Source organism: Podarcis pityusensis (assembly GCF_964106645.2).
Source record: "Podarcis pityusensis genome assembly, chromosome: 13".
NCBI lineage: Eukaryota > Metazoa > Chordata > Lepidosauria > Squamata > Lacertidae > Podarcis > Podarcis pityusensis.
This window is the reverse complement of record NC_138038.1, coordinates 55,492,703-55,560,729: the sequence shown is the minus strand read 5'-3', so window position 1 is coordinate 55,560,729 and position 68,027 is coordinate 55,492,703. Positions and strand designations below refer to the sequence as shown.

Sequence of the window (68,027 nt, the reverse complement as noted above, 5' to 3'; positions counted from 1 at the left end):
ACGAAGAGTCGGACACGACTAACAACCAAAACAGTGTTGGAAGGGACTCTGAGGGTCATCTAATCTAACCCCATGCATTGCAGGAAGCTCAACTAAAGCATCCATGACCAGGGCTGATATTTTTCAGCTGGAGCTCACCAGAGCTCTGCTCTGGCTCCTCTCAGGTGGGTGCCATTGCCATTCTAGGAAAACAAGGGAGAAGTTCATGGTGTGTTCTGGCACCTCTTTTTCTAGAAAAATAGCATTGTCTGTGACAAATCGTCATTCAGCCTCTCCAATCAAGAACAGTCCAGCACTTTCTGCTGAAGTCTGTTCTACAATGATATCACTCTTTCTGTTAGAAAGTTATGCCTGCTATTTAGCTGGAATCTCCTTTCCTGTAACTTGAAGTCAATGGCCTCAGTCCTAACCTCTGTGGCAGGAGAAAACCATTTTGCTCCATCTTCCATGGCACAGCCCTTTAGTTATTAGAAGACGCCTCTCAAGGCTTTCTGTTTCTGGCGGTGGGAAATGGCGGACTCCCACAAGATCGGACCCCAGCCGTTCCAATAATTCAGGGCTGATATGGGGGTAATTAGCCCTGGCAGCCTCCGCAGGGTAGGGGAGGATTGTCTCAAAGACCCGTGGATTGTCCGAGATTGCCGGCGTGCACTAAGGTGCAGCTGGCAGGACACTGGGTCAACGAGCACAGAACGAATGGCACTCCTTCGATGTCATTCTCATAGCCGGGAGCATCTGTTTGGGAATATTAATAGATTTTGACGATAAACAGACACAGCTGGATTGAAGGAGCGTGAGGAAAAACCTGCAGAAGTGTACAGTTCCTGGGGGTTAAGTTCGGACTTCAAAGAGATTCTCATCATGGTGTTTGGATCACGTTTGCTATGTTTTTTCCCCTCTCTCTACTCAACAATTATAATTGGTCTTTTATGCCAAGCCTCATTAAGAATTTAAACTTTAAAAAAATGAGTACAGATGGACTTTTATTTATAATTAGGCATTTAACCGCTCAGCTTCATTTCGGATTTGAGAGATCTGACAGAGATGCAAGAAGAGACACAATGGTTTCCACTAGTTTCTACTAGTGACGCAGCATGAAATTTTATATCTCTTCCTTTCTTTGAGATAAGAGGAGCTGTGTGCTGACTGACTTTGTGATGAATCAAGATAACTACTTTGAACAATACACAGTGCAGCTGTTTGCAGAAGCTTTTTATATTCATTATGAGCGAAAGAAAAGGCTAAGGGATGTCTAGCATCCCAGGGCTCAGGGGGGGAGAGTGCGGTTTCCAAAGGCCGATCGATCGCCAAATGACTGATACTGTGGAACACAGTTTAATATTGCAAACAGTTTTGCCTAATAACTTAATTTGGAAGGTACTGGTTTAACAAAGTTCAAAAGGAAGGTTGGACAATTAAGGAGTTGCTGCCCCATCAAAGATAACAGACTTGGACAACATCCCGGAATTGGAACGGAATCAGACGAAGCTGAGCTGAGAAAAAGGCAGTTGGAAAAATTTTATATTAACAAAGTTTTATTCGGATGATGAAAGTACAGTGGTACCTCGGGTTAAGTACTTAATTCATTCCGGAGGTCCGTACTTAACCTGAAACTGTTCTTAACCTGAAGCACCACTTTAGCTAATGGGGCCTCCTGCTGCCGCCGGAGCACGATTTCTGTTCTCATCCTGAAGCAAACTTCTTAACCCGAGGTACTATTTCTGGGTTAGCAGAGTCTGTAACCTGAAGCGTATGTAACCCGAGGTATCACTGTATATGGTGTTTGACATGAATGAGAATCCTGGGCCCAGGAACAAAAAAATACCAAGCGTTAATATCGAGATGTGGAAAATATGGAGACAACAAGGAGAAGCAGGACTAAGATGCAGAGATCTGCTCCAGAGATCCAGACCATGGGGAGCCCCAAGAAATTAATAAATACAATTTGGACTATAATTTGATCTTTTTATTTTAGTTTTTTAGTTTTTAATTGAAGTATTATGATCAGATGTTTATTTGGATGTTTTCTATTGGAAAATAAATAAAAATGATTTAAAAAAAGAATAAGATGGCTCTCATATCTCCTCTTAGTCTCCTTTTCCATGATAAACACCCCATCTGGCTGGGTTTCCCAGCCACTCTGGGCGGCTTCCAACAAAATATTAATATACAATAATACAATAATTAAAATACAATAATTCAAGACCCTTGATCCCCTTGGTCGCCCTCCTCTGCACAGCCTTCAGATTCTCAATATCCTCCTTAAATTGTGGTGCCCATCAATGAACACAGAACTTGAGATGTGGTCTGATGAAGGCAGAATAGAGGGGTATTGTGACTTCCCTTGACCTGGACACTACACTTCTGTTGATTAAGCCTAGAATAGCATTAGCTTGCTTTTTTGCTGCTGCTGCTGCTGCTGCTGCTGTATCACACTGTTGACTAATATTAAGCTTTTGGTCTACTAAAGACCCCTAGATCCTTTTCACATGTGCTACTAATAAGTAAGGTGCCCCCCATCTCATACTGATGCATTTGGTTCTTCCTGTCTAAGTGCAGAACCTCACATTTGTCCCTACTGCAATTCATTTGGTTAGTTTGGGTCCAGTTCTCGGATCTGTTATCTTGAATTCTGACCCTGAGGGTGTGCACCCCTCTAGAGAGTGCCCTTCTTCCTCCATCTCTGACTTTGGCTTAGAGAAAAGGAGGGAGGACCACCACCTGAGCCCTGTAGAAGATGGAATTATCCTTCAGGGTGAAGATGGGGTCTCATCACAGCATGACAGGATCCCTCTGAATGATACCTAACTCCTTGCAGGTTAATGGTCACCCATGAAAGAGCCTTCCAGCTCAGAAGCTTCAGGGGGACCTTCTGCAGAGGCTCCAAGGGGGGACCTGTGGGCACCTTCAGTACTGTGTGGAGGGAAACCTGTGCCCTGTGGGCTGTTTTAGTTGTGCTGCCTCCTTGCAAGAAGCGTTGGACCAGGCAGTGGGAACCCAAAGGGACTCCTGCTCACCTGAGCCCAAGGCTGCCACGTGTGTGTGGAGGGTGTTGCAGGGGAGCCTTTGATCCAGGGCATCCTTCAGGAAGGGCAGGAGGTCCAGTACCTGTCCTGCTAGGGGATCTGCCTTCTTTCTACCTGCCCACCTGAGGGAGGCTCGCCAGGTGAATTTGTGGATGCTCTGGGTGGGCTGTCTGTGGGAATATCGGGGGGCAGGTGGATGGTCAGTCAGTCCTAATTCCCTTAGGACCCAGAAGTTTGGAGGCTGGAACTCTCCCTGTGGCAGCAGGTCCCTCCCGTAGGGTAGAGGTTGAGGGTCTGCCCTGATACGGCCATGAGTTCTGTAGACCCTCCTTGGCCAGAGTGGAGCTGCTACAATGATCTCTCCCCAGAGTAGATCTTCTTGCAGTTCACAGAAGATTATGTTTTGCCCGTAGAATTCATTGCTTCTCTCCTATCACCTTCCGCTTTAGCTATTTCATGCATCAGTCATTTTATATATGTGTCTCTTCGCTTTAATTCTCTTCTCTTCCACTCATGCAAGAGCTTGGCTGCTGGATCCGGCCAAAGGCCCATCTAGTCCAGCATTGTCTTCTCACAGGGACCGAACAGATGCCTGTGGGAAGCTGTTACAGAAGCATTCTGGGTGCTGCTTTACTTCATTGCCCAGCTCATTGGATTGCCACTCCCTGTGGGTCTCTCCTGGTCAGCAAAAGAAGGAATCTCCAGCCAAGAAAAGAAGCAAATCAGCAGTCAGTAGAGCTGATCTTTATTGTTGCAAGAAGGTTCAAATACACATGGAGTAGGAACCATGAGCATGGGATTACATGGACTTTAAAGACACCCCTCCCCCCTGTCCCCATGCTACATTTCCAGATATATCACCAATGTGTCACCAAGAAGGAGGGGATCGTGCACAGTAACATGAGTCCATCATTCATCCCTGTTACATTCAGTTCCAGTTACAGGTAGGTAGCTGTGTTGGACTGCCGTAGTCAAAACAAAATTAAAAAATTCCTTCCAGTAGCGCCTTGGAGACCAACTCAGTTAGTTATTGGTATGAGCTTTCGTATCTGAAGAAGTGTGCATGCACATGAAGCTCATACCATTAACTAACTGAGTTGGTCTCCGAGGTGCTACTGGAAGGAAATTTTTTATATTCAGTTCCAGACACCTTCTAAGTGTTGTTGTTGTTTAGTCGTTTAGTCATGTCTGACTCTTCATGACCCCATGGACCAGAGCACGCCAGGCACTCCTGTCTTCCACTGCCTCCCGCAGTTTGGTCAAACTCATGCTGGTAGCTTCGAGAACACTGTCCAACCATCTCGTCCTCTGTCATCCCCTTCTCCTTCTGCCCTCCATCTTTCCCAACATCAGAATTCCAGAATTCATACAGGGGAGAAACCGTACAAGTGCTTGGAATGTGGAAAGAGATTTAGTGAAAAGACCACACTTAGAGCCCATCAAAGAATTCATACAGGGGAGAAACTATATCAGTGCTTGGAGTGTGGAAAGAGCTTCAGTCGAAAGGACAATCTCACTTCCCATAAAAAAATCCATACAGGGGAGAAACCATAACCATTTTCTCTCACATCCATGGAGCACACCCTCAATGCCCAGTATTTATTTAAACCACATACCCACATCTGGAGATGCAAGTCATTGGCCAAGGTGTTGAATTACCTTCCTCACCTCACATCTGGGGAGAGTTAACAAGGATTTGGGCAACACTGAGGACCTTGCCATCAACGCTGAGCTTTCTTTTGAAGATGTTGACAAGCTTATCACATACTTCCACTTCAAGTGCATCAAAGCTGCAAATCTGTGGTGCTCCTCAACGCTACAGCCATTCTCAGGATAGTGCGCACACACTGGACATCTGCCAGAAAAGCCACAAGTTTCAGTCCTTCCTCTGGGAGAAGGTGAGGTGGAGGAGTCCCTGGCGTCTGTCCTCCCTCGATCACAAGCACATTCCAGAGCAAAGAATGGTATCCACAAGGAAGACGAGGGTTTTCTGCTCATCCTACCTCAAAGTTGGTTGGGATCCTGACCCAGCACAGTTTGTCTGCTTCAGCCAACTCCAGTTCTCATCTGCAGACATCCGAAACATGGAAGAAGGCTTAGATTGAGCTGAGACTCCAAACAACATCTCACCCCGGGGAGCATTTGACACCCCTTTCCACACCAGGTGGACAGAGCGCCAGATCTTGACCAGTGGGACATTTTTGTCAGTGCCTCGCATATATTCCTCAAGCAGGTGACCCTGCTCTACTTCCTCCCCAGTGTTAACTGAGACTCTGCTGGATGAGGGATTTTTGAAACCGCGCTGGGTGCCCATGTCTCCAGCCCAGGCCGTGCAACCCTCTTCACACGAGGCCTTGCACCCCACAGGTTGTCAGGTATCACGTCCTCAATAAGTCTTGCTCTTCTTTTCAAGATTTGGAAACCATTTTGTCCAGCGTGTGACACTTGTTTATGTATATCCTGCAGTCCTTCCCCTCAGCTGTTACTGACTACAAATGTCTCTATGTTAACATTAAAACATATTGCAAAATCCATTGAAGGTTCTGGTTCTATATCATGTTTGTGTATTAAGGTGGGAAGCTGTCCTGCCATCCCAAGTCTCCCAAGCATCCTCCAAAGGATGAGGTCTCCAGAGACACTGGCTGAGCCCTGATCTCAGAGTTCCCCTTCTTGTCAGGATAGGACCATGTCTGAACCGATATCCCTCTCCGCCTCATGACTTGAGACAGGCCCCTTGGCTTCATTCGTTTTGGTGCCTACTTAAAATATGGTTGTTCGGGTGAGCCTTTTCAGATGCAGAGATATTGATGTGCTTTAATCTTATGCTGTTATTCTTTCAATCTCTTTACTGTTTAATTTTTGATTTTGCTGCTCGATTGTGATGTTTTAAATGGTTTGCTACTGTTTTTAATTGACCATATTAACATTTCTAGTAAACGGCTTAGATGTTTTGTTACCATCAAGTGATATTTTACTCAGTGGAAATAAATATATTCCACACCCACCCACCCTTGTGGGGCTTTTGAAACCTACGGGACTTTTTTGTAGAACGCTTGCAATTGTGACTTTTTGCCGAGCCAAAGTATGTAAAAAATAAGGACTGCTTTCTTTGCCTGTTTGTGCCTGTCCCCTGCCATAAGCACAGCAACACATTGCAACCTCTTCCTTGGATCCTATCTTGTTTGGGAGTTGCCCTAAGCAGTGAAGCATGCTGGGATCAGCCTCTTCTTTTCACCCTGCCTCTTGTTTCTGGACATGAATTCAAAGGCCAAACTTCCTGACTCCCAAGTTGAAATGAAGCAAGAATGGATCATCACTGGCAGTACAGAGGCTGACCACGTGAAGATCCCTGAGCCCATAACTGCCCCTAATTTTTTACATGCATTTCAGTTTTGTTCAATAGCCAACTTCTGTTGCAATGTCAGGCCAACCCCCTAAGACGCATTACTCTCAACTAAAGCATCCATGATAGATGGCCTTCCAACCTCTGCTTTAAAACCCCCAAGGAAGGAGAGTCCACAACCTTTCATGGGAGCCATTTCCTTTGCCAAACAACTCCTACTGTCAGAATCTTCTTCCTGATGTTAAGTCAGAACCTCATTTCTTGTCATTTGAAGACCTTGGTCCAAGTCCTACTCTCTGGAGCAGGAGAAAACAACCTTTCTCCATCCTCCATGTGGCAGCTCTTGAGATATTTGGAAATGGCCTTATCTCCTCTCAGTCTCCTCTTTTCCGGGCTTAACATACCCAGCTCCCTTCCAGATGGAGCTGGTGAGGCTGGCAGTCATAGAACCATAGATTTGGGAGGGACCACAAGGACTATCTAGCAGGAAACTCTTTGTCCAATGTGGGGCTCAAACCCACAACCCTGAGATTAAGAGTCTCGTACACTACCAAAATACGGTACCCAGAGGACATCTGCTTGGGGAAAGCAGTTCATTCCCAGAGCGACACTCCCTTTCTAGGCTCTTCATGGGGCACGGATTCCCAATACTGAGTCCCAAATCCCAGAAGACCCTTAATCTTAACAATATGGATTGCTGGTAATTCAGTTGGTACAGCACGAGACCAGGGCCAGACTGAGGTTTGATGAGGCCCTAAGCTACTGAAGGTCATGGGGTCCTTTATATGTCCAGCTGTCCTTAACGACAAATTGTCGCTGCTTTTTGTGTTAAATATATGCTACTGTATATGGTAATTGATGGACCTAATAGGTATCTAAAGCCATTTGCACATAACAAAATATGTACCAGTATTTTATCAAAGTAATTGTTGAACTGAAATACAATTAAGAAGAAGTTTATATTATATTTTGGAAATGTACATCCAGGTTTTTTTCCTTTAATTTTTTTGGGCTCCCCCCCCCCCGCAAGCGAGTGGGGCCCTAAGCTATAGCTTGTTTAGCTTATAAGTACGTAAATCTGGCACTGCATGAGACTCAGCCAAGAGCATAAGGTCAAACAGATTCCTCGCTGGCCTTGCAGACAACTTCATTGTCCAGAAAGTGGGAGAAGCAACAAGAGGAACAGCCATTTTAGATCTGGTCCTAACCAATGTTGATGACCTGGTTAGTGGGGTAGAAGTGGAAGGATCATTAGGCGCGAGTGATCATGCTCTTCTGAAGTTTACTATACAGCAGAAAGGAGCAGCCAAGCATACTAGAAAGCCGACTTCATAAAACTTAGGGAAGTGCTGGGTGAGATCCCATGGACAGTAATACTAAAAGGAAAGGGAGTTCATGATGGCTGGGAGTTTGTTAAGAGGGAGATAGTAAAAGCACAACGTCAGGCAATACCAATGAGACGGAAACATGGAAGGTGCCTAAAGAAGCCAGGGTGGCTATCTAAAGAACTTTTAACTGAGTTAAGATTAAAAAAGGATGTGTACAAAAAATGGAAAAGGGGGGAAACCACCAAAGAGGAATTCAAACAAATAGCCAGCACGTGTAGACACAAAGTCAGAAAAGCTAAAGCACAGAATGAACTCAGGCTTGCTAGAGAGATTAAAAGCAACAAAAAAGGCTTTTATGGGTATGTCCGTAGCAAAAGGAAGAACAAAGAAACAGTGGGGTCACTCAGAGGAGAAGATGGTGAAATGCAAACAGGGGACACAGAAAGGGCTGAACTCCTCAATGCCTTCTTTGCCTCAGTCTTCTCCCATAAAGAAAACAATGCCCGGCCTGAAGAATTTGGAGCAAATGATTCAGCAAAGGAAACACAGCCCAGAATAACAAAGGAGATAGTACAAGAATACTTGGCTAGTTTAGATGTATTCAAGTCTCAAGGGCCAGATGAACTGCATCCAAGAGTATTAAAAGAACTGGCAGATGTGATCTTAGAACCACTGGCAGTCATCTTTGAGAATTCCTGGAGAACAGGCGAAGTCCCGGCAGACTGGAGGAGGGCAAATGTTGTCCCTATTTTCAAAAAGGGGAAAAGAGAGGACCCAAATAATTACCACCCAGTCAGTCTGACATCAATACCAGGGAAGATTCTGGAGCAGATCATTAAGCAAACAGTCTGTGAGCACCTAGAAAGGAATGCTGTGATCACCAATAGTCAGCATGGATTTCTGAAAAATAAGTCATGTCAGACTAACCTGATCTCGTTTTTTGACAGAATTACAAGTCTGGTAGATGAAGGGAACGCAGTGGATGTAGCCTACCTTGATTTCAGCAAGGCATTTGACAAGGTGCCCCATGATATTCTTGTAAAGAAGCTGGTAAAATGCGGTCTTGACTATGCTACCACTCAGTGGATTTGTAACTGGCTGACTGACCGAACCCAAAGGGTGCTCATCAATGGTTCCTCTTCATCCTGGAGAAGAGTGACTAGTGGGGTGCCACAGGGTTCTGTCTTGGGCCCGGTCTTATTCAACATCTTTATCAACGACTTGGATGATGGACTCAAGGGCATCCTGATCAAATTTGCAGATGACACCAAATTGGGAGGGGTGGCTAACACCCCAGAGGACAAGATCACACTTCAAAACGACCTTGACAGATTAGAGAACTGGGCCAAAACAAACAAGATGAATTTTAACAGGGAGAAATGTAAAGTATTGCACTTGGGCAAAAAAAATGAGAGGCACAAATACAAGATGGGTGACACCTGGCTTGAGAGCAGTACATGTGAAAAGGATCTAGGAGTCTTGGTTGACCACAAACTTGACATGAGCCAACAGTGTGACGCTGCAGCTAAAAAAGCCAATGCAATTCTGGGCCTCATCAATAGGAGTATAGCATCTAGATCAAGGGAAGTAATAGTGCCACTGTATTCTGCTCTGGTCAGACCTCACCTGGAGTACTGTGTCCAGTTCTGGGCACCACAGTTCAAGAAGGACACTGACAAACTGGAACGTGTCCAGAGGAGGGCAACCAAAATGGTCAAAGGCCTGGAAACGATGCCTTATGAGGAACGGCTAAGGGAGCTGGGCATGTTTAGCCTGGAGAAGAGGAGGTTGAGGGGTGATATGATAGCCATGTTCAAATATATAAAAGGATGTCACATAGAGAAGGGAGAAAGGTTGTTTTCTGCTGCTCCAGAGAAGCGGACACGGAGCAATGGATCCAAACTACAAGAAAGAAGATTCCACCTAAACATTAGGAAGAACTTCCTGACAGTAAGAGCTGTTCGACAGTGGAATTTGCTGCCAAGGAGTGTGGTGGAGTCTCCTTCTTTGGAGGTCTTTAAGCAGAAGCTTGACAACCATATGTCAGGAGTGCTCTGATGGTGTTTCCTGCTTGGCAGGGGGTTGGACTCGATGGCCCTTGTGGTCTCTTCCAACTCTATGATTCTATGATTCTATGATTCTTAATCTCAGGGTTGTGGGTTTGAGCCTCACGTTGGGCAAAAGATTCCTGCATTGCAGGGGGTGGACTAAATGACCCTGGGGGGTCCAATCTGACTCTATGATATCCAAGGGTTTGGGAAATTCTTGAAAAGATATCCCATAAATTAAATATATATAAAGGGCAGAGCTTGAATGAAATATATCTATCTAGCAATATATATAGCATGATTTTATTTCTTATGCAAATATCAAAGCAGAGTCACGCAGTGGCACCAGTCACACCCTGTGTGTGTGTGTGTGTACGTGCACACACAGAGTATGTCTGGCTCATTTAAGCCTATTTAGCACCTTTATGAAGGGACGCAGGTGGTACTGTGGTCTAAACCACTGAGCCTAGGGCTTGCTGATCAGAAGGTTGGTAGTTTGAATCCCTGCAATGGGGTGAGCTCCCGTTGCTCAGTCCCAGCTCCTGCCAACCTAGCAGTTTGAAGCACGCCAAAGTGCAAGTAGATAAACAGGTACCGCTCTGGCGGGAAGGTAAACGGCGTTTCCGTGCACTGCTCTGGTTTCACCAGAAGTGGCTCAGTCATGCTGGCCACATGATCTGGAAAAACTAACTGCGGACAAAGGCCAGCTCCCTCGGCCAGTAAAGTGAGATGAGCGCTGCAACCCCAGAGTCTTTGCGACTGGACTTAACTGTCAGGGGTCCTTTACCTTTTTCGCACCTTTAAATTCAGCAACGATGGAGCCCACAGGTGAGGAATACTTTTATTTTTTATCAGTCTTCCGTATTTGCCCCTAAAACCTGGGCTTCTAGGCGGCGGAAGCGGAGCTTGCAGGTGCAGAGCTCCGAGCAGCCAGCAGAGGGAGCCACGAGCACCTAATTCCCCCTCAAAGATCGTCCCCTTCACAAAAACATTTTGGCTTCATTCTGCTCCCTGGTCAACAGCTGCATTGGGGGACTGAGCAGGGGCTGCGATGCTGGCGCTTCCCACCAAACCCCCTCCCCCAGGCCTCCACCGAATAATCCTGGCACAGCAGAGTCAGGAGGGACCCCCAGGGGCCATCTAATCCCACCCCCTGCAATGCAGGCATCGCAGCTGAAGCATTCCTGGCAGGTGGCCCCCCAAGCTCTGCTCGAAACCTCCCAGGGAACCCTGGAGCCGGAAGGCATCCCCGGGGGTCAGCCTGGCAATGCAGCGTCGCCTCGCCTGGCGCTACCAGCCTTGGTCCCCCTGGGACTGGGTGCCCTCTGCAGAGAAGCCCCAAGAGGCGCTGCCAGGGAAGGGACCCTCTGCTGCTGTTGCCCCCCCCTTGGGGCCCCTCCTTTGGCGGCGCCGTCAGCCGAGGCCTCAGGGCAGCGCCAGCATCCCGTGCGCGGCATACAGCTCCTGGGTGGCGTTGTACACGTGGGCGATGCTGCGGACGGTGTCCAGGAGCCTGCGGGGGCCCTTGCCCTCCTCGCCCCCTCCGGCGCTCAGGATGCGGTAGAGTTCGCGGCGGGAGGGCATGGCCAGGAAAGCCAGGGCGGCCGCCTGGCGCACCCACCAGCTGTGGTAGGGCGCCAGGGCTTCCTGGTAGGCGTCGGCGCACATGCGGGAAGGGTCCGCGTCCTCCGGGCTGGTCCCCAGCTTGCGCAGAAAGAGCTCCAGCCACTTCAAGGCCCGGTGGAGGCGCAGGAAGGTCCGGCAGCCGGATGGGGGCCGGCCGGCCGGCAGGGACTGGAAGCCCACCAGCCCCCGGGCCAGCTCGAAGCGCACCATGGACTGGAGGGTGCGGTAGTGGGCTCCGTGGGGGCCGCGCTGGTTCTCCTGCAGGATGGCGATCTTGGTGCGCGTCTCGCCGGAGATCAGGCCGAAGGCGGCGCCCAGCGAGTCCATGAGCCTGCGAGGAAAGAAGAAAGAAGCAAGAAAGAAGCGGCGGAAATTGTGGGCTCCCACCCGCTTGTCTCGGTAGACAATGGAGGAGTGAGCCTTTGGGGGGGGGGGAGCTCGCAGCGCCTGCTGTGGAGATGCTGCTGCCTCTGGCATTATTCTTGCCGCATTTGCAGCACCAAAGTGACCTCCCCAGGGGCGCAAGTCTGGGCAGTGTTTGGAGGTCCTGGGCTGCCCGGAGGACAAGATCTCCCTCTCCTCCGCCTCGCTCAAGTGGTCCAAAGGAAAACAGAGTAAGATGTTGGACACCAGCTGGGCTGCAGGAGTTGCAGGAAAGAGGCGGACGAGGCGCCACCCAACTGCCTCAGGGACTCCGCTTCGGATTTGTGGAGGGTTCGCTCTGTAGCCTTTTCTACTCCCAAAAATATCCTGCCTGCCAATACCATAACGCCTTAATACCGAACTAGGGTGCCAGGGCCATTCATTAGGAACTGAGGAACCACTCAGTGGTTAAAAATGAAAACTATTTTTAAAAAATTGGCAAAAAAAGAAAACAGGAAAGGGACTGAGAATAAAACAGCCAATGTCATAATGCCATTGTACAAATCTGTGGTGTGACCACATTTGGAGTACTGCAGGTGGCACTGTGGGTTAAACCACAGAGCCTAGGACTTGCCGATCAGAAGGTCGGCGGTTCGAATCCCTGCGACGGGGTGAGCTCCCGTTGCTCGGTCCCTGCTCCTGCCAACCTAGCAGTTTGAAAGCATGTCAAAGTGCAAGTAGATAAATAGGTACCACTCCGACGGGAAGGTAAACAGTGTTTCCATGCGCTGCTCTGGGTCGCCAGAAGTGGCTTAGTCATGCTGGCCACATGACCCAGAAGCTGTAAGCCAGCTCCCTTGGCCAATAAAGCTAGATGAGTGCCGCAACCCCAGAGTCGGCCACGACTGGACCTCATGGTCAGGGGTCCCTTTACCTTAACCTGTGTCTAGTTCTGGTTGACTCATCTCAAAAGGGATATTGCAGTTTTGGAAAAGGTTCAGAAAAGAGCAACTGAAATGCTCAAGGGGTTCCTCTATGAAGAAAGGTTGTGAAACTTGGGAGTTTTTAGTTTAGAGAGAAAAAGCAAGTAAATACTCACGCTTCCCTTTCCCCCATGACTTCTAGTCAGGGGTCCAATAGGGGTTGGTTTGTGTGTTTGTCCTGCTGCTTTTCCTGGGGAAACGCTCTGTTTATTACTGAGGGCTCCACACACAGAGAGAGGGAAAACTCAGTAGGTGCAAATAGCAATTCTGTTTTTTTCTGTGGATTGCTGTTTGTTCTGATTTAGCACTAAAGAGCAGCTTTTCCCTGGGAAAGGAGCAAGGCAAGGGGGAAACTACCTGAACCCATACTTTCTAGGCACGGAACAAACAGGTGGCTCCTAGTCACAATGGCCACGCTCTGCCCTGTGCAGTTGGAGGCAGGCAATGCTTCTGAATAGTATTTGCTGGAAACCAGAGGCGGGGAGAGGGCTGCTCTTTTCTTCACGTCCTGCTTGTGGGTTTCCCATTTGGAACACCTGGCTGCCCCCTATGAGAAGAGGGTGCTGGGCTAGACGGGCCCCTTTTGGCCTCATCCAGCAGCCAGGCTCTTCTGGTGCTCTTAAGGAACCTCCAGGCCCAGTCTATCTGGATTCCTCGGTTCCTGACTCCCTTCCAGTTCCAGGATTCTGCGCTGCTGCTTCATCTGTTTCTGTTTCCTGTGGGACCTGGAAACCTCCTCCCTGCCTTTGCCAAGCCTGTCCCAGGAGCTTAGTATCTGGGCCAGAATCTCTCACCTGGGAAATGTGGCTTCTGCTTCTACGGAGCCCCCCTTGGCTTTTTTTTGGGGGGGGGACGCAGCTCTTACTCACTTGATCAGCTCTTTCCAGCCGCTGAGGTATTCCCGGATGAGGATTTGCCCACTGGGCGTGAGGCTGGCAGCGAAGGCCCTCTGCAGACGCACAATTCGGAAGCCCTCACCCAGGTCCTGGGGTTCGGATGGGGTCTGCAGGAGGAGGGCGGCCCCGGTGGCGGCAGAAGGGGGCGAGGCGGAAGGAGGGGGCTGTGAGCAGAGCAGAAGGGCAGAGTCACTGGGGTGGGTGAGCTGGTGGGACTGGGGTGCCTTAGGGGCAGAAAAAGCAACCCTCCGACCCTCGTGCTCCCCCCACCCCACCCCCCAAATCATCACTCCAAATGTAACAAAGAAGTGTTCACTTTTTGGGGGGACACAGCTGCATAATTTAGCCTCTGGCAACTTAGAATCTAGAAAGGGACCCCAGGGGCCATCTAGTCCAACCCCATGCAATGCAGGGATTGCAGCTAAAGCATCGCTTACAGGTGGCCACCCAGTGCTTGCTTAAAAACCTCCAATAGCAAGCAGGGAGGCTTAATTGCTTCCGTTAAGATCTCTGCATTACAACTCTGCCATCTACAGTTCTAGGATTCTCTCCAGCTGGATCCTGGTGTGGGAATGTTGTGGGTAACAGGAGAGGATATACCAATTAATATTATCTTTCCGAACTCGCGTTAGCAAGTTGCTTCACTTAGCAGAGTGCATTCCCCTATCACACAGCAGGAAGCTGGTTGGAGACTCCTTAGAATCTCTTAAGACAACCAGCAATTCAATCTGACTTGCCCAGATAGAGACATGTTCTATTATTCCTGATAAGACCCCTTGAATCCCTCCTAAAAGAATAAAGACACCACAGTCCTATTCATAAGTAACAAAAAGTAGTTGTGCTCACAATCAGGCAGAGCACAGTGTGATCCCTGAAGGAAGGTTTTAGGGTTAAAGTTACAAACATGCACAAATAGGTTCACCCCCTATGGGAGATTCCCCAGGGACTGGTGGCTGAGAGCCAGCAGCAGTCCAGGTGAACCAGAAAGCAGGCAGGATGGAAAAGAAGGGAGGTGGCTCAGTGACTTGACCTTTTACCAGGTCTGGAAAGGTCTCGCCCACCTACTTGGCTGTTGTTTAGTCGTTTAGTCATGTCCGACTCTTCATGACCCCCTGGACCAGAGCATGCCCCCCCACTAGTCACATGCAAAGGAAGGATGCTCCAGCCAGGTGTAACAGGAGGTTCAACTGGCTGGACCAACATCCCCTGCATGTCCACTCTAGCACAACAGGTAATGTTGTACTTGACTGCTCCAGTAGATTACATCGCACGCTTAGTGGAAATCCAAGCAGTGCAAAACTCTCGGCATTTTTGGATTTTAAAACATGAGCAAATTCCCACTGAACTCCATTCCAAAACTGGGAGCAGCTGAGTTGGGGGCGTTCCGGGTTCTCACCTTCCTCTCTGCATCCTCCTTGCTGGGCGGCATCCCCCCAAACCAGCGGCACGGACGGACTCCCCAAACGCAGGTGGAGTTCGGCAGCTCTGCTGCGGCACCGAGAGCAGGCAATGCGAGACCCACAGGGGCAGGGAGGCAGAGAAAACACACAGAATTGTTAGGTGAAGACTCAAACCCAGAACAAAGCAATTGCAGGTGGACAGCGGAAGGTCGGAAATGAGACCCCTGTTAGGGTGGGGGGCTCCCCAGAGGCCCGTTTGCAATATTGACCTCCCTCACCCCTGGCAGCCTGGAAGAGCCCCAGTTTTAGTAGGAAAGCTTTTGTCTGCGCCCCCCCCCCTTTAAATAACAATTGCAAATGGCTGCAGAATGAATCTGAGAGTTGGAAAAGGAGATTCCAGGAGAAGCGAAAGGCCACAGCACGCCCCCCCCCCGACCCTCGACTTACGGAGGCGGAGGCTGGAGAAGCAGAGGAGGAGGAGAAAGAAGACCCCCACGGTGCAGGCCAGGCGGCAGAGACGGGTGCGAGTCCACCCCGTGGCCCCCATGCCCGGCACCCTGGCGCTCCTGCCGCGGCCGCGTCCTTCCCCGGCCTCCCTTTGCACCCTGACCGGGGCTGTCTGCTCAGGTGGGGAGATAAGGCTTCCTTATCAGTCGGGGACGAGAGGAGGGTGGAGGCCGCGGGTGGGGAGGGGGCGGCGACCTCTGCCCAGCCCCCGTCTCCAGGGACAGGGTCCCACGCAGGGACACCCGGCTGCCCCCCGCCTAGGGCCTGACTCTGAGCTTTGGCAAGGGCGCTTTGACATCTCCGCCGGGATGGGACTGGACCTGCCAAGCTCAGAATGTGGCGCGGATCCGTCTCGGGAGACACGTGGCAGCCGCCCCCGGAATGGAGCCAGGAGGGTACGATCCGGCGTTCCTGAATACAGCGGAAGAAGCATCGTTTTCAGGGCCAGCCTGGCGAACCTTGAACGAGACCCGATCATCTTCAGATCCCGCTGATATCCTTTGTTGGACTTTTCGCCCACGTGCAGCCGGGCTCATCCTACGGGACTTGCTTCAAAGTTTTCGTTTCTCGCCTTTAGATCTGTTGCTTTCTCTGTTCTCTCTGTTTTATATACGTTACAAAAGGAAGTCTTTGCACACGCGCCGCCACCACCGAAAAAAAGGACACAGGCAGCAATAATTGGGAAGGTTTCATATTTTGCTATGTTTTTATATATGCTGGAAGCCGCTTAGAATAGTTGGGGCAACCGAGTCAATGGGCAGAGTACAAATAATAAAGTATTATTGTTGTTGTTGTTGTTGTTGTTGCTCCTGAGCATGTCCGGAGTGCTTTTCCTTCCACACTGAGCAATAGCCACCAACTTCTGCATTTTTCAGGGTTAGTGGAAGAAGATGCAAGTTTTGTGTCATTCCCTGACGTCACTCCCTGAGGCTGGCTTCATTCTGTGCTCTCGCTTTCTGTTTTCCGTCGCGTGTATTTGACTTTTACTCGTTAGCCACCCACACAATCTTTGCCATTAGGTGGCATATAAATATTGGAAATGAAGCGACATGAAATCAATTTGCCGTGTGCCTCCCTCCCTCCACCCCCAACCTGGAGGAGCAAAACAGAGGTGCGCCTCGTTCCCTTTGGGGTTTACCTTGCAAACAGGCAGCCTGTGGGGTTGGGGTTAATGATTGACGTGCTGAGAGACCTTTGCTCCAGCGGAAAGCAAACAGGTCTCGGTCCGAGTATGGTCTCCTTGAATGGGGCAACTGTGCCCCTGAAGGACCAGGTGTGCAGGAGTCATTTTGGACTCGCAGCTCTCCATGGAGGCACAGGTCAATTCTGTGTGCAGGGCAGCTGTCTACCAACTTCACCTGGTACGCAGGCTGAGACCCTCCCTGCCCACTGACTGTCTCACCAGAGACATGCTCTAGTTATCTCTCACTTGGACTACTGCCATGCGCTTTATGTGAGGCTACCTTTGAAGGTGACCCGGAAACTACAACTAATCCAGAATGCGGCAGCTAGACTGGGGACTGGGAGCGGCTGCCGAGACCGCATCATAGCTGTCAAAGTTTCCCTTTGTTTAAGGGAAATTTCCTTATTCCGAATAGGATTCCTTGCAAGAAAAGGGAAAAGTTGACAGCTATGGACCACATAACACCGGTTTTGAAAGATCTACATTGGCTCCCAGTACGTTTCCAAGCACAATTCAAAGTGTTGGTGCTGCCCTTTAAAGCCCTAAACAGCCTTGGCCCAGTATACCTGAAGGAGCGTCTCCACCTCCATCGTTCTATACGGACACTGAGGTCCAGTGCCGAGGGCCTTCTGGTGGTTCCCTCATTGAGAGAAGCCAAGTTACAGGGAAGCAGGCAGAGGGCCTTCTCGGTAGTGGCACCCGCCCTGTGGAATGCCCGCCTACCAAATGTCAAAAGAAGAAGAACTACCAGACTTTTAGAAGATATCTGAAGGCAGCCCTGTTTAGAGAAGCTTTTAATGTTTAACAGAACACTGTATTTTAATATTTTGCTGGAAGCTGCCCAGAGCGGCTGGGGAAGAAATAAATTATTATTATTGTTATTGTTATTGTTATTATTACTACTACTATTATTATTATATATTGGGACTATGGTTGCCCTTGTTGTCCATGTGTCTGGCATGGATCCAGTCTTATCCAACCCTTTGCTGATTAGCCAGCAAAGGGGTCCACCAGAGAGGGTTTAATTTCAGTTCTTTTTTTTTTTTTTTGTAAGAATTTTTATTGGTTTTACAGAATAATTTTAAACAATACAAACAAATAAAAAAAGACATACAAACATGTAAAATTTCATAACCTTTTTTTCATGTCCCTCTCTTCTCGGACTCCCCCAAACCTCCCCTTCCTACATCCCAATTTCCAAAATTTATTTCAGCAAATTCTAATTAATTTTATCAAATATATTTTTTCTTATTCTTTTCTTCAACTTAATCTTATGTCACTGTAATCTCCTTTTCTTTCTCCAAACCTCGACATTTTAACATTCCTCAATTTTATAATAGTTCTTAAGGTAAATTTTAAATTTCTTCCAATCTTCTTCCGCCGTCTCTTTCCCCTGCTCACGGATTCTGCCAGTCATCTCAGCCAGTGTCATATAGTCTATTACCTTCATCTGCCACTCTTCCAAGGTGGGTAATTCTTCTGTCTTCCAATACTTTGCGATGAGTATTCTTGCTGCTGTCGTAGCATACATAAAGAAATTTCTATCTTTCTTTGACACCAATTGGCCGACAATGCCCAAGAGAAAGGCCTCTGGTTTCTTAGGAAAAGTACATTTAAGTACCTTTTTCATTTCATTATATATCATTTCCCAGAAAGCCTTAATCTTCGGGCACGTCCACCAAAGATGATAAAAAGTACCTTCCGTTTCTTTACACTTCCAACACTTATTATCAGGCAAATGATAAATTTTTGCTAGCTTGACTGGGGTCATGTACCACCTATAGATCATTTTCATAATATTTTCCTTTAAGGCATTACATGCCGTAAATTTTATACCAGTGTTCCACAACCATTCCCAGTCAGCAAACATAATGTTATGACCAATGTCCTGTGCCCACTTAATCATAGCTGATTTAACTATTTCATCTTGTGTATTCCATTTCAGCAGCAGATTATACATTTTTGACAAATTCTTAGTATTGGATTCTAACAGTTCAATTTCTAATTTTGATTTCTCCACCTGGAATCCAATTTTCCTGTCTTGTTTATGTACCTCCATTATTTGATAATAATGGAGCCAATCTCGAACCTTGGGTTTCAATTTCTCATAGCTCTGTAACTTCAATTTATCTCCATCTTGTTCCAAAATTTCCCAATACTTTAGCCATTTAGCTTCCATATTAAGCTTTTTCAGCGCTGTAGCCTCTAAAGGTGACAACCATCTAGGGGTTTTACTTTCCAACAAATCTTTATATCTTATCCAAACGTTATATAATGCTTTCCTGACAATATGGTTTTTAAAGGCCCTATGCACCTTAATTTTATCATACCATAGATATGCATGCCAACCAAATGTATTATTAAAACCTTCTAAGTCCAAGATATCTGTATTCTCGAGGAGCATCCATTCTTTCAGCCAGCAAAATGCTGCTGCTTCATAATACAGTTTTAAGTCCGGCAGGGCAAACCCCCCTCTTTCTTTTGCATCCGTCAGTATTTTAAATTTTATTCTGGGCTTTTTGCCCTGCCAGACAAATTTCGAGATATCCTTCTGCCACCTCTTGAAACAATCTATCTTGTCCAGAATTTGTAATGTTTGGAACAAAAATAACATTCTAGGCAATACATTCATCTTAATAGCTGCAATTCGGCCTAACATTGACAATCTCAAATTTGACCATATTTCTAGATCTTTTTTAATTTCCGACCAACATTTTTCATAATTGTCTTTATACAAGTTCGAATTCTTAGATGTCAAATAGACCCCTAGGTATTTCACCTTCTTTACCACTGTCAAACCTGTTTCATTCTGGAACTTCTCCCTTTCCATGACTGTCAAATTTTTTTCCAAAATTTTAGTCTTTTGTTTATTCAATTTAAATCCGGCCACCTGACCAAATTCTTGAATTAGCTCCAACACCCTTTTTGTACTAGTGTCTGGCTCTTGTAAAGTAAGTACTAAATCATCTGCAAAGGCCCTTAACTTGTAATGTTTGGCTCCGACCTGTACACCTTTAACCTGCTGGTCATCTCTAATCATATTAAGCAACACCTCCAGAACAGAAATAAAAAGTAAAGGGGAAATTGGGCACCCCTGTCGTGTCCCTTTTTCTATTTTAAATTCTTCAGTTATCACATTATTTACAATCAACTTAGCCTTTTGTTCAGCGTATACGGCACCCATACCATTCTCAAATCCTTGGCCTACCCCCATCCCATGAAGATTCTTTTTCATAAAACTCCAAGAAATATTGTCAAAGGCTTTCTCCGCGTCCACAAAGATCAGAACTGCTTTAGTGTTTATATTCACCTCTAATAATTCCAGAATGTCTATTATGTTCCTCACATTATCTGATAAATGCCTTTTTGGGAGAAAGCCTGCTTGGTCCTTATGAATCTTCTCCATCAACACTCTTTTCAATCTTTTTGCCAGAATGTCTGCAAAAATTTTATAATCCACATTAAGTAATGATATTGGGCGGTAGTTCTTAAGCTGAGTCTTTTCAGTCTCTGTCTTTGGTATGAGTGTAATATACGCTTCTTTCCACGATTCTGGTGCCCTTTTCCCCTCCAAGATCTCATTACAGACTTCCTTTAATGGTTGTACCAACCACTCCTTCAAAGCTTTATAGTATCTGGAAGTCAGTCCATCTGGTCCTGGAGATTTGCCCAGTTGCATATTTTGAATGGCACTCTCTATCTCTTGATCTGTTATTCTCTGGTTTAGATCCACCTTACTTTGGTAGGAGATTTTTTGTAGTCCATACTTTTTAAGGAATTCGTCTATATCTTCTTCCTTCTGCGGTCCTTGTGAATATAGCTTTTTAAAATAACTCAAAAAACAGTTTCTTATCTCGTTAGGTTTAGAAATATTCTTTCCATCCACTTCTAGACTTGTAACTGTATTTAGTTTCTGTCTTTTCTTCAGTTGCCAAGCCAGAAGCTTACCACATTTATCTGCTGATTCAAAAGTCTTTTGTCTCATTTGTTTTATCTTCCATTCAATCTCTTGATTCATCAATTCCATATATTGTGTCTGGTATAACTTAATCTCTCTCAGAATCTCCTGGGACTTTGGTTTTGATCTCAATTTCTTCTCTCCTTCTTTTATCTTTTCCAAAATCTTATCCTTCTTCTCATTTTGCTTTCTCTTTTTTACTGAATTTTGTTGAATTAAAAATCCTCGCATCACTGCTTTGCTTGCGTCCCATATCACTCTTTTTTCTACATCAGTTTTTAGATTTATTTCAAAATAGTCCTTTAAAGTTTTTTGGGCCTTTCTATGGATCTCCTCGTCTCGAAATAGATTGTCATTCATCCTCCATCTGAATTGACCAGTTACTGTAAATTTCATCTCCATCTTCACGGCGTTATGGTCGGAGCAAGTCTTTGGACAGATTTCCACTTTCTTAATCTTTGGAGCCAACCCACTAGTAATCCAAATTTGATCGATTCTGGTCCAGGTCATCATTGCTTCAGAGAAGAAGGTTCCCTCTCTCTCGAGAGGGTTCCTTGTTCTCCATATATCAATCAAGTCCATATTTTCAGTCATTTCAAAGAAAGTCTTTGGTAGTCTCCCATCTCTGGTAATTACCTGTCTTTGTGCTTTATCCATATTTGTAGATACCACTCCGTTCATATCTCCCATCATAATTAATTTGTAATCCAAATAGTCCAACAATGTCTCATGCAGCTTCTTAAAAAATTCTGACTTCCCTTCATTAGGTGCATAGATCCCTAGTATCAAAAATTTTTCACCTTGAATTTGCACTTCAATTGCCAAATATCTTCCTTGTTCATCTTTAAATATAAACTTTGGGGAAAATTTTTCTTTTGCATAGATTACCACTCCTCTTTTCTTAACTTTATCCGATGAAATAAATTCTTGGCCTAATCTCTTATTGACGAGTAATTTCCTATGCAATCTTGTTATATGAGTTTCCTGTAAACAAATTATGTCCAACTGCTCTTTTTTCAATAAATGGAATATATTTTTCCTCCTTCGCGGAAGATTGAGTCCATTACAATTCCAGCTTAGAAGTTGCAGGGCCATCCTGAAGCTATTTACCTCCTGTCGCTCCGAGTAGTTGTTCTTCTTCTGTCGGTGATTTCAGTCCAAACGTCAGGTTTAAAATGTCTGTTGCGTCTTTCATTTCTGATGTTATTTCCTCTCCGACTGTTCCTTTCAGAAGGTCTTCCCTGTAGTGATTTAAAAATTGATCTCGATCTTCTACTGATCTTATCCTTATTTTCCTACCTTTGAATTTGAAAGATAGGCCTTGCGGGAATTCCCACCTGAAAGGTACTTCGTTCTTCTTCAGCAATCCGACCAATTCTTTATAGTATGTTCTTGCGTCTAGAATTTCCTTTGGGATATCTTTAAAAATCTCCACAAAAGACTTTTCAATCTCGAGTGTTCTTTGAAAATGCAGGCTCAATATTTTTTCTCTTTCCTCTCTTGATCTTAATGTTATTAGGCAATCCCTTGGCTTCTTCCTGCCTTGTGCTCTTCCCAGTCTAAAAGCAGTGACTATTTTAATTTCTTCCTTCTCTAACTCCTGTTGCCAAAAATCAGAAAATTCTTTAGAAAGGAAGTTCGCCAAGTTATCTCCTTCACTTTCAGGCACCGCTCGTAGTCTTAAGTTTCTACTTCTCCTCTCCAATTCAAGCATAGACAGGGCCAATGTATGATCTTCTAGCTTTTTGCAAACTGGTACAATTTTTTCCTGTGTAGCATCCGCCGAGACTTTAGCCTCATCAGCAGAGACTTTGGCTTCTTCTGCGATTTTACGTATATTAGCAGAGTCCTCTAATATTTTATTAATAGATTCTGTATTAGATGTCACCCTTTTCCCTAATTCATTCACACTTTGTGTATTCTGATCAAGTTTAATTGAGAGTTCTGTCAATTTTCTACTATTTTCCGCCCCCTGCTTTGTCAAAGATTCCAAAGACTCATTTATTTTAACCAAAGCTTGTGTTACAGGATCTGATGACATTATTGTTCTTGTCTGACCAGTTGCAGCTGGTGCCACTGGGATGCCTGGGACTGAAATTCTTCGCTGTGAAGATTTTGTTTTGTATTGTCTCCCAGACCTGGTTGTTGTCTCTTCTGATGCACCACTCATGCCTAGCCAAGGTCACTCTCGCAGCTGTTAGTTGTTTTTCAAGGGAAATTTCCACTGCCTTAATAGTTACAGCCCAATTTGCAACAGTTATCAAAGTGTCCTCTAGGGGAACAAAGTTTCCAAAGCTACACAAAATGTCTTACAGTCCAAAATTCCCCTGAGGTTTCCCAATAGTCAGTTGTAACAGTTCTTATATTTTCAGAGTTCAACAAACCAGTAATTTAATGTCTCTCCTGAGCTGAGTAGTTTGAAACAATGTAATAATCTAAGTGACAGCTCACTGACAGTTCTCTCTCTCCAGGTTCCTTTGCCCCGGCAGTCCGTTTCAGGGGTATTTAACACAGCGATAAAAAGTTTTAAAATCTTTTTCTGGCAGGTTCTAATTCCAAATTCCTCCCCCTTTTGCTCCTGCCTACCAAAAGGGGGAAAATTCACAGTTTATGTCTGGTTCTCTTCACTCTTTGCGATCTCTCAATGGTTGCAGCTTTTAATCCTTCTTTGCTTTATCCTTATGCAGTCCGGGAAGGGCTGACTTCCTTACTTTAACCAATCCCGTTTTCAGCCAAATTTCATGAAGATAATTGTAAATCCCAATTAAGTCAGTCTTACTCACTGGTTTTACTTTGTAGTCCAATTTTCAGGAAGGAATCGGCGCTCTCCGGCTATGGCGATGCGGCTTCGCTTTACAAGCTGGGTAGCGGCTCTCAGCACCGCTTCTCCCCCCGCTGCCGTTCCGGAGCCTTTAAAAAGGCTCCCTTGCGATTTCGGGGGGGCGCGATGGTGCCCACCGAGCCTCCTTGTTCACAGGCTTCCGCGCCTGTAATTTTTGAGGGTCCCCGCTTCGCCGTAGCGACAGGACCCGAACTTGTAAAGCAGACCCCCTCCGGAGCTCGGAGGGAAATCCGCCATTAACCGATGGCGCCGACCGGAAGTCCTCCTAATTTCAGTTCTTTGGAACCTATCCCATCTGGTCCAGGTGCTTTCCCTTGATTTGGCTGGCCTATAAGTCCTTTTATTTCATCAGGTGACACTCAGTATAGGAGACCATGCCTTGCTTGAGGATTTCCACGCTTTTCTTTTTACTCTGTTGTTTATGAGGCCACATGGTCTGTGCCTTTCCTGGCTGTGTTGGAGACTGTGGCATGTAGGGAGGGTGCTGTGGGGGGCAGCCTTTCCCCTCCCCACTGCACTGAAATTGTGCTTCCTTATCCTGTTAGCAATTGGGAAAGGTGACCATGACCATGAGGACCCAGGTTTTCCATGTCCCGAGGAAGTGTGGGATGTGCTACATAAATAGCAGTCAAGTACAACATTCCTTGTTTTCCTAGAGTGGGCATGCAAGGGGATGTTTGGTTCAGCCACTGGTTCAGGAAACTTCCTGTTTCCTCCTGGCTGGGGCATACTTCCTTTTGCATGTGACTAGAGGTGGGTGTGACCTTACCTGTCCAGGTAACAAAAGGGACAGGGCCCGCAGCCCCCCCTCTCTTTGACTTCCTCCATCTTTGGAGCAGCAGCTTTTAGCTAGAAATGCTCTGTTGGCTTCCAGCCAACATAGGACACTGGGACTATCTCCATATGGGATAGATCCACATGTATATACTTTGTAACTGAGTCTGCCTTCAGGGATCCAACTGTGAACTGAATGAGTAAACTACTTTTATATAGTTTGCGGTGTTGGGCAGAAAACAAGCCTGCCCCATTACAAGTTCGCGGTGTGTTTATTCTTTTAAGAGGAATATAAGGGAACTTACCAGGAACCTAATAGTGAGAGGCTTAAACAAGCCTGCAACCAGCTATCCGCTGTGCATTTAAAAGGGGAATGTAAAACTCTGCTAAGAGTTTGCTAGCGGAAGTTTAAAAAAGGTAAAGGTAAAGGTACCCCTGCCCGTACGGGCCAGTCTTGCCAGAGTCTAGGGTTGTGCCCTCATCTCACTCTATAGGCCGGGAGCCAGCGCTGTCCGCAGACACTTCCAGGTCACATGGCCAGCGTGACAAGCTGCATCTGGCGAGCCAGCGCAGCACACGGAATGCCATTTACCTTCCCGCTGGTAAGCGGTCCCTATTTATCTACTTGCACCCGGGGGTGCTTTCGAACTGCTAGGTGGGCAGGAGCTGGGACCGAACGATGGGAGCGCACCCCGCCGCGGGGATTCGAACCGCCAACCATGTGATCGGCAAGTCCTAGGCGCTGAGGCTTTTACCCACAGCGCCATCCGCGTCCCTATCGGAAGTTAGGAAGCATATTAATAAACAAGATTTTCTCTCCTGACACCCTGAACATTCCAACAGGATGTCGATGGAGAAAACCAACCACCCTCAAACAGAATTACAACATAGCTGCTTTAATAGGTTGAGATGCAGGAGGAGCTTTTGACCGCCCGCCCGCCCACTCCCCAGGAGAAAGGTCTTGGCGAGCACTGGGTCACAATCCGCTGGGCTAAGTCGGGTGAAGCAGAAGGCAAGCATAGTGTGACATTCCCCTTGAAGGCTGCAGCACAGCTCCTTGCCCTGAAGGGCCAGCACCACCCCACTCAGGCTATGTTCTCAATAATGGCCTCATCCTGATCAAGAGGGGCCACATCCGGGTCCCCGACCGCACCAGAGTCTGCACTGCTTGCCTGCAAAGCAAGGGGGAGAGGAGAAAGAAGTGTGAGGGGGCAGTTTGGGGGAAGGAGAGAAAAGTCCTGTGGCTGAGAGAAGGGAACTCCCAACTCTCCCAATCCACCTCCCTCCTCCATTCCATGGCAGCAGGTGAGGCACCACAAGCAGGAAGGCTGCCCCCTCCCTAACAGGTTTGTCCCCCCCCCTCCTTTCGTTTTCCTGGGGCGTTGGAAGGTGCCAGGAGCCCAAATCCCCAGAGGCTTCTTTGCCCCTGAGTCACATCCCAGGTATCAAAGCTCTGCCCCCTCTGCAGGTGGGCCCAGGCCCGTGCCAGAGAATCCCAGAAGGGACCACCAGGGGACATCTAGTCTGAGGGAATCCATTCAAGTGCTGAGCAGCTCTTCCCGTCAGAAAGTTCTTCCCGATGCTTTGTCAGAATCTCCTTCTTTGCCATTTGAATCCGTTGGGCAGAAAACAATCCTGCCCCGTCTCTCGTGCGACGGCTCTTCCTACCAAGCAGTCAAAGCTGGAGCTCCCTCTTCATTAGCAAAAGCATGATCTTCAGAGACTTGGCTGAGCGTCATGCCTAATGGGCGCAGCAGTTCGCCCCTGGTGGGTCTTGCCCCAAGAATCAGTTGCTGAGAATGAACGCTCCCAGCTCCCCACAGCCCCACGTTTCTTCCTCTCCAGGGCTTTCTCAAAGCAATCCGAGACTGCACTTGGCCTGCACTTGGCCTGCCCCTGCTTTGCCCATTTCAGCTCTCTTCTCACCCCCCCCCCCCAAATTCCCCAAGGTTATAAAACAACAGTAGGCAAGGTTATTCTCTAGCTCTACTGAACATCACAGGTGATGCGGAATTCTGGAAGGAAGTGTGAGATGCCTTTTAAAGACTACAGTGGTACCTCGGGTTACAGATGCTTCAGGTTACAGACTCCGCTAACCCATAAATAGTACCTCGGGTTAAGAACTTTGCTTCAGGATGAGAACAGAAATTGCGTGGCGGGGGGAGGCCCCATTAGCTAAAGTGGTGCTTCAGGTTAAGAACAGTTTCAGGTTAATAATGGACCTCCAGAATGAATTACGTACTTAACCTGAGGTACCACTGTATTTCATTTAGGTTTCTGAGAGTGCAAACTGTTCTGCTTCTTTTTAAAAGGTAGCTATGCTACTGGCATCTCCCAGTCTCTATTCCTATTTCGCCCCCTTTCCTGCACCAAGTCCGGTCTTTGCTAGCACCCATTTTTGCCCTTGTTATGGAGTAGGGAGAGAGATGGATTCAGAACTCGGGGTTTGGGACTTCCTTTGCTCGAAGGAGGAGACATGACAGTCTTCTTCAGATATCTGAAGGGCTCTTCGATGGAAGATGGAGCAAGACTGTTTTCGGCTGCTCCCAGAGGTTTGGACCTCAGTCAGTGGATTCAGGTAACAAGAAAGGAGATTCCAGCTAAACATCAGGAAGAACTTTGTGACAGTTGTGGGATGTGAAACACAAGAGCAGTCAAGTACAACATTCCTAGAGTGAACATGTTTACACATGGGGAGGAATGTTTGTTCAGCCAGCAGGTCAACTTCCAGTTTCCTTCTGGGCTGGGACAGACTTCCTCTGCATGTGACTAGAGGTGGGTGTGGCCTCACCTGTGCAGGTAATGACAAAAGCACAGGGCAGGGCAGCCATCTCTCTCTCTCTGACTACATGCATCAAAGAAGCAACATCTGCTTAGCCAAAGATGCTCTCTTGGCTGGAGGACAAAGGGACTGTCTTTTTATGAGATAGTTGGAAAGGCTATAATCAGACAACATATCCTCTCCTGCATCCTTGAACATTCCCACAACAGTAAGAGCTGTTCAACAGTGGAATGGACTCCCTCGGGGGGGGGGAACACCCTCCAGCCCCCCAGTCCCTTCCGGCTACCTTCCGGGCGCAGCAGAGGATGCGGAGGCTGTATGCAAGGCAGAAGAAAGCAATCGCCAGGGCAGCAACGGAGAAAATGAGCAGCAAGACCTTCACAGCAAAGGCGACGCCCTGGGGAGGAAGGGAGAAACAGAGGAAAATACCACATTCAGACTGTTGTTCCAAACTGCGGGAGGGCGCAGCAGGTTTGGGGGAGGCTGCTGCTCTGGCCCCCCAATCTTGTAACAGGGCAAGCACCTGATCCACGATGGGACTCTGCTCACCATGAGATCCCATAAGATTCGCTCGCAGTCTCTCTGTCTCCAGTCATAGCCTGGGCTGGGCAGGATTGGAGAACGTCCCCATCTGGTCTGGCACACATCCTTCCTCCAGTTGAAGGTCTGGTCAAGGTTTGGGATCCAAGCAATGCCTTTTGTCAGAGCCACAATTCCGGCCACAACACTGGCCAAATGGAAGATGGTGGCCACATGGACCTGGTTCCAGAAAATGTCAGGTGAGCTGCCTGGAGTCCAGCAGACAACCTTGGGTAAGGCTGGGGCAGAGCTGCTCAGGCTTTCAGCTTTTGGGGGACTGGAGGTGGGGAGAGGCTGAGCCTCCATTTCTCAGCATAGGTCTACCAGTCACTTCCCTTTTCCCCTTAGACGTAAGCTGAAACATCACAGAATCACAGAACTGTAGAGTTGGAAGGGGTTCCAAGGGTCATCTAGTCCAACCCCCTGAAATGCAGGAATCACGCAGCTAAAGAATACCTGACCCAGGGATCTTTGAGACCAAAAGCAGGCAACACATGATTTTCCTGGAACCTGCCACACTTACCCAGAAGCCAGCACGTCTTTCGCCCATGATGGACAAGGCGCCAGAGAGCATAACCTGTGAAGGAGAAAAGGCTGGAGTGAATGAAGGCTGTGTAGGGCAGAGGGTAGGGAGATGCACAACTCCTGCTGCTCCTGGAACCACCAGAAGTGGCCTGCCCCACTTCTGAGTGGATCCTCCTCAGCTGCTTCAGTGGCCAGGGCACTGAATCACAGAACTGTAGAGTTGAAAGGGACCCCAAGGGTCATCCAGTCCAACCCCCTCTGCAATGCAGGAATCTCAGCTAAAGCATCCTTGAAGGACAGCCACCCCACATCTGCTTAAGAAGCTCCAAGGAAGGAGAGTCCACCACCTCCCAAGAGAGTCCTGTCAAACAGCTCTTGCTACCAGAAACCAGCCAGCGGTCTCTTGGGATCTCTGTAAACCTGGAAGTAGGTCTGGGATAGGAAATAAAGACCACATGGAGGACCAGCTGCCTGCCTAGTGGAGGACTGGGAGATGTCTGGGGCTGCTGCAGGTGCCACTGGACTCCTAACTCCCAGCAGCCAGCATGCCCAGTGGTCAAGAATCCAGGCTTATTTCTGCTCCTGCCCACCCACCACCGGCCATATCATAATGGCCCTTGCTCTTCTGAGCTTCACAGTAGATGGTGACCTTGTGTCGTCATGGGAGGCATAACTGCATGTGCCCAGATCGGTCATTTCTCCCTCCTTCCTGTCAATTTCTCTTTCACACACACACACACACACACCCCGCCTTACTGCTGTTTTCACTATTGGATGTTTTAGACTGTAATCTCCTTGGGGCAGGGACCTGCCTGTTTGTTGCCTATATAGCTGACTTGTGCCCTGCTTGCTCATGGCAAGGTGTTGGTTCTCATCAGCCACAATCCTCAGGGAGCCTTGTTGCCCCAGCTGCAGTACAGGAAGAAGAATCCTGACCTGATCAATCGCTCAAGCTTGTTGTGAGGCTGAAGTGTGCAAAGTACCCCTGAACATGTATGAAATTCACTTCCAAGCATGGCAGCTGCCCAGGACTCACCAGACCTCCCATCCAGTAAGGTGCTCCTGCCCGTATGTAGAATAAATGTCCATAGTCGTTCACCACCCCAAGACTGATGACCACAATTCCCAGCAGGATCTGGGCCCCCTGAAAGGCAAATCCACCAAGGTTAAGGTTTTCTCACAAAGGAAGCAAGATGCATGTTTCATAGAACTGCGGCACTGCAGAGTTGGAAGGGACTCCCAGGGGTCATCTAGTCCACCCCTGCAATGCTGGAACTCAAGCATCCATGACAAATGGCCACCTAACCTCTGCTTAGAAACCTTCAATGAAAGAGAGCTCACATCCTCCAGCTCTTACTGTCAGGAAGGACTTTCTGATGTTTAGTCAGAATCTCCTTTTTTGCAACCTGAAGCCGTTGGGTTGAGTCCTCCCCCCCCCCTCCGCCCCCCGAGCAGCAGAAAACAACCTTGTTCCATCTTCCATGTGACAGCCCTTGAGATATCCGGAGATGGCCATCGTGTCATCTCTCAGTGACACATACCAGACACAGTAAGTGGCTCTGTCAACTTGGACTACTGCAATGCGCTCTATGTGGGGCTACCTTTGAAGGTGACCCGGAAACTGCAATTCATCCAGAATGCGGCAGCTAGACTGGTCACTGGGACTGGCCGCCGGGACCACATAACACTGGTCTTGAAAGACCTACATTGGCTCCTAGTACCTTTCCGAGCACAATTCAAAGTGTTGGTGTTGACCTTGAAAGCCCTAAACGGTCTCGGTCCAGTATACCTGAAGGAGCGTCTCCACCCTCACTGAGGTCCAGCTCCGAGGGCCTTCTGATGGTTCCCTCCCTGCGAGAAGGCAAGTTACAGGGAACCAGGCAGAGGGCCTTCTTGGTGGTGGCACCCGCCCTGTGGAACACCCTCCCACCAGATATCAAAGAGATAAACAACTATCTGACCTTTAGAAGACATTTGAAGGCAGCCCTGTTCAGGGAAGTTTTTAATGTCTGACATTTTGGTGTATTTTTAATCCTTGTTGGAAGCCGCGCAGAGTGGCTAGTGTGGTTAGTATAAATCACATGAGATGTCTGAGAAGAGTGTGGGAACGGAAGACTGTTCTATCTCTTCAGTCTGAGAGTGTTATTAGACTATACTTTCGCTTTTGCTGTATGCTTTCTGTTTTCTGCCAGAGTTTGGAGGGCAGACGTGATTATGGATTCTCTGTATATATGGTGAATAAAACGTAGTTTAGAGCTACGGATGTCTCTGTCTTCTTGCTGCGTGATGCCAGAAGACTGGTGTGCACTTTTCGTATGAGAAGTGTTGCAGAGGGGCACTCGGGAGTGAAGGGACATGCCATTCCAGAGACGAGCCCACTAGGAGACGCTGGGAGGTACTGGGGGTCTGCCAGGCCCCCCAGGAGCGTTTGCAAGTCTTTAGTTTGGTTTTCCGTGTGTGTGTGTTAGTTCCATAGTTTAACTCAGTGGTTTTCAATCAGTGTGCCATGGCACCCTGGAGTGCCTTGAATGATGGTCCGGAGTGCCATGGGCAACACTGGCCTCTGGCCTCCTTCCCTTCCTCTGATGTCTCTCCCTCCCAAAGGCTTGCACAGCTGTTTGCTGCAGCAGAGGCTGCCAGAAGGACTCCCAAGGAGACGTGAGAGGAGGCTGAGGAAACACTCCACAAGGCAGGGTGTTCAAAAAAGGGCGAGAGGCTGCAGGCAAGGGGGGACACAACCCCTGAGCCCCACAGGGGTGCCACAGAAAGAATGTACTTGGTCAAGGGAGGTGTGGACTCAAAAAAGTTGAACTATATTCTGCATGTTCTGAAAGAAAAGACTTCTGTCATGTCACCTCTTGCTCTTCGTGAGCCTGTATAATTTATAGGCCTGAGGACTCCACTTTTGTGAGTTCCTCAGCGACTGACTACTGCTGTTCAACAAAGTAAAGCTGTCTCAAACATCACAATGTTGTGTTGATGGAAGAAATCCACCACACACACCCATGGCTCCACCCCTATCTCAGCACACCTGGGATGAAGGAAAAGGGGGGGGGGACTGCAGTGCTCAGACATCATTGCTGCATCTTTTCACTCCCACCTCCTCCTGCAAACCCACTTATGTAGGAGAATCTCCCCATTTTATTCCATCTCTGAATCCATTTTGCGCAGTTAGAGCTTTGCAGTCTGAAATCTGTGTATGCACTTTCCTGATAGAAGAGGCAGAAGTGTGTGCAAGCCTTGTTCTCTTATAGTTCTTAGAGCAATGAAAAGGAATGAAATGTGAGTAGATGTGGAGATGGAGAGCGAAGCACTAGGCAATCAGCCAAGCATCGTGACTGCACTAAGTCTCAGGTCAAGAAGGGAACAAAAGGATCGACAGAGAGAACTGAAAGCAAACATTGGGAGATGACTAATATGAGGAGCAATTGCTCAGAAGACAGTGAGGAAAGACACTCGAAGATGGCTGTGTATTTGTAGATGTTATTACAGTGAGGAGGTTGGGGTGGGCCAGTCAGAAGAAACAAAGGGTCTCTGAGTGGTTTAAGAATGACAACATGTTGTAACTGTGCAGCCGCGATGGGAAAGCATTGCTGCAGTTGTCTGGTCAGGTCTTCATTGACTGTGTAGTTGGACGGGCATCATCAAAGGTAGCCTCTCTGATATTCTGGGAAGCTGATCCCACATAGGTAAAGATAAAGGGACCCCTGACCATTAGGACCAGTCACAGTCGACTCTGGGGTTGCAGTGCTCATCTCGCTTTATTGGCCGAGGGAGCCAGCGTACAGCTTCCGGGTCATGTGGCCAGCATGACTAAGCCACTTCTGGCGAACCAGAGCAGCGCACGGAAACACCGTTTACCTTCCCACCAGAGTGGTACCTATTTATCTACTTGCACTTGGACGTGCTTTCGAACTGCTAGGTTGGCAGGAGCAGGGACCGAGCAATGGGAGCTCACCCCGTCGTGGGGATTCGAACCGCCGACCTTCTGACTGGCAAGTCTTAGGCTCTGTGGTTTAACCCACAGCGCCACCTGCGTCCCTTAAAAGCCTAATTCCTCACTTAAAGCCTGTGTCTATTGGCGCTCCTTCAGGGAACTCAGCTTAAGGCAAACCCTTTAAACTTTCTCCAACCTTTACATTCTGCAAACACAATTGCTTGTCCTGAATTCTGTTCTTGTGGGATTGGCCTTCAGGGCATGTGGCCCAATCCTGCACATGCTTCCTTGGAAGTGAGCCCCTTCATTTAATGGCCCTGCTCCCTAGTGAGTGTCCATCAGATTGTGTAGCCAGTTAGTATACACACACACACACACACACACACACACACACACACACACACTTACCCCCAAAACTTTCTCCTCCCCATTGCAATGGAGCGAGAAATGGCGGGCTGTTGTGGGGGCAGAGGCTGGAGACTGCTGGGTCTTCTGTGTGGGCTCCTGCTGCCTTGCCCAGCACTGCCCCACAGCCTTGAACAGGTAAGAGAGAGAAGACTCCTGGTTGATGGTGATGTTGATGACATTCTTGTCTGAGATCTCCTCAGGGACCTTTTGCTCGTTCAGCGTGAGAAAGCCAGTCGACATCTTGGCCTCTTCCAGTCAGTACGGTGACAGCAAGATGCACCTGGAGGGACACGCAGAGCAATGTGTTACTTTGTATATTGCAACATTTATTGGTAACTCTGGTTGCACACCACTCCAATCTCCGCGTGCTGTGAGACTCCATGGGTTCTGGTGCTTACCCAGGGTTCATGTTTCCTTTGGAAATGAGGCGCAGCGGAGACTGTGGTGTCTTTATGATATATGGTTTACTTACACATATATACAACCTGAAGGGGCAGATGGGGCTTAACCACCTGGTTAGGTGTGCCATCTGGGAGAAGGAAAACTGATCTTAAACCTCTGCTGCCTTGAGGGATATCTCTGGGAGAAGACAAAGCTAAGGAGTAAATCCTCCACAAATCCCGATGGAGTCCCCAAGATGGTTGGATAGTGCCCCAAATGCCTCATTCTGGCAACTCCTGCAGCCAAGCTGGTGCCAAACATACTGCTCTGCTTTCCTTTGGAGCCCATCGGTGAGGCTGAGAGGGGGGTCTTGACATCTGGGCAGCCCAGGACCTCCAGACACACTGCCGAGACTTGTGCCCCGGGGAGGTCCCTTCAGTGCTGCTAATGCTCTGGTTGTACTTCACCCCCAGAGGTGCACTGCACTCTGTTGTCTCTTGAGACAGACAGATGTCAACAACAAACAACCTGAGCCTATGATGGAGGGACTCATAGCATCCCCCCCCCCCGTTTACAAAAGGTATTTTCCTCCATAGCCACAGCCATGAAGTCAAACAGAAATCCAACATTTCTCTCAATTGTTGCTTGCTGCTTGACCTCTAGGTCACATCACTTCCACCTTCAGCTCTGATCAAACCTTCTTACTACCTTCTGAGTTGAGGGAGGGGCCTTATATTTCAACACTTGCTGGATCCAAAGGTTAGAAGGAGCTCACAAACAGCCTACTTCCGTCCCAAACGCATAACACTATTTTAAGACTGTTTCCACAAACATTTGAAACTTGTGGTGAGGTATGTTAGGCTGATGGGCAATAACTGGCCTAAGATTATACCCAGTGAGCTTCACGGCTGAGTGAGAATTCGAACCAAAGTCTCACCTGGGTCCTATTCCAAAGCTTTAACCACTGCAGCCCACTGGCTCTGGGAAGTGAGCTTATGAGAATTCAGCCGAATTCAGCCGAATGATTCCCTGCAAGATACATCAGGCTGGCACTGCCTAAACTGTCTTGCTCTCCATTACGCACAAGGGATTTGCTTGCTGGCTCAGTGCTCGCAATGGCAAACACAAGCTAAAACCTCAGCTTTTAACAAAATGCCCTGAAGAATGCCCTTCATATCAGCCCAATATGTATGGTGTGGCTCTGCCCTATAGGTAGGATCAAGAGGATAATATTGTGGAAGCCAAGAATTGTGGACTTGCAAGGAACCCCAAGAGCCATCTAGCCCTTAGCCAGGGCTATGCCTCCATGGCATTCTGTGGGCACCGTTGTGATGCCTGAGGTACGATGAGCCAGATTTCCTGTTTGGATCCACGGCCATTCCGGTGGGATTCTCAGAGAACCAAACCCCGGGGGACACTCACCCTTGGCAGAAATGCAGACACACGCTGGGCTGATGCAGGCGGTGGCCCAGGGAGGCTCCTGGGTGTTGGCGATGCCAGCGGCTGAGGCTGCCTTGCTCCGAGGTGCTCCTCTTCTGCGCAGATGCCGTGGCAGGAAGCAGCCAGCAAAACCAATAAATAAGCCTCTTCTTGTAACAATTGCCTCAGAGGGAATTTCCAGCCTTGAAAGCGCTGGAGCTGAGCGTGCGAGGAAAGCGTTTGTCCTCCTGCTGAACCCAAGAGAACAAGGCCTGCCAGACCCGTCCTTGGGGCCCCGGGAGGATGTCAACAAGCCACTGCTCTGGACATTGAAATGGAGAAGGGCATTTGTAACGGCAAGAGGCAGGCCTTTGGATACCAGCTGCTGGTGGTCAGAAGTGGGGAAAGCAGTGCTCCTGCACCCGAGTCTTGCTTGTGGGCTCTCTCCCATTGGGGCACCAGAAGGAGAAGATGCTGGACCACTTGGCCTGATCCAGCTGCTGCAGAGCTCTGCTTAGCTTCTTATGGTTCCTAAACAGTCCCTCAAGACCTCGTTGGGCTGCTGCTCCCACCACCCCCAGTCACCGTATCTGCAGGAGCCGCGGTCCAGCAGTGTCCACAGAGCACCAGGTGGGCTTCCTCCGCAGGATCATGGAGTCGTTCCTCTGACTTATTGCGTTTCCAGTTCGTCTCCTTGCTCAGTAAGCTTGCCACCCTTGGGCTCCCTAGCAGCAGATAGAGTTTGGAAAATGTGGCAGAGAAGAGGTCTGTCCACTAGCAGAATCCCGGAGAGCAGAGCAGAGCCTCCATGTCCAAAGGTTTTCTACCTGTGAGCAAAGCAGCTGTCCAGAAAGAGCCCTTGGAAAGTTCCTGCCAGGGGGATCCGATCGGCCAGCAGGGAGCTTCCCTGGGATCGAGGAGGCATTGAGGGGACGGGGGATGTTTCGTTTTGAAAGCTCCTGAGCCCCAGCACCGCTCAGCTCCACCTGAACCTCTCTCTCTCTCCCCCACCCCCCAATACCTCAGAAAGGTGTGCTGGTCTGATCCTAAACTCCCAGTAGCCCAAATGTCCAGTGTCTGGGCATGTGGGGACCCTAAAACCCAGAGACTGGCAACCAAACACACTTCAGCAGTCAAATTAAGGAGTTTTATTGGGAATAAAAGGGGAAGCAGGCAGAAGGCAAAAGCAGCGTAGGAAACAAACCTGAGTGCTGTGGCTCCACAACTCAGGACATAAGGAGAACCTGCTGGATCGGGGCCATGGCTCACCTGGCCCAGCATCCTGTTCCCACAGGGCCAAACAACTCCAACAATGATGACGGTTTTATTCTTTATATGTGGCCCATCTGACTGGGTTTCCCCAGCCGCTCTGGGCGCCTCCCAACGAAATATTAAAAACACAATAAAACATCAACCATTAAAAGCTCCCCTGTACAGGGCTGCCTTCAGATGTCTTCCTAAAGTCAGATACAGTGGTACCTTGGGTTTGTTAACGGAAAATCTGAGGGCTCCCTTGGACAAAAACAAAGACACCAACCAGAGCAATTGGAAGCAAATCAGCAGCCAGTAGGCTTGGTCTTTATTGAAGAAAAGACTGTTGCAACAGGGTGTTCCCCTCACTTGCAGGAGAGAGGAAAGACCCAGAAAGATGGTGTGCAAGACCTTATAAAAACTTTTGAAATTCCCATCCTCTAGGTCAAGCCCACCCCCAGAAACATCATGCATACATTACAGAAAGGAGGGGTTGACATCATGCATACATTACAGAAAGGAGGGGTTGACATCATGCATACATTACAGAAAGGAGGGGTTGACATCATGCATACATTACAGAAAGGAGGGGTTGAGGGAGGAGTTGTGGTGGTAACCTGAGTGTCCTGTCACCTGGCTGGTTCCTCCTTTCCTCCCCCCCCCCCCCCCCCGGCCCATGAGTCACTTCCAGGAGACAAAGGGGAGTTGGCAGTTTCCTGCCCCCAGAGGGAAGATCTGATCATTGTCCTTTGTTTCAGTCCATGCTGAATCCACTCCCATATGCAAGTTCTTTGTGATCTTGATGGTCTTCTGTCTAGGACCATCAGGGTTGGCATAGCAACTGGGCCGGGCTCCTGTGGATGTGCTGGGATGGTGAAGGGATTATGGCTGACCAGAACCAAGCCACCCCCCTTTGATAGTCCTTGTCATATGGAGTAAAATAAAAATGGAACAGTGCAAATCCAATGTATGGTTGATTTTTCTATGAATTTATAACAGAAGTGTGGCATATGTAGTGTGTGAGTGTGAGTGTGTGAAGTTTGTATAAACTGAATGATTGGGGTGGGGGGGTTCCTGCTACAGGTTACATACGCTTCAGGTTACAGACTCCGCTAACCCAGAAATAGTACCTCGGGTTAAGAACTTTGCTTCAGGATGAGAACAGAAATCATGCAGTGGCGGCAGCAGGAGGCCCCATTAGCTAAAGTGGTGCTTCAGGTTAAGAACAGTTTCAGGTTAAGAATAGACCTCCAGAACGAATTAAGTACTTAACCCAAGGTACCACTGTAGTTATCTCTCTGTCTTACATCTGATGGTAGGGCATTCCACAGGAGCAGAGGTAGAGTGGTCTGCCCCAGGGAGGTTCCATAAGAAGACCCTGATGGACCAGGCCAGTGGCCCACCTAGTCCCGCCTCCTGGCCTTGCAGTGGCCAACCAGATGCCCCTTATGGGAAACCAGCAAGCTGCACCAGAGCACAAGAACAACTCTCCCTTCCTGCAGCTTCCAGGAACTGGGATTCAGGAGCATTTGCTGCCTCCAGCTGCGCAGGGCAGTGCTCATAGCTTTCTCCTCCATGAATATGACTTCTTGTGGGCAGAAGTCTTTTGTCTGGCTGCCTAAAGGGAGGCCATTGGGAGGTGTGTGTTTTTAAAGTCCAGGCTCTTGAGTTTCCATCCATGCCCAGGTGCCGTCCTCTTCGTGGTCAGGATAGGTGCCGGGGGAGTCACAAAGCAGGATTCACAAAAGACCCAGGACCCAGCAGGCCCAGACTCAGGGAGCAGGCGGTGCAAAGACACTGGGCGGTGCAGCAAGAATTGTGTCTGCCAAATTCTGGGCAAAACAACAAACTCCAGCCCTGGAAGAGATGGGAACAGGCTGTTAGGCAGACGACTTCACGTTATAAGAAAACAATGAGAGGGAACATGAGGCAAGCAAAAAGGCCGCCTTAAAACCTTGCATGTTTCGCATACAGACTCCTGGTGTCTGAACGGGAGGAGCTGCTGACCCAATGTTGGGGGGGGGGCGAGAAAGGCACCTCCCATTATAAAGGATCGTTGGGAAAATCAAACTGCTGTGATACAAATCCGTGGTGTGACTGTACTTGGGATGCTGTGGACATCTCTGGTCACCTCACCTCAAAAAGGACACTTGTATAGCTGGGGAAGGTTCAGAAAAGGGCCACCCAAATGACCGGGGGGGGGGGAGCGACTTCTGTCAGAAACAGCCGCAGAGTTTGGGAAAAGCAAGTAAGAGGCGCCACGATAGAAGTTTGTAAAATGATGCCTGGCAGGACAAAAGTGGTTAGCAAATATGCACAGCTTGCGGACTTGACATATAGAATTAGAGAACAAGAAGAACATACGTTTAGAGAAGATTGGAAAATGTTTATTGAATATATGGGGGGAATTGTGTGCACTTGAAAATGTTGGCAGATAAATTCAACAGTGTAAAGAAGTTTGGATGGATGTAATAATGGAATGTGGAACGGTTTAGTTTACCTAAAATATGCAGGGATTTATGATATGCAAAATGAACCATGGAAAGAGAGGAAGGGAAGACTGATATTTTAAAGGTAAAGGTATGACATGCTTTCGAACTGCTAAGTTGGCAGGAGCAGGGACCAAGCAATGGGAGCTCACCCTGTCACGGGGATTCGGACCGCCAACCTTCTGATCAGCAAGTCCTAGGCTCTGTGGTTTAGACCACAGTGCCACCTGCATCCCATATGTGTGTGTGTGTGTGTGTGTGTGTGTGTGTGTGTTTATTTTTTAAATATATTTTAAGGATGTTTAAATGAGTATTGTAAATTGTAAAACAGAGATAGATAGATGATAGATAGATAGAAATAGATGATAGATAGATAGATAGATAGATAGATAGATAGATGATAGATATGGGAAAGTGGTTAGCGAAAAGTTTTCCTCTCTCTCTCATAACACCAGAACTTATGAACTGCCCATGAAGCTGAAGTTTGGAAGATTCAGGACAGATGAAAGAAAGTTCGTAGTTAAACTGTGGAACTCCCTCCCACAGGACCTGCCTGGCTTTTTAAGAAGGATTAGACAAATCCGTGGAGGAGGAGGACGGTATCAGTGGCTACCAGCCAGGATGGCTCTGTTCTGCCCTCCCCAGTCGGAGGCAGGAAATGCTTCTGAATCCCAGTTGCCGGAAACCAAGGAGTGGAGAGTTCCTCCTGTACTCAGATCCTGCTTGCTGCTTTCCCTTTGAGACCACTGTGAGAACAGGATGGCGGACTAGATGAGCCACTTTGGTCTGATCCAGCAGCCAGGCTCTTCCTCTGTTCTTATGGAACCTCCAGTGCCTGAGGCAGTCTATCTCTCCTCCTAGGTTCTTAGGGTTACTTGGCCACTGTGAGAACAGGAGGTTGGACTAGACCGGCCTCATCTTCTGTTCTTGTGGAAGGTGGGCTGGGCTGTCAGATGCAGCCTGCAGCCTCCTCCTTCTTTTTCCCAGGTTCTCTCTGCCCGTGCATCACCTCATCCGGAATGAAGGCAGAGGGCCTTCCCCACTGGGCTGGGATAAGAGGGAGGAAGTGAGCCGATAAATGCTGCCAGGCAGCCAAAGGGATTATCCCTTGATAAGGGGAAATATGCAGGTTGTTGACTCAGGGAGCCCAGAGGAAGTAAAGGGCTGGGGGATTTCAGCAGCTGAGATGGCCAGGCTACCCAGAAAAGGCAATTGATAAGGCATGATCAGGTATCCTGGCAGACAGGAGAGAAGCAACACACTCAAATTTCTGCTGAGGACCACCTCTTTCTGTGATGTATGGATGATGTTTTGAGGGGTGGTCTTGAGCTACAGGGGAGGCAATCTCAAAAGTCTATATAAGAGCTTGCACACCATTGTTCGGGGTCCCTCCTGCGTGTGGCTGTGAGCACCCTGTTGCAACAGTTTAATAAAGATCAGACTTACTAGCCGCTTTGCTTCTCAATATTCTCTGCTTGGCCTCTATCATTTTCTCCTACCGATAGAGAACCTACATAAGGACTCTATGCAGGCTCTTGGATACCCCATAAGGGAAAAAGGAGCTGTTTTTTCTTATAACAGTATGAAGCTGAATGTTGGAAGATTCAGGACAGATAAAAGGAGGCGGGTCATAGTTAAACTGTGGAACTCCCTCCCACAGGAAACAGCGATGGTTGCCTACCTGTGGGGCCTTTAAAGGGGGTTGTGCATGTTCCTGGCGGAGGAGAGGGCTGTGGGTTTCCGTTTGGATCGTTTGCCTGTTTTACGTGCACAGAAAACAACAGATCTAGCCGAGATCTGTGCTGAACGTTGCAGCGCGTCCCTGACTATTATTTCTGTGCGATTATAAGATTACTGGGTAATCTTAGACTGTTGCATAACATTGGAAGGGGTGTGGCTGTGTCTCTCTCGCCACGGGATCCTGCCCTTCGAAGTCTTCCCCCTTCACCTCCATACTGGGTAACTGAATGCATTGGTTTGGGAGGTGAGACAAAGCTTTCAGGGTGAAGAGTTCGATTTCAGGGCACTTCTTTCATTGCATGGTCCCAATCCAGCTCAGCTAAGAGCCAGGCTGGGTAGCCTACCATGCTGGGACAAATCTCCGCTCAGCCAGTTGCGATCTGTTAACTTCCCCTTCCTTGCAGGGCTGTTGTTGCAAGGATTGGATGAAAAGTGGGAAGAGCGTAAGATAGATAAAACTTTATTCGCATTAGCCAGTGGCCCTGGCAGCATAAAACAAGCAATACATAGAAATAAAAAGACAGCAATGGGTGAAAAGGGCAGTCAAATGACCAAGATTAACGTTCAGATAGTGGCTCTTAATCTCACTGCACCCTCGATAAACCCAGCAACCTTTGCTGTTGTCTGATCATTTTGATCTAATAAAAGAAAGAACGATGTGGCCTCAGATGGGCGGCCTGGGATGGTGAGTAGGAGTGGGGTGATGATCTCATTCCTCAGATCTTTATAAAGGGGAGAGGACAGGAGAACGTGAGAGCGTAAGAACATCAGAACAGCTTGCTGGATGAGGCCTGGCCAGGACATGAGAACTGCTCTGCAGGATCAGTCCAGCATCGTGTTCTCACGGTGGCCAACCAGAGGCCCCTTATGCGAGCCTGCAAGCAGGATCCGAGCACAAGAGCAACGCTCTCCCCTCCCGTGGCTGCTTGTGAAGACCTGCAGCTTCTGACTGGGGAGGCAGAGCAGAGCCGCCCTGGCCAGCAGCCACCAAAGGCCCTCTCCTCCCAGGTGAAATGGGCTGGCCCTCTTCTGAAGCCATCCAAGTTGGTGGTCACGATTGCCTCCTGTGGGAGGGAGTTCCATAGATTAACTCTGTGCCACATGAAGGAGGACTTTGTTTTATCTGCCCTGAATCTTCCAGCATTCAGCTTCGCTCCTGAGTTCTAGTGTCAGGAGAGGGAGGAAAACTTCTCTCCATCCACTTTCTCCGCGCCAGGCGTAATCTTACAGTATTCTATCATCCTCTCACCATTCCTCCTCTAAACTAAAAAGTCCTAAATGCTGCATGACTTTCCTCCTGGGGGAGCCCCCCCCCCCCATTCCCTGGATCATTGCACTGGCTCTTTTCTGGACCTTCTCCAGCTCTGCAATATCCTTTTCCAGATGAGGCGACCAGAACGTCACACAGTACTCAAAGCGTGGTTGTGCCACAGATTTGTATAACGGCATTACGATACGGACAGTTTTATTTCCAACGCCTTCCCGCACGATCACTGGCATGAAATCCGCATTTCTTTGCCGCCGCCACATCCCAGCTCAGCCAGTTAGTTCCACTCCCTTCCCCTCCCTTGCAGGGTTGTTGTTGCGAGGATAAAATGGAAGGAACTTGCTGGCCACTTTGAGCCTCTCTGAGGATGAAACCAGAATCAAAGGCCAACAGTAAAAAACGAAGGAGGAGAGAGGGGCTCAGAAAGGAGGCCACAAATTGCCCTTTCTCAGGTGGCTTCCTTCCACCAGAGTTCTGGTTTCCCCTTTTGTCCTGAGATAATCCGAACTGGATGGACTGGTCCTCCTGCTGCGGCAGCACCCGTGGGTGCCTCAGAACAAGCTGCCGCCACCCGGCCTACGCCCTCCACCCCCCGGTGGAGCCAATCGCTGGGCAAGGAGGAGGCCCACCCCACAGCCACAGCCCAGGGGATAAAAACCCAAGGGGCACATCTACCCACCAACAGGCACCTCCTGAGCATTGCAATGTGGCCAGTGGGGCGCATGGGCCTGGTGGCCGTCTTGCTGGCCGCAGCCATGGCGACGGAGGCCAAAGAGGTCCTGGAATTCAAGCCTGAAATTGGGGTGTCCAACGGAGGCCTCTGGGGCGCCTGGGCCTGGCAGGAGATGTGCCCGGAGGAGACCTACGCCACGGGATTCAGCCTCAAGGTAACACCCCCTCCCCACCCAAAATAAAAGCCCCACCCCTCCTTTGTGCCTGGTCTGGCTCTCCCAAACAGGGGGCCATCCCAGCTGAGCCCAGAGGTGCACGAAGGAGCAGGGGCGGACCTACATTGGGGGGCCCTGAAGCCTGAACTGCCATGGGGGCCCCTTCACAACCAGCAACGAGGTCTGTGTCCCCACCGCCATCATCTTGAAGGGGGTTGTTTCCAGCCTTCACAGCATCTGGGCTACTGACTCTCGGACTTGGAGATTGTTGAAATATATGAACAAACAGTAATCAATTTGAGTCACGCAGCTCCAATTGGGTCTACTAGACCCCCTTTTTTTAAAGCAATGTGAAATGAGGTCACTTCTGGGGCTCCTCTGGGATTGGGGCCCTGAAGATGGAGCTTTGTTAGTTTCATAGTAGATCCGCCCCTATGGAGGAGTGGAATTTGGGCAGTGCTCCTGAGCATGTACAAAGCGCCTTTCTTCCTGACAGCCTCCCGTGCTCCCCTGGTGACCAAACAGCAAAAATGGAATGAATTCATTTCCCCCCTCCATGTATTAACACTTTTATACAGCTTGATAAGGGGGGAAGAACCCCCCCTCCATTTCCAAGATGTTTTGTGATGCTGCTGCTTGGAGAGGGAGCGGTGACTCTCCCAGTGGGAAGCCAGCAAGCAGGATTCGCACACAAGACTCCCTCCCCTCCTTCAGCTTCTTCTGCTTCTTTGGCGATCACTCTTAGCAGAGTAAGATTGTCTTGCATATCAAAGGGTGGCTTCCAGCAACTGGTGTTCAGAGAAGCAGAGCATGACTGTCATGGCTAGTTACCATCGATATCCCTCTCTTCGTGAATTTGTCCCCTCTAGGTTGGTGGCCCTCACAGCCTCCTGTGGCAGGGAGTTCCACAGTTTAACTGCGACGCCCTTCCTTTCACCTGCCCTGAATCTCCCAACATTCATGTTTCCCTGGATGCCCTCGAGTTCCCCTGTGTCCTGAGAGAGGGAGGTGACTTATCTCTAGATGTTTTCTCCAGGTCGAAATGATTTTATACATTGATAATAATATAATAAGAATTTATTACTTAAACCCCGCCCATCTGTCTGGGTTTCCCCAGCCACTCTGGGCGGCTCCCAAGAGAATATTAGAAGCACGAGAAAACATCAAATGTTAATAACTTCCCTAAGCAGCACGTTTGTTATAGCACGTTGCGCTGCCTGCGTAATTCCAGAGTGGAGTCCCCGAGATGCTTGGATGGCGCCTCGTCCGCCTCCTTCCGGCAGCTCCCGCAGCCAAGCCGGTGCCAAACGTCTTGCTCTGCTTTCCTTTGGACCCCCTCAGTGAGGCCGAGAGGGGGGTCTCGTCGTCTGGGAAGCCCAGGACCTCCAGGCACACGGCCTAGACTTGCGCCCTGGCGAGGTCCGAGGTGCGCTCCCTTGTCTCTCTCCAGACAGAGGCGGATGCCCGTCTCTCCTTCGCCTTTTCTCTAACTTGAAAAGCCCCGCACGCCGAAACCTTTCCCCCCATTGTGTGTGTGTGTGTGTGTGTGTGTGTGTGTGTGTGTCTCCTCCATCTCCTTTGGCCGACCACCCTTCTCCCTCGCCGCCCCAGGTGGAAGCCTATCGGGGCCCGATGGACGACGACACGGCGCTGAACGGCATCCGGCTCTTCTGCACTCGGGGCGGCCGGGGCGACAAGCACGAAGCGCACACCGTGGAGTCCCAGAGCGGCCCGTGAGTGGCTCCCTCTCCCTCTGCCTGGCCCCTGCGCCCCCACCCCCGCTCGACCCAAAGGATCGCCCAGCCGCCCTGGTCCCCAGGGCACTTTGCTGGGCTAGGGTCTGGGTTCGAATTCCCGCACTCGGTCTTGAAGCTCTTACTGGGCGACCGGGGGCAGTCACTGCCTTCTCTCATCCTGGCCTACCTCGCAGGGTTGTGGTGGCGGTCCCTTGGTGAGCTTCGTGACCGAGTGGGGATTCGAACTCCGGCCTCTCCAAGATCCTAGTCCTCATTTAATCCCTGCGACATGAAAGGGGGCGGACTCTCCTTCCTTGGATGGCCACCGGCCGGAGATGCTTCAGCTGAGATTCCTGCATTGCCGAGGGTTGGGCTGGATGACCCCTTGGGATCCCTCCCAACTCCGCAATTCCATGCTTGCGTGACTCCACCTGTTCGGACCTGCATCTCCCATCCGCCCCAGAGAGCACAGCCATTTGTGACCTCACGGCGTGCCTTGCAGGGGGCTGGACTAGATGGCCCTCGAGGGCCCTCTCAACGCCGCAATTCTAGGATTCTAACAACCCGCCCTCAAAGTCACCCAGCGAGAGGGGATTCGAAGCCTGGTCTCGGCCAGGTCCTCGTCCGGCGCTCCAACCACTGCGCAGCACTGCCGGGCCTGACTCTCTCTCTCCCGCCCCCTTTTCTCCCCCAGGTGGGGCCAGTGGTCGCCGCCCAGCTGGTGCCCCGAGGGCACCTACCTGACGAGGTTCTCGCTGCGGGTGGAGCAGACCCGGCGCGGCCTCCACGACGACATGGGCGCCACCAACGCGCGCTTCGCCTGCTCCGGGGGCGCCCACCTGGAGGGGCGCGGCCTGAGCTGGGGGGAGTACGGCGAGTGGAGCCCGCCCTGCCGGAAGGGCCTGTGCGGCGTCCAGACCAAGCAGGACCCCGTGCGCGGAGCCCTGAGGGACGACACCGCCCTCAACGACGTGCGCTTCTTCTGCTGCGGCCGCTGAGCAGGGGCCCCTCCCGCGCCGCCCCCGCCCCGCCGACCCACACATCCAGGAGAGGCCTGGGGCAAAAGACCCCGGGGGAGTCTTCAGGGGGGCTTTCCGAGGGCAGGGGGTCGGGCTTGATGGCCCGGGGGGGGGGTGCCTTGTTTTTTTAGCAGTGGTTCCTGATTTGCAGGGAGTTGGAATTGATGACCTTGAGGTGGTCATCTGTCCTGGATGCTTTAGTCGAGATTCCGGCATTGCAGAGGGCTGGACTAGATGACCCCGGGGGTCCCTTCCAACTCTACAATTCTATGATACTTCCCTCTCCCACTCCTGTCCCAGCAGGTCTCCATCAGCAACTGACACACCCCTCCTTCTGAACCCAGGCTTTGTCCCAGAATGCATTAACAATAAAAATGGCATCGGAGTACGTGCAAAGTGCTTGTTTGCTTTGACAGTCCACCTTCTTCTCTCATTCCACCCCTGCGAGGTAGGATAGGCTGCGAGAGGCAGCGACCAGCCCCTCAAGGTAACCCAGGGGTGGTGGGATTCGTACCCTGGTCTCCCAGGTCATGGTCTGACCCTACCCACTACTCCACATGGCTCACTCATCTCCCGCCCCCTCCGCGCTAGCTGTTCACCAGGTATATGAGCAAAGGGCCTCTGAGCCTACGAGGAGTGCCTTTTGAAGGCACTGTCCATCCTCTGCCACCACCTCCAGTCCACCCTCCTCTTCCTCCTCCTCTTACGACTGCAGAACTAGGAAATGCCAAGCAATGCTCCGGCCCTTGTGGCTGAATGGAACCTCCCTTCTCAGAGGCACTCTATCCCCAAAGGCCACTTGAGAGCCAGTGTGCTGTAGTGGTTAAGAGCGGTGGACTCGTAATCTGGGGAACCGGGTTCGCGTCTCCGCTCCTCCACCTGCAGCTGCTGGGTGACCTTGGGCCAGTCACACTTCTCTGAAGTCTCTCAGCCCCACTCACCTTGTGGGGCAGGAAGGGAACGGAGAATGTTGGCCGCTTTGAGACTCCTTAAAGGGAGTGAAAGGCGGGATATCAAATCCAAATCATTTGCTGAGGATCTCATAAAAACGCAAGACGAGCCCCGCCGGATGAGGGCAAAGCGAGCCCAGCATCCTGTCCTCACGGTAGCCGGATACCCCCGACGGGCCTGGGACTCTAAATGGACTGCCTCTGCACCTGGAGGCTCCACGAGGACACCAGCAGAGTCTGCTGAGCCGCCCAGTCCGCCCAGAGCCCTGGCCGTCTCCGCAGGTCTGTCGAGCCCGCTTTCGAAGCCGCCGCTCTTTCCTGCGGGAGGGAGTTCCGCAGCTTAACGCGGCGCTGCAGCCCCAAAGTGTGCGAGAATCTTCTCCCCTTGCAGCGCCCCCCCCCCAGCGCAGCAGATCTCGATCCCTCTCTCCAGGGTCCCCCGCCCAGCCCCTCCCTCCCAAAATATGTGCCCCCCCCCTCCGCACAGCAACCCTGCAGAGCCAGACTCAACAAGGGGGAGAGAGATGGTTTATTCCGACTTTTGCAAACCGTAGAGATGAGAAGTGGGTGGGGACGGGCTGCGGGGGGGGGGCGCTTGGGCGGAGTGTGCGCGTTGCGGGCGGGGGTCCAGCCCAGCCGGGTCCCTCAAAGGCCCCCGTCGCCCTGCGAGAAAATAAGAGAGAGAAATTGGCCAGTGAAGCAGCGGGCTGGCAGCGGCCGTGGCTTGTAGCACCTGGACTTAGCGCCCGACCTGGGGGCCAAGAGAGGCTGCGACCCCCGCGGGTGAGCCTGCTTTGCCGGGCGGGGGGCACTGACCCTCCTTCCCGCCGCCCCCTCCCCACGCTCCCCCCATTTCTCAGGCCCCCTTACCGCTCGGTCCTCGGCTTTGCGGCAGTCTCCGCACACGGTGCCCACCAGCCCATTGACCACCTGAAGTCCGCACAGCGCCAGCTCCACCAGCCCCAGGCCCAGCAGGATGGCGAAGAGCACCACGTGCCACATCACCACGTTGGGGGGGTTCAGGCACTCCTCCCACAGCGTCCGGTTGCCCAGGTAGCTCTCACTGCGGGGGAGACAGGCGCCATCAGTGGGGAGGGGGCGCTGGAGGGGGTCCTTGGGGGGGGAGGGGGCATTGACCGCCCTTTCTCCACGGAGCTCAAGGAAGATGGCCCACGTGGGTGTCTTCCAACTTCTTCGGAGGTTTTTAATCAGAGGTTGGATGGTCCTCTGCCAGGGACGCTTCAGCTGTGATGGCTGCATTGCAGGGGGTTGGGCTGGATGACCCCGGGGTCCCCCTCCAAGCCCTGCCAGATATCCTAGGCTGAGAGGCGGTCATACCCACAGCCAGGGCCGGATTGAGGTTTGAAGAGGCCCTCAGCTCCTGAAGGTCATGGGACCCTTTCTATGTCCAGCTGTCCTTTGTCAACAAGAAATTGTCACTGCTTTTTGTGTTGAATATATGCTATATGGCAATTTACAGACCTAATAGGTATTTAAAGCCATTTGCACATAGCATAATGTGTATTTTATCAAAGTAATTGTTGAACTGAAATACAGTGGTACCTCGGGTTAAGTACTTAATTCGTTCCAGAGGTCTGTTCTTAACCTGAAACTGTTCTTAACCTGAAGCACCACATTAGCTAATGGGGCCTCCTGCTGTTGCCGTGCCGCCAGAGCATGATTTCTGTTCTCATCCTGAAGCAAAGTTCTTAACCCGAGGTACTATTTCTAGGTTAGTGGAGTCTGTAACATGAAGCATCTGTAACCCGAGGTACCACTGTATTACTAAGAAGAAGTACGGTATATTAATAGTGAAATACAATTGAGAAGAAGTATATTCATAGTGAAATACAATTAAGAAGAAGTATATTTGGGGGGGGGGCGCCCAAGAGAGTGGGGCCCTAAGCTATAGCTTGTTTAGCTTGTACGTAAATCCGGCCCTGACCACAGAGCTTCCTGGCCACGTGCAGAGATTTGAAGGCAGGTCTCTCCAAACCTGGATCTGTCCCACCCACGACCAGCATCCGAGCGCAGGAGTGCTTCCTGCCCTCCTGAGGTTTCCAGCAACTGGGATTCAGAAGCATTTGTCTCCCAGGGGGTGGGGGGCTGTCCCTCCCTCTCTACTGCACCCCCCCCAGCTCCTCACCTGAGGTCCTTGAAGGGTGACCCCCACGTCCCGTCCTTCACCTCGCACCAGGGTCCCTCGGCCAGCGCAGTGGACGACACCACCAAGCAGTAGAAGCCCCCCAGCCCCCCAAAGATGGAGCAGAAGACGGAGCGCAGCATCTGTGGGGGAGGAGAAGGTGAGGGGGGGCTGGTGCCGCCCAACACACGCCCCACTTGCTCAGCCCCTCTTCTGCTCTCAGGACTCCAGCCCAGAGCCCTCTTGGCACAGACTCCATAGGAAGCCCCCCCTTCTCTCCCCTCGGAGGGACAAGGTGGGAGCTCCCAGTCTCCCTCCCTAGAAACAGGACTCTGCGCCCCCAAACCTCTACCAAACCCCCAGGCTCTGTCTGCGAAAACATCATGGGGGGCATGTGTAGAGGATCTCTGTGTTGCTACTTGCGGGCCGTGCAAATGAGTCCTGGCGATGCGTATGCCTCTGTGCCTGGGCAGAGTGCCTTTGCCTCACTACTGGGCCGGGTGGGGAGAGGAACCCAAAAGTGTGTGTTTGTGTGGAACTGGGGGGGGGGGGGAGTCCTCCAGGGCAGACAAAATAAGCAACAGTTTGTGACCTACTTGATTCCCCCTCCTTTGCCAGAGCTGAAAATAGGAATAAAGGGTTCAGGGTGCAAGGTGCCCATATTCACAAAGGGGCAGCTCACCCGTTCTAGGCCTGGATCAGATTAATGGGTTTTTTTTAAAAAAGGGGGAATGTTTGGGACTGAGCGCCAGGAATGAAAACACCCTCCAGCCCCCAGCCCCAAAGATGAGGCCCAGCCTCAGCTGAGTTGCTAACTTGTTCTCACTTTCTCACACACACACACACAAAATAAAGGAAGAGAAACCTGTCCCTGTTTAGAATATTATAACTGCAGAGCTGGAAGGGATTCCTGAGGGTCATCTAGCCTAACCCCCGCAGCACAGGAATACACACACACACACACACACACACACACACACACACCCTGCCAGGCCCTTCCAGCAATGCAGCCTCTGCCAACCTGGAGTCCTCCGGAGGTTTCCATAGAATCACAGGAATGTAGAGTTGGGAAGGGACCCCAGGGATCATCCATCCCAACCCACTTCAATGCAGGAATCTTTTGCTCAACATGGGGCTCAAACCCAAAATCCTGTCTCATGCTCTACCGACTGAGTGTTCACCAATTATTATTTGGGGGGGGGCACTACAGTTCCCACTAGCCCCTAGCAGGATGTGCTGGCTGCCTGGGAACTGTAGTTCCAGAGACCTGGCTGCCTCTAGCAGGCGCCTTGCAGGTGGCGGCTCAAGGGGCTGAGAGAGTGCTGAGCCCCCTGGCAGACGAGGCAGAGGAAGAGACGGGGAGGAGGGCCCCAAGATCCGCACCTGGCACCTGTTCCCGCAGCATCCGTATCCGCAGCAGCCTTTCCCTCCGGCCCTCACGGCAGAGCACCCGGTGCAGAGGACCTGGGGGAGGCAGAAAGGGAGGAGGGGGAGGTCAGAGAGTTGCTGGATCAGACCCAAGGAAGACCCCCCCACACACACTCCCGGATTCAGCCTCCTGTCCTCACAGCAGCCAAGTGCCCCAGAGAACCCAGGAAGCCAGATAGACTGCCTCTGGCTCAGGAAGCTCCACAAGGACGTAAGAAGAGGCCGGATGCTGGATGAGGCCGGCTTGTCCAGAATCCTGCTCCCGCCGTGGCTGAAAGGGGAAACCCAGCAAACAGGACTCGTGATCTCAGGACATAAGGGGCTCACCTGGCCCAGCATCCTCCTCGACGGGAAACCTGCAAGCGGGATCCGAGCACAAGAGCAACTCCCCACTCATGTGGCTCCCAGTAACTGGGATTCGGAAGCACTATTTCGCGGGCAGTAGCCATGGATAGCCCCCTCCATGAACTTGCCCAACCTTCTTTTTAAGAGATCCAAGTGGGTGGCGGCCACTCATTCCTGCAGCAGTGAGTTCCAGAGGTTAACTCCTCCAAGGTGGCCCCTGGATTGGCCTGGCTGCCCACACCATTAAGAACAACGACAACAATCTGATGGGTTTCCCCAGCAGATTTGGGCGGCTTCCAGCAGATATAAAAACAGAATGGAACATCAAACATTAAAAACTTCCCTAAACAGGACTGCCTTCTGTTGTCTTCTAAAAGTCAGATAGCAGTTTCTTTCCTTGACATCTGAGGGGAGGGCGTTCCACAAGGAAGCGTGCCACCACTGAGAAGGCCCTCTGCCTGGTTCCCTGTAACCTCGCTTCTTGCCACTGCCCCCCTGGCCCTCCCCACCTGATGCCACTGGGCTGGGCTTCTCGAACTCAGGACCTGCCTTTACCTGAGCAGCTCTCAGGCTGCAGAATGCCAGAAGCACACACCTGTCATTTGACAGAAAAGGCAGGTGGATCTGAAGGTGCCCCCCCCAAACATGGGCAGTGGCACCCCCCCCGGCAAGAGCGGTGATCCCCCCCATCAGCTCCCTCCAGCAAACCTTTGCCACTCCTGCCTTCTCCCGTGATGCGCGTCATTTCCCCTTTCGGGGGGCAGAGATCACCTTGTTTTATTGACCCCCCACTCCATGCCAGCTGTCTCCTTTGCAGATAAGGGCCCTGTTATCTCCCACAGAGTGGGGGGGGGGGGCAGGAGGTTTGCACAAAGTTCACCATGAGAGAAACCGAGGCTGCCTGTGGGAATAAAGGGCTGGGGTGGGGGGCCAGACCGGGTGATGGGGTTCCTCTGGGTTCTCCAATGGCAGCCCCAATCCCTTGCGGAATGTGCTTGGCACCCCGTTGCCAGGAGAGACAGCCGGGGTCCTGCTGTGGGTCGGGGCTGTCAACCACCCCATACCAGTGTCGGATTTATGTATGAGCGAAACAAGCGATAGCTTAGGGCCGCACTCTCTTGGGGGCCCCAAAAAAATGTAAAGGAAAAAGAAACTGGATGTACATTTCCAAAATATAAGACAAAAAACAAATAAAATAGAGTGGTACTTTGGGTTAAGAACTTCATTCGTTCTGGAGGTCTGTTCTTAACCTGAAACTGTTCTTAACCTGAAGCACCACTTAGCTAATGGGGCCTCCTGCTGCCGCCGCACCGCCGGAGCATGATTTCTGTTCTTATCCTGAAGCAAAGCTCTTAACCCAAGGTACTATTTCTGGGTTAGCAGAGTCTGTAACCTGAAGCGTCTGTAACCTGAAGCGTCTGTAACCCGAAGTACCACTGTAAAAACCTACATACAGCAACAGTGTTTTAGATACCTAATTAGGTCCATAAATTGCCATATAGCATATATTCAACACAAAAAGCAGTGGCAATTTGTTGTTGCCAAAGGACAGCTGGACATATAACGGGCCCCGTTCCCTTCAGGAGCTGAGGGCCTCATCAAACCTCAATCCGGCCCTGCCAGAGTTGCTCTGCTCCTGAGCATCCAATGCAACCAGGCCATGCTAGGGGGGGGAACTGTGGTCGGTACCAGAGATGTCCCTGGGCAGACAACTCGAGGAAGTGAGCCAGGCTGCGCAAGGCAGGAGGAAGCAGCAGCTCTCCCACCACCGAGGCTCTTCCTGGCGCCAAGTCCTGAGAATCATAGGGATGGAGGGCACCCTCAGGGTCATCTAGCCCAACCCCCAGCAATGCAGGAATCTCAGCTAATGAACCCCTGGCAGGCAGCCACCCAAGCACTGCTTAAACGCCTCCAGTGGAGGAGAACCCACCCCCTCCCTTGGAATCACAGAACTGGGGAGTTGGAAGGGGCCCCTGAGGGTCATCTAGCCCCACCCACCAGCCCTGGGCACTCACCATCAGCCCCCCGCCGACGAGGCCCCCCATGAGCCACACTTGGGTGGTGATGTTCTGGGGGGTCCAGTCCCGCTGCATGTTGGGGAACATCAGGAGGATGTTGGCCACAATGCAGGCCAGGCCGGCGGTCACCAGGCTGAGGCCCACCAGGCGGGCACACTTGCCGGTGCACATGGTGGGAGACGAGGCCCCAGGGGGAGACGGGCGCAGGTGCGGCGGCGGAAGCGGAGGAGGAGGCTGCTGCTGCTGCTGCTGCCGGGCGGAGGAGCCAGACCAGGAAACTGTTTGCTCACAGATAAGGAGGGCAAAGGGCTGGCCAGAGGAGAGGGAAAACATCTCCCAGCCTGGCATCCCTGCCTCCTCCTCCTCCTCCTCTTCTCTGCTGCACAGAAACTCTCCCTCCCTCCCTCCTTGGAGGGGTTTAAGCAGAGGTCGGGGGGGGGGCATCTATCATGGATTGCAGGGGGTTGGACTAGATGACCCTTGGGGTCGCTCCCAGCTCTGCAGTTCTAGAATTCTATTGATTGATTGATTGAATTCATAAACTTCCCCATCCCTGGAGGCCTCAAGCCGGTTCACAGAACAAAATCAGAATATGAAACCACGAAATATATCATCAAAATAGAAACAACAACCCCTCCCCAAAAAAGAACCACATTTTAAAAAGGCATAGGATGACAACCAAAGCAACCAGTGTTTTTGTCCGGTGCTTCAAGGTGTATAATGAAGGCGCTAGGCGAATTTCCTTGGGGAGAGCAGATGGGGAGCCACTGCAGAGAAGGCCCGTTTCTTTTTTGGAAGCCAAATGTCCAGGCATAAATCCCATGTAGATTTTGCAAAAAAAAAAAAAAAAAAAAAAAAGCAGCTCAACAACAACTTTGGGCAAAAAAATAAAATAAAGCTCAACAACTGTGCCCCCCCCCAAAAAAAGCTCAACAATCCTAGTTTCAGAGACATATAATCATATTCTGGACATATAATCATAGTCTGTAGTTGGAAGGAGCTCCCAAGAGTAATCTAGACTGCAGCGAAGGAATCCCAGCTCAAGAATTCCCAGCAGACGGCCACCCAACCTCTGCTAGAAAACCTTTGGCGAAGGAGAGTCCACCACCTTACAAGGGATTGCAGAGTTGGAAGGGACCCCGTGAGTAATCTAGTCCAACCCCCTGCAATGCAGGAATCTCAGCTCAAGCATCCCTGGCAGGTGGCCAGCCAACCTCTGCTTGAAAACCTCCAAAGAAGGGGAGTCTAGTACCTCCACTGCCAAACTGCTGGGAGGAGCCCAGAGAGAAGAAACGCCCTGGTGCACCTGCAGCGGCACAACCGAATGCCTTCCTCTGCCCCGGCTGCAACAAAACATGTCTCTCCTGCATCGGTCTCTGCAGCCACAGCAGGCGCTGCAACTTCCCCACTGCTTGGCCTCACCCCCAAAGGGATGCTCCTCCAGGGTCTCCCGAGGCGAAAAGGGGCTGAAATGGCGGAGGGGGGGGGCAAGGAGATGCTAAAAGAAGGGGGGAAAGAAGGAAATCCCAGGAGCGAGAGGGAAAGTGAGGTGGAAAGTGGGGGTCCCTGAAGTGGAGGGTCCCTGAAGGCAAAGAGCTGCACACACTTTAGTTTATGATATGGAAAATTCAGTGCATGACCTCCTGTGGCCCAGCTGGACTGAGAGCTTGGACCACCCTGACACACATAGATGGATACAAAATGGCTACCTACCTGTAAATAGATGGATACAGGGTTTTTTTCTCCTAGGGGGTACGCAGGGTTACATATACATACCCCTAAACATTTTGTGAATTTTTGTACTTTTGTCAACTTACTGTACTTATTTTCCCCAATTTTAACTATAAAATGGTGGTTTTCTTGAGTCGAAATGAGAGTACCCCTAAACATTTTTTTATATAAAAATGCACTGGATAGAGATTGAGTGATAGATTGATAGATATGAGAGTGAGAGAGAGAGAGAGAGAGAGAGAGAGAGAGCTTTTTTTGTACTATGCTTTCCCCATTCTCACACATTTTTTTCCTGTGTTTATCAGCTGCCACCATTTGTAGGCAGTGATGCCAATAAGTATCTTGCATTTATTTTACTTGTGACATTGAATCTTTTTCTGGTTTTGCACTCCTTCTTTTCCAGGACCGAACCCAGAAACGAGTCTTTCAGAACTTATCGCCTTTGTCATGTTCTCTGCTAATTGTATTTTTATAGCTTGTTTTATATCTTACACCTCGTATTATATCATACTCCACAGGATACAAACTGTAATGCAGTATACTGAAGAAGGGCAGGAACTAAAGGGGAAGAAGGGCAGGAACTAAAATGCCATTAAAAACCACTAGGAATATTTCCTGGGATGGATCTACCGCCTCCTCTCTTCAGTCGCAGAAAAGGCAGGAACCGTGTGCCTCCTCACTCATCCCTCAGCCCAGATCAAATATCTCAGATGGAGGAAGTTTGTTTTCTCCTGCTCAGGAGGGGAGAACGTGAACCAAAGGATTATATTCCAAGCAAACACCAGGAAAAAAAACATTAGGATGGGAAGAAGGTGGTGGACTCTCCTTCCCTGGAGGTTTTTAAGCCGAGGTTGGAGGGCCGTCCCTCGTGGATGCTTGAGTTGAGAATCCTGCATTGCAGGGGGTTGGACTGGATGACCCTCAGGAGCCCCTTCCAAATCTACAGTTCTATGATTCCAGGATGGGGTTTCCTGCTTCTTGCAGGGCCTTTTCTCCTGCTTGCTGCTCCTCCAGTTTCTGGTTAAGGGTGAAAACAGCTCAGAAACCTGCCAGCCAAGAGGCTACCCCGATGGAGGGAGGTGGGGTAGCTGCCCCTCCCACAAATAAAAAATAATAATAATACTCACCCAAAACTACAAATCGTAGAAAAAAATTTCTGAGCACTTGGGGTCAAAAGAAAGTAATTTGAAGCAACTGTTGCTGACCCACGTCATTCCGAATCTGCTGGACAGAGCCAGACAGAGGATGGGGACAGGTGGGAGACCTGCCCCCCCCTAAAAAACCATAAATCCTGGTTACTCTCATGGCTCCCACAAATAAAGCAGCTCTGGGTGCTCAACACACGTGTCTCCTGCTCTGCAGAGGGAGAGCTGAGTGTGCCTGGCTTTGCCAGGGTTAAAAGGAGCTGAGCTGGATTCCTAGAGAGGAAAGGCAAGGGGGGGCAGTCCTCCAGATCAGAAGCCCCTCCTCCCTGCCACTGACGTCCTTTCCTGAGGGGGAGGGGGAGGGGAAGTTGCTGTCTTTCTGCTTTGCACCTCCTGCAACCTGGTGAGTCTCCCTTGTCTTCCACCATGGGGTGCATTGGGGAGAAGCGGGGGGGGGGGGTGCATCAGGGGGTCCTGTTCAGCTCATGCAGACGGGGAGCCCCCAACCAGCCCCTTCCTCACCCCAAGACACAACCACCCAACTGGCCCTGCAAAGGAACTGACAAGCAATGCAGCTGCTTTAAAACAGGAATTGATGGTGTTCTCCAGGGCTGCTGTGGGGATTAAAGGACAACAGGGAGACCCCTGGATGTCCCCTTGAGCCCCTGGGAGAGAAGGGTGGGTGCAAATGCAATGAATGAGGAGAGGGAGCCCAGCCCATCATCTGGCTGTGGGATTTTGGAGCTGATTCTGATTCATCGTCAAGGTCAGCTCCACATACGTAGCGGGCATTGCAATAATCCTGGAGCAAGGAGTGCCCTGTCCACGTCCTCTCTGTCCCAAAGGGACTGGGGCTAGCAGCCTAGGCGAGATGGAAATGGGGCGGTAGAGAAGGGGCAGTATCTGCGGTGGGGAAATGACGGGCTCCTTCTGGCTAGTTCCTCCACCTTTGTTCTCACATGTGGTTCCTAAAAGCTGGAGTATGGGACCGTTGCTGCATCCTGGCAGCAGATTTGAATGGCTGGCCAAACCAGATGAAGGTGGCCAATGGGTCTCAAACCCTCAGTGGGTTAGGGACTCCCGCTGCATGCAAAGACAGGCTGTGGTGGATTGAGCGCACGAGACCCACAGTGGGTTCAACAGTTAAGAAGGGAATTTCTGCAGGTCTTGCCATCTGGTCAGTCCAGGACTTCCAGGCACACTGCCTAGGCTTGCACCCCACGGCAGTCACTTTGGGGCTGCAAATGCAGAAAAACTATGCGAGAGGCAGCAGTTATGAGTCGTTGGCACCATCTGAGCCTTCAGTGACCATGTTGGATCCAGGAGTATTCCCAACATTTTTGATCCGTGTGGGAGTTGTTGCTGTTGCTGCTCCTGCTGTTAATTACCTGCCCTTTTCCCTAAGTTCCCACAGTAGATGGCAGCAGTAAAGTACAATATTAAAGATGTTTAAAACCAGTACAAGCATAGAAAGATTTACAGTACTTGCTTTTTAGCACTGTCCTTTGAACCTACCCAAATGAACTTTGATTTTGCCCATTTGACCCTCGGGGGGGTTGGCCAAATAATGATTTGGACCCTGAGAAAAAAGAAAAGGTACCCTACCCCAGTACTGTATTTTTTGCTCTATAAGACTCACTTTTTCCCTCCTAAAAAGTAAAGGGAAATGTGTGTTCGTCTTATGGAGTGAATGCAGGCTGCGCAGCTATCACAGAAGCCAGAACAGCAAGAGGGATTGCTGCTTTCACTGCGCAGCGATCCCTCTTGCTGTTCTGGCTTCTGAGATTCAGAATATTTGTTTTCTTGTTTTCCTCCTCCAAAAACTAGGTGCGTCTTGTGGTCTGGTGCGTCTTATAGAGAGAAAAATACGGTAATTTGCCTTGAGAAGCTTGGAGCTTCCAAGTTCTAGAAAATAAGACAGAAGCAGGGAAGAAATGTGTCCTGAAGTGGGGGTGGGAGAGAGCAACTCTTGAGAACCCTGGAATTAGGACCCCCACTGTTAGCCTAGTGTGTACATTACATTTGGTATAACTGACACACTTGTCAGTCACAGGTCTGGTTTTATTCCTCGTCTGCAAACACTGAAAGACAGGCTCAACCAGGCTGATTCATTTCACAGTCTGGTATGGTCACTTCTAGGAGGGCTGGAGGCTTACCTTTTCTTTAAAAAAGCTGAAAATCTGGCCTGTGGTAGAGTCCAATCCTGCTTCCTAGCAGGACTCATCCAACAAATTGACTATGTCGGTTTAATAACGGAACAATGCATTTGCTTTGTAGATTTTGCTAGCACATCTTTTCGGACACACAGAACTGGGCAAGAGGGGGGAAAAGGATTCCTTCCTATCTCTTAGAGGCTTCCTGAGAGCACAGATGGATGAACAAGACTCAGCTGACCCTGAAGCAGGAAGAGGCCATGGCATTGAGTCTGGGAGCAGTGGGGGATTCTGGGAAAACTCCATACAGAAGATCCTGGGAGAGGAGGCCACCCTCCGCTCAAATGTGCAGAGCCAGCAGTTCAGGCAGTTCTGTTCCCAGGAGGCCAAAGGACCTCGAGAAGTTTGCAGCCAACTCTACCGCTTTGACCGTCAATGGCTGAAGCCAGAAAGGCACACGAAAGCTGAGATGCTGGACCTGGTGATCTTGGAGCAGTTCCTGGCTGTCCTTCCAGCGGAGATGGAGAGCTGGGTGAGGGAATGCGGAGCGGAGACCAGTTCCCAGGCAGTGGCCCTGGCCGAAGGTTTCCTCCTGAGTCAGGCAGAGGAGAGGAAGCAGGAGGAGAAGAAGCAGGTGAGAGAGACTTTCCTCTGGATGCTCCCAAGGGGCTCCAACAGGAGGGAGAACAAACCCAAATGCTCTACTAATGGCCTATTAGTGGAGCATTTTCGGATATTATAAAATTGTTGCCTCTCATTCCTTTTTCTATAATTCTATGAATTCTTTTTGTTCTTTCAGGGAAAGGATCTGTTCGCAGCAATGGGCCCAGATTACTCTGAGGAAGAGAGGACTCCCCTGGACACAAAAGAGAGGTCCCTGGGTCAGGAGGAAGGAGTCTTTTGTCCCTTTGATCCCATTCTGTTGGTTTTGAAACTAATCTTTTCATCTTTTTGTGGAAGACATTTGGGACCAAGAGCCCCAAGGAGGGGAGATGCATTTTTGCACTGCTGAAATAGGCAATGGGTACAAATGCTAAAATGCACTCAGCATGTGAGGCTTGTTATAAGTAGATTCATTTCAACCGGGGTTTAGGCCCGCTTTTGGCTCAGAAACTGATTTGATCACCCTGTGTAATGACCTTTGCCGAGAGAGAGATGGGGAAAGATGCCCCCGTTGATTCTGCTGGACCTCTCAGCGGCTTTTGGTACCATCCATCACGCTCTCCTTCTGGAGCAGCTGGCTGAGTTGGGAGTAGGTGGCACACCTTTGCAGTGGTTCTGGTCCTCCTTGGGTGGTGGTTCCCAGAGGGTGATGCTTGGGGGGTGCTTTTTAGCCCCGTGGAGCCTTAAGCGAGGAATTCCTCAGGGCTCTGTTTTATCCCATATGCTACTTAACATCTACAGGAAACCGCTGAGTAGGAACATCCAGAGTTTGGGAGGACATTGCCAGCAATATACTGATGACACGCAATTCTATTTCTCTGTTACATCCGCAGGTGAAGCAGTGGATGTGGAGGGACTGCTTCACCTCAGAGAGGCAGGCACTCCTGTCTCCCCACTTACCTTTGTCTCTTGCAGGTGACAGAATGATGCCGTCAAAACTTCCCAATCCATCTTTTCTTGGTGGTGGAGGGGAAACAGTGGCTGTGGAACCAGATCAGGTAGGGGGAAGGAGCCTTGGGGGGAAAGAGGCTGGGGGGTGGGGCAGCCAGGGCATCTCTGGGAGCAAATGAATCTCTTCCTCTTTGCTTCAGTCAAATCTGCCCTTAAGGAAGGCTGAAAATGCCATCCCATCATGTTTATCTGCTGAGAGTAATGAACAGCCACCTCACCTTAACTCTCCTCCTAAATGTTGCTAAGCATTATTTATCAGTTGTTGCAGTTTGTTTCTACACTATGTTTATTGGTCAATGCTAAAATATAAGGAACTTTTAAAAAACCAGTGGTGAGAATTTGCCTGCCCAGCCCCTCCAGTTGAGGGCTCCCCCCCCTTCGCCACCTCCCCAAGCCCCCATGCAGCCCTTGGAGTTGGCTTTAGGAAATGAGGAGAGTTGTCTCTCTGCACCCTCCCAAAATACCACATAGGGAGAGGAGAGAGGGGAGCCTTCCATTTCACAAGCTAAAATGCTTGTGCAGACATACGGATTTGAAGAGCACCATGTGGAGTTTCACCCCTTTGTACAAAGATTAGTACCCAGTTTTAAAAATACAGAATAAAATAATTCCATTAAGATGCTTAGATATGCATCCATCATTAAAATGTGCAGTGAAACATTCCCCTGAAAACCACTCAGCAACTAACAGACAGGAAACAACAGAACAATGTGTGCTAGATAATCTTTATGCTTTCTGAAAGGGAGACCTTTTCTTTCAGAGTCTAGTGTGCTTTGAGGATATAGCTGTGTATTTCACAGAGGAGGAGTGGGCGTTGCTGGATCCTGACCAGAGAGCTCTGCATCAGGAAGTCATGGAGGAGAATCGTGCGATCATGGCCTCTCTCGGTAAGGCTCCCTGTTGGATCATATCAGTCCTGAAATTCTTTACATTAATCTATGTGACGAACCTCTCAGATTTTGATGGAGCTCAACAGCGCCACCTACAGCATCTGGGATTCTAACACACACACCCTCAGCTCACCTTGAATAGAGGGCTATCAACTGTTTCGTTTGTGTGAACATTTCTTTCTCTGGTTATGCCTTTTGATTAGGCTGTCAGTTTTTTGTTCTTGATTCTGTCAGATTCTGGTTGACCAAAAAGATGACTGACATTAGAGATGGAGCAGATTCTATGATTGGGCCAAACAAAACCACAGAAAGGGCTGAAACACAGCAGGAGGGGCCCCTTCTCAGGAGGAGAGTCCTTTTTCTGGGAAATAGATCTCTTGGCTGACTCCTCAGAGGAATATGTGGGAACCCAAGCCGCCTGGGCAAGGGGCCTTCTTGAATTTAGCAGCAGCCCAGGCCGAGGTGGTTTTGGTCAACCTGCAAAGTCCTGATCCAGCAGCTCCAGCACGTCCGGAAGGTCTGGAAAACCAGGAAAGGGGGGTAGGGGGACCACCCTTGCCTCCCCCACCCTCTGAGAGGCCTCCATTTGCCCTTGAGTGGGTCACCTGGCTAGGACAGGCTCTGGGCCTTCCCACAGCCCTGTTCAGCCAGGGGCAGCAGCGGGGAGGGGGCCTTAGGAAAGCACCCATGGTTCTGGTTCAAGCAGGGCTAGGAACCAGCACGATGGCCAGGGTGCCAGGGAGGATGAGAAGGAGAGCTGATCCCTTCCCTTCCCCCTCAGAGCATTCCTCATCTTGGAGCAGCCTCTTGTCCCCTCACAGGGGAAGGGCTCAGAGGCAGGGGACCCAGCACAGGAGGTACCTGGTGCTGCTGAGCAGGGGAGGAAGGGGCTCTGGCAGAAGCGCTTCCAGAAGAGCTGAGCCTTCCCTTTCCCCATGGGTAGCCAGCTCAGAGGATGCCTCAGGCTCTCACACCCCCTTCCTCAACATCCAGGCCTGCCCCACCTCCTCAGACTGGGAGGACGGTGAGCTTTTTCCAGGTGAGGAGGAACGGCAGGAGGACAAGGGGGAGCATTCCCCCAGACTCTTTATGAGCCTAGACATCAAGCAGCTCCTGGGAAAGGCTGTGAGGACAGTCCATGTCCCTGAGCAGGCCCAGGCAGCAGGCAATGCCTCCATGGCCTTTCCCAAGAGCAAGGCCTGCAAGAGGGTTTCCCCTTATCCAGAAGAGTTTAAGGAGACCATCTTGCAGAAATGGTGGATTCCTGGGGCTGCTAAGGCAGCAATCTTCCCCATAAGGCAGCTAAATCCATTCGATAAGCCTGCAATGGGATTTCTTAGTGTTCCTCCCGTAGATGACCCCATATGTTCCCTCACTCATGGATCCATGGTTTCCAGAGATGGGCAGGATCACCCCAGGAACCGTGAAGACAAAAGGGCCGAGGTTTTGTTGCTCAGATCACATGAAGCTTGTGCACAAGCCATTGAGGTCTCGGCTGCAGCTTCTTTCATGGTCAGAGCAACCTACATCTGAGCCCAGGCCCTTCTGGCAGAGGTTGGACCAGGGTTCGTCCATATCCAGCAAGGAATAGCAAAGCAAGCTAGGCCTCTGCCCATGTGGCTGATGCCTCGTCGGATGCTTGTTCAATTCGCAGCTGGAGCCAGGGCAGCAGATGTGGCAGTGCGCAGGTAGCTCTGGCTTAAACAGTGGCAGGTGGACACCAAAGCCAAGACCAGCCTGGCCAGCGACCCCTTCAAGGGGGGCCAGCTATTTGCAGAGGGGCCGGAAGATGCCCTGGTAGAGACCAGAGACAAGAAGACGGCTCTGCCTCATAAGAAGACAGAGAGAAAGAGTCAGAAAGGAAATGATTCTTCCTTTCATCTCCACAGGGGCTCATTCATAGAGACCTTAAGGCAACAAACCCTCCAGGGGAGGGGGGCAGAAGGAATGGATGTGCACAGGGCTATCAGGGTTTACCTCAGGAACACAGAGGAGTTCCGCATTACAGGGGCTCTGTTTGCTTCTTTCCAGTCTAGAAACAAAGGGCACAAGGTTTCTCCAGCATCATTGGCAGGCTGGATCCGGGGGTGGGGTGGGGTGCCCTTGGGAATCACTGCCCATTCCACCAGGAGCACAGTCACCTTGGCATCCTTTGGGATGTGAGCTCCCCTGGGTGATATACACTTGGTCCTCTCCCTCCACCTTCATGAAACACTATAAGTTAGACACCTTCGTCTCAGCAGAGGCCTCCTTTGAGAGAAGAGTGCTTCAACAGGTGGTTAGCAATGAGGAGGTAGGGCCTACAACGGCTGCCACCCGATCTGGACACTGCTGAGATACTTCCCACATCATGGATCCCAGTTTTCCCCTACAGGTGAAGTGAACATTGATACTTACCGTGATAGGTTCCTTCTCTGTACAAAGAATTGGGATCCAGCCCTCTCAGGTACCTCTGTGTGCATGGGAGAGGCTATCAAACAATGGATTTCGGAGGGTGGCCTAGAAGGACATGGGACACCTTCCCCCAAGGTCCAGGGGCCTCTTCTGTCTTTCCATCCCAGCCTTCTTGCTCTTCAGCACATCTCAGAGTTCCCCCTCCTTCACCTGTGCTAGTTACTGGGGCCAGTAGGAATTGTCATTCAGTGACGAGAGCAGCATGCCCCACTGAAATCACTGTTCTGTTCCTATTCTTTAGTTGTTACGTTGTGACTATACAGTTACTTGCTTAAGCATGAGTTAAACTGGAGATAGGGGGTTGTCCTGTCCCTGATGTATTCCTCAAAACTTTAACTTCTTTTCAATGGTGAGATGGGCAGAGACCAATTTTCCCTACAGAGAAGGAACTTATCTCATTAAGTACCAACGTTTGCTTCTCTCTTCGTTGCAGGTGATGAATTGGAAATGAAGAAAATGGGAGACCACGACAAAGTCAAAACAGAGGAGAAGCCATATCAATATTCGGAATGCAGAGAGAGCTTGAGCCAGAGCTCCAGTTCCACTTCCTATCAAAGAAATTCCACTGGAAAGAAACGCTATCAGTGCTTTGAATGCGGAAAGAGTTTCGCTTGGCACGACTCTCTCAATTTCCATCAAAGAATTCATACAGGCAAGAAACCATATCAGTGCTTGGAATGTGGAAAGATCTTCAGTTACAAGAACAATCTCATTTCCCATCAAAGAATTCATACAGGGGAGAAGCCATATCACTGCTTGGAATGTGGGAAGAGTTTCAGTTACAGAGCCAGTCTCACTTCCCATCAAAGAATTCATACAGGGGAGAAACCATACAATTGCTTGGCATGTGGGAAGACCTTCCGTCATAGCTGTCATCTCAAGTCCCATCTCAGAATTCATACAGGGGAGAAACCCTATCAGTGCATGGAATGTGGAAAAAGCTTCAGTAAGAGTTCTGTTCTCACTTCCCATCAAAGAATTCATACAGGGGAGAAACCATATCAGTGCTTGGAATGTGGAAAGATCTTCAGTTATAAGAACAATCTTACTTCCCATCAACGAATTCATACAGGGGAGAAGCCATATCAGTGTTTGGAATGTGGAGAGAATTTCAGTTACAGAGCCAGTCTCACTTTCCATCAAAGAATTCATACAGGGGAGAAACCATATAATTGCCTGGCATGTGGGAAGAGCTTCCGTCACAGTTGCCATCTCAAGTCCCATCTTAGAATTCATACAGGGGAGAAACCATATGAGTGCATGGAATGTGGAAAGAGCTTCAGTCAGAGGTCCAATCTCACTTCCCATCAAAGAATTCATACAGGGGAGAAACCATTTCAGTGTCTGGAATGTGGAAAGAGCTTCAGTCAGAGTTCTGCTCTCACTTCCCATCAACGAATTCATACAGGGGAGAAGCCATATGAATGCTTGGAATGTGGGAAGAGCTTCAGTCAGAAGGGCAATCTCACTTTCCATCAAAAAATCCACAGTGAGGAGAATGGGAGAATCTAGTCCAACCCACTGCAGTGCAGAAATCTCAACTGAAACATGCATGACAGATGGCCACCAAGCCCATGCTTGAGATCTTCCAAGAAAGGACAGTCCACCACCTTCCAAGGGACTTGATTCCACTGTTGTACAGCTGTGAACATTAGAAAGGTCTTCCTGATGTTTAATTGGAATCAACTTTCTTGTAACTTGAAGCCATTGGTTCAGGTCCTCCTCTACAGACCAGGAAGAAACCAGCTTGCTCCATCCCCCATGGGACAGCCTTTAGAGGTCACTATCCTATCTCCTCTAAGTCTACAAACACCCCCAGTTTCCTCAGCTGTTCCTCCTAAGTCTTGATTTCCAGAGCCTTGATCATTTCGGTCACCCGCCTCTGCACACGTTCCAACTTGTCAATATCCTTCTTGAATTGTGGTGCCAAGAACTGGACACAAGACTCCAGGTGTGCTCTGACCAAGGAAGAATAGAGCAGTGGTATGACTTCCCTTGATCTGGACTGTGTGGAGATTCATTTGCCCCTTTTGAGATTACTTTGCAGCCTTGAGATTCCTTTTGCCCTACCCACAGCCACAGTTTGCTTGGCCCCTCACCCAGCTCACAGTTGTGCCAGAGAGGAAACTGAGGCACATTTTGCCCATTCCTGTTAATTATTCCACCTTGCCCCCTCTCTCCTGTGCTCCCACCTCCCGTCACTTGCACCGCCGCCACTGCCTGGATCTGCCTCTTCTCCTTGCACCAGCTCCAGACTGCCTCCAGGGGGTCAGCGTTCCTAGTGAGGGGCAGGGGCTACGGCGGAGGGGAGGGGTCTGCTGGTGGTTTCTGGCCAGGGACACTTTGTAGATTGGGTGGAAGATGAAGGCGTTGGGAGCTCCAGATGGGGAGAGGGGGGCAGATGGGTCAGTGGGAGAACTCCTAACATTCCTCCTCCCCCTAAAATCTGTGTGTCTTGAGCCAGCGTGATTACTTGTTAATACTGTGGTACCTTGGTTCTCAAGCGCCTTGGTACTCAAACAGCTTGGAACCCAAACACTGCAAACCCAGAAGTAAGTGTTCTGGTTTGCGAACTTTTTTCATAAGCTGAATGTGCTCCGTTTTGAGTGCTGCACTCCCTTTTTGAGTGTTACGCTGAGGTCTGTCTGTTTTTGCTATTTATTTTGCGTTTTTGTTTCTGCAGCTTTTTTGTTTTGGTTTTGTAACTGTGTGGAACCCGGTTCAGCTACTGATTGACTGATTGCGTGACTGCAGTACACTGTTTATTGCTTTCATTTTATGGATCAATGGTCTCGTTAGATAGCAAAATTCATGTTAAATTGCTGTTTTAGGGGTTGTTTTTAAATGTCTAGAACGGAGTAATCCATTTTGCATTACTTTCTATGGGAAAGCGCGCCTTGGTTTTGGAACGCTTTGGTTTTGGAACGGACTTCCAGAATGGATTAAGTCTGAGAACCAAGGTAAAGGTACCCCTGCCCGTACGGGCCAGTCTTGCCAGACTCTAGGGTTGTGCGCTCATCTCACTCTAGAGGCCGGGAGCCAGCGCTGTCTGCAGACACTTCCGGGTCACGTGGCCAGCGTGACAAGCTGCATCTGGCGAGGCAGCGCAGCACATGGAACGCCATTTACCTTCCCGCTAGTAAGCGGTCCCTATTTATCTACTTGCACCCAGGGGTGCTTTCGAACTGCTAGGTTGGCAGGCGCTGGGACCGAGCAGTGGGAGCGCACCCCACCGCGGGGATTCGAACCGCCGACCATGCGATCGGCAAGTCCTAGGCGCTGAGGTTTAACCCCCAGCGCCACCCGCATTAGCACTAAGAATAAAAAGCTTCAAAGGCTTCCAATCAACACGCTGTGCTGATTGTAAATAATGTGCTAACAGAAAAATGTAATATAACAAAGGGGACAAGACAGGGTTGCCCCTTGTCACAATTATTGTTTATACTAGTATTAGAGGTTTTGGCTAGCAGAATCAGATTGGATGTCAAGATTGAAGGGATAACAGTGGGACACAGGACATATAAACTTAAGGCATTTGCTGATGATGTGGTGATATTGGTAGAGGAGCCTCTGATCAGGGTTCCAAAGGCTCTGGAACAGATTCATAAATTTGGAGAGGTAGCAGGCTTCAAACTTAATTGGTGAAAAAAATAAATATGAGAAACCAAGAACTATTAAAAGAGGTAGATCAAGACTTAAAATTAAGGAGTTATGAAGAAGTAAGAGGACTAATAACCAATTGGTTGCAATATCACCAGCTTAATGAAGTTGGATAAAAAGAAAGGTTTTTCTGATAAAACCTCCCAATTTGAAAGAGTTGCTGGAAAATAAAAACTAAATGTATCAACTTTTATCGGATTGGTAAACAAAAGATGGACCAGTTCAAAGCAGTGGTGATACACTGAGCAAGGGATTTTGGTTATAATATTGAGCTAGCAGCGTGGGAGAAATTATTGATTACCGATCTGAAATTTACAGCATGTTATACTTTGAAAGAAAACTATATGAAAATGATGTCCCATTGGTACTTAATTAGCTAAAATGTATCGGTCAAATTCTAACGTGCTAGAAATGTAAAGAGAAAGTGTGCATCTTTTATCATATGTGGCAGTTATGTAAAAAAAGCTTTATGGGAAATGATATATAATGAGTTTTTTTAAATGGTGAAAATAATGTTTACTAAACAACCAGAAGCTTTTCTTATAGGAATTTTAGGTGCAGAGATTCTGAAGGACCAGAAGAAATTGTTCATGTATGCAGCCACAGTTGCCCGTACGTTGCTGGCCCAGGGATAGAAAGAAAATACAGTTCCGACCAAGGAAGAGCGGCTGTTAAAATTAATGAACTGTGCTGGATTGGCAAAACTTACAGGAAGAATCAGGAGGCAGAAAGAATCCAATTTTAATAAAGAATGGGGGAAGTATATAATGTATTTGAAAAATTACTGTAAACAATTACATTCATTAGTAGGTTTGACAGAAAACTTGTAAAAATCTGAACCATGGCTTGATTAAGGATTTACAATAATTGGAGTTGGTGATGAGATGCAGAATGAAAATGAAAATATAAGGATCCACAAAGGGGGGGGGGAGTTAAATGGGATATGATGTCTGAATTTTGTTTCTTTTTTGTTGTTATGGTTTGTAAAATGGAAAATGCAAAAATAAAATTGAAAAGCTTCAAAGGCTTCTTATCTGGACCTGCCTGTCTTTCTTGGGTTACAGCTCAGTCGGAGAGCACACAACTCTCAATCTCGGGGTCATGGGTTTGAGCCCCACGCTGGGGAGAAGATTCCTGCATTGCAGGGGGTTGGACTAGATGACCCTCATGGTCCCTCCCAACTCTACAATTCCATGATCTTTTGAGTCTAGGAATCAGTGCTAGGCTGCTATGATTGCTGCCTATTGAGAAGAGGGTCCATGGAGCTTTTGATGAACAGATGCCCGGGGGGAAAGGCGGTGGATTCAGGGGGTGCAGAAACAGGGGGTGCAGTCTTTGGAAAGGAGGAGGAACCATAGTCAGAAGGTACCCCAAGGGTCCTCTAGCCCAATGCCTGGCAATGCAGGAAGGGTGTGTGTGCCATAAAGATGGAGGCAGAAAGACAAAGGTGGTTGGGAAACCTTTCCCATGATGGAGAAAAACTGACCAGGCTGGGGATCAGCTGGACGCTGGTCAGAAGTCAATCGGTCATCCCCTCAGGGATGTCATAAGACAGTGATGGCCAAACTTGGCCCTCCAGCTGTTTGGGGAATACAACTCCCATCATCCCTAGCTAACAGGACCAGTGGTCAGGGATGATGGGAATTGTAGTTCCAAAACAGCTGGAGGGCTGAGTTTGGCCATCACTGCCATAAGAGTCCTCTATAGTCTGTGGGTGGGGGCCATCCAAAGTTAGCTATTGGGGGCAGAGTGGAGGGTTTCTGAGAGTGGGGGAGGTCACCCTATAATGATCCATGACAGGGGTCAGCAAACTTTTTCAGCAGGGGGCCGGTCCACTGTCCCTCAGACCTTGTGGGGGGCTGGACTGTATTGGGGGGGGGGGACAATGAACAAATTCCTATGCCCCACAAATAACCCAGATATGCATTTTAAATAAAAGCACACATTCTACTCATGTGAAAACATGAGTTTCCCGGACTGTCCACGGGCTGGATTGAGAAGGCAATTGGGCCGCATCCAGCCCCTGGGCCTTAGGTTGCCTACCCATGGTCTATGATTAAGCCTTTCTGCTAATTTTTCTGTGGCCAGATGCTCAGTGCTTGGCAGGGGGTAGGTAATGTTATGAATCTCAGGATGCCAGAAACCCAAAAATCCTGGGACCAATAGGTGCTAGAATTTAGTTAACGTTTGGGGCATCAGAGTCATGAGTCTCTATGATAGAACCAAGTGAGAGGTTCCCAAACCCTCTGAAATTAGTGTGATCAGGGCTGATTAAGGCAGGCTGGTGCTAATTAACAAGGACTCATTTCCTTTGAGGTATTAAGCACCAGGTAAGGCTGTCACGTGGGACGCGGATAGCGCTGGGGGTTAAACCACAGAGCCTAGGACTTGCCAGTCAGAAGGTCGGCGGTTCGAATCCCCGCGACGGGGTGAGCTCCCGTTGCTCGGTCCCATCTCCTGCCAACCTAGCAGTTCGAAAGCACTCAAAGTGCAAGTAGATAAATAGGTACCGCTCTGGCGGGAAGGTAAACGGTTTCCGTGCGCTGCTCTGGTTCGCCAGAAGCGGCTTAGTCGTGCTGGCCACATGACCTGGAAGCTGTACGCCGGCTCCCTCGGCCAATAAAGCGAGATGAGCGCTGCAACCCCAGTCGGCCACGACTGGACCTAATGGTCAGGGGTCCCTTTACCCTTTACCTTTTTAAGTCTGTCATGCATCCGGGGTTTCCTGGACATATCCGGGATTTGTCTGATGCTAATAGTGTCCGAGGGGAATTTTTGGCAAGCATGAAAATGTCCAGG

General features: G+C 49.8%; 6 protein-coding genes across 9 annotated transcripts in view; 3 read left to right on the top strand and 3 right to left on the bottom strand.

Moving 5' to 3' along the window:
• Positions 1-2,061, top strand: part of LOC308460985 (uncharacterized protein) — an 11,484-nt gene extending 9,423 nt beyond the window's left edge. For both annotated transcript variants that reach the window (XM_080977532.1, XM_080977531.1), the window contains exon 6: positions 1-2,061. This exon is cut by the window's left edge and continues 1,892 nt beyond it. The gene's annotated coding sequence lies outside the window, so the exon portion shown is untranslated.
• Positions 2,062-10,572: 8,511 nt separating this feature from the next.
• Positions 10,573-17,288, bottom strand: LOC308461281 (ceramide-1-phosphate transfer protein-like). Of its 2 annotated transcripts, none has more exons than XM_080978054.1 (4): positions 15,461-17,288; positions 15,010-15,101; positions 13,587-13,777; positions 10,573-11,702 (listed from the first exon to the last, which is right to left on the bottom strand). In XM_080978054.1, exons 1-4 carry the CDS (start codon positions 15,558-15,560, stop codon positions 11,171-11,173), a joined length of 915 nt encoding a protein of 304 aa, XP_080834180.1. In that variant the 5' UTR covers positions 15,561-17,288; the 3' UTR covers positions 10,573-11,170. The 2 variants fall into 2 exon arrangements, with proteins under 2 accessions (XP_080834180.1, XP_080834181.1); XM_080978055.1 differs by having other exon boundaries at positions 15,010-15,098; positions 15,461-17,279.
• Positions 17,289-25,157: 7,869 nt separating this feature from the next.
• Positions 25,158-34,440, bottom strand: LOC308461009 (transmembrane protein 176B-like). Of its 2 annotated transcripts, XM_080977585.1 has the most exons (7): positions 34,312-34,439; positions 32,509-32,788; positions 29,200-29,307; positions 28,162-28,215; positions 27,609-27,818; positions 27,346-27,456; positions 25,158-25,449 (listed from the first exon to the last, which is right to left on the bottom strand). In XM_080977585.1, the coding sequence occupies exons 2-7, from the start codon at positions 32,746-32,748 to the stop codon at positions 25,363-25,365; spliced, it is 810 nt and encodes a 269-aa protein (XP_080833711.1). In that variant the 5' UTR covers positions 32,749-32,788; positions 34,312-34,439; the 3' UTR covers positions 25,158-25,362. The 2 variants fall into 2 exon arrangements, with proteins under 2 accessions (XP_080833711.1, XP_080833712.1); XM_080977586.1 differs by lacking the exon at positions 29,200-29,307 and having other exon boundaries at positions 34,312-34,440.
• A 6,637-nt stretch (positions 34,441-41,077) lies between these two features.
• Positions 41,078-44,783, top strand: LOC308461011 (vitelline membrane outer layer protein 1 homolog). The gene is made up of 3 exons (XM_080977588.1): positions 41,078-41,942; positions 43,554-43,675; positions 44,373-44,783. Exons 1-3 carry the CDS (start codon positions 41,760-41,762, stop codon positions 44,674-44,676), a joined length of 609 nt encoding a protein of 202 aa, XP_080833714.1. The 5' UTR covers positions 41,078-41,759; the 3' UTR covers positions 44,677-44,783.
• A 1,374-nt stretch (positions 44,784-46,157) lies between these two features.
• LOC308461012 (transmembrane 4 L6 family member 5-like) lies at positions 46,158-51,848 on the bottom strand. The gene is made up of 5 exons (XM_080977589.1): positions 51,579-51,848; positions 49,174-49,254; positions 47,794-47,933; positions 46,518-46,710; positions 46,158-46,310 (listed from the first exon to the last, which is right to left on the bottom strand). The coding sequence occupies exons 1-5, from the start codon at positions 51,750-51,752 to the stop codon at positions 46,293-46,295; spliced, it is 606 nt and encodes a 201-aa protein (XP_080833715.1). The 5' UTR covers positions 51,753-51,848; the 3' UTR covers positions 46,158-46,292.
• A 5,328-nt stretch (positions 51,849-57,176) lies between these two features.
• Positions 57,177-66,267, top strand: LOC308461001 (uncharacterized protein). Its single transcript, XM_080977571.1, has 5 exons — positions 57,177-57,244; positions 57,410-58,271; positions 58,985-59,111; positions 62,002-64,534; positions 64,866-66,267. The coding sequence occupies exons 2-4, from the start codon at positions 58,071-58,073 to the stop codon at positions 63,078-63,080; spliced, it is 1,407 nt and encodes a 468-aa protein (XP_080833697.1). The 5' UTR covers positions 57,177-57,244; positions 57,410-58,070; the 3' UTR covers positions 63,081-64,534; positions 64,866-66,267.
• The last annotated feature ends 1,760 nt before the right edge of the window (positions 66,268-68,027 follow it).

Excerpts from the sequence above, each read along its gene's own strand:
- LOC308461009 (XM_080977585.1), bottom strand. The coding sequence starts at position 32,748 with ATGTCGACTGGCTTTCTCACGCTGAACGAGCAAAAGGTCCCTGAGGAG. Across the intron at positions 27,819-28,161 it reads AAAGACGTGCTGGCTTCTGG|GTCCATGTGGCCACCATCTT; the intron begins GTAAGTGTGGCA and ends TTCTGGAACCAG. Across the intron at positions 25,450-27,345 it reads TCCTCTGCTGCGCCCGGAAG|GCAAGCAGTGCAGACTCTGG; the intron begins GTAGCCGGAAGG and ends CTTGCTTTGCAG.
- LOC308461011 (XM_080977588.1), top strand. The coding sequence starts at position 41,760 with ATGTGGCCAGTGGGGCGCATGGGCCTGGTGGCCGTCTTGCTGGCCGCA. Across the intron at positions 41,943-43,553 it reads CCACGGGATTCAGCCTCAAG|GTGGAAGCCTATCGGGGCCC; the intron begins GTAACACCCCCT and ends TCGCCGCCCCAG. Across the intron at positions 43,676-44,372 it reads GTGGAGTCCCAGAGCGGCCC|GTGGGGCCAGTGGTCGCCGC; the intron begins GTGAGTGGCTCC and ends TTTCTCCCCCAG.
- LOC308461001 (XM_080977571.1), top strand. The coding sequence starts at position 58,071 with ATGACACGCAATTCTATTTCTCTGTTACATCCGCAGGTGAAGCAGTGG. Across the intron at positions 58,272-58,984 it reads TGGCTGTGGAACCAGATCAG|AGTCTAGTGTGCTTTGAGGA; the intron begins GTAGGGGGAAGG and ends CTTTTCTTTCAG. Across the intron at positions 59,112-62,001 it reads TGCGATCATGGCCTCTCTCG|GTGATGAATTGGAAATGAAG; the intron begins GTAAGGCTCCCT and ends TCTTCGTTGCAG.
- LOC308461281 (XM_080978054.1), bottom strand. The coding sequence starts at position 15,560 with ATGGGGGCCACGGGGTGGACTCGCACCCGTCTCTGCCGCCTGGCCTGC. Across the intron at positions 15,102-15,460 it reads CTTCTCCAGCCTCCGCCTCC|CAGAGCTGCCGAACTCCACC; the intron begins GTAAGTCGAGGG and ends TCGGTGCCGCAG. Across the intron at positions 13,778-15,009 it reads AGGAGGATGCAGAGAGGAAG|CCCCCTCCTTCCGCCTCGCC; the intron begins GTGAGAACCCGG and ends CTCTGCTCACAG.
- LOC308461012 (XM_080977589.1), bottom strand. The coding sequence starts at position 51,752 with ATGTGCACCGGCAAGTGTGCCCGCCTGGTGGGCCTCAGCCTGGTGACC. Across the intron at positions 47,934-49,173 it reads GCTGCGGGAACAGGTGCCAG|ATGCTGCGCTCCGTCTTCTG; the intron begins GTGCGGATCTTG and ends CCTCCCCCACAG. Across the intron at positions 46,711-47,793 it reads TCACCCTTCAAGGACCTCAG|TGAGAGCTACCTGGGCAACC; the intron begins GTGAGGAGCTGG and ends TCTCCCCCGCAG.